This window comes from Maylandia zebra, linkage group LG7 (genome assembly GCF_041146795.1).
Source record: "Maylandia zebra isolate NMK-2024a linkage group LG7, Mzebra_GT3a, whole genome shotgun sequence".
Taxonomy (NCBI): domain Eukaryota; kingdom Metazoa; phylum Chordata; class Actinopteri; order Cichliformes; family Cichlidae; genus Maylandia; species Maylandia zebra.
Genome location: NC_135173.1, coordinates 61,374,444 through 61,446,532, shown reverse-complemented (window position 1 = coordinate 61,446,532; position 72,089 = coordinate 61,374,444). Strand labels below are relative to the sequence as shown.

The 72,089-nt window shown below is 40.2% G+C and overlaps 3 protein-coding genes across 3 annotated transcripts in view; 2 read left to right on the top strand and 1 right to left on the bottom strand.

The window, feature by feature from the left end:
• mapkap1 (MAPK associated protein 1) overlaps nucleotides 1–2,094 on the bottom strand; it is a 20,024-nt gene extending 17,930 nt beyond the window's left edge. The window contains exons 1-2 of the mRNA XM_004572821.3: nucleotides 1,913–2,094; nucleotides 1–61 (exon numbers count right to left, since the gene is read on the bottom strand). The exon at nucleotides 1–61 is cut by the window's left edge and continues 418 nt beyond it. The gene's annotated coding sequence lies outside the window, so the exon portion shown is untranslated. The remainder of the gene's footprint in view (nucleotides 62–1,912) is intronic.
• A 2,578-nt stretch (nucleotides 2,095–4,672) lies between these two features.
• On the top strand, nucleotides 4,673–33,941 carry mvb12ba (multivesicular body subunit 12Ba). The gene is made up of 10 exons (XM_024800816.2): nucleotides 4,673–4,943; nucleotides 17,657–17,779; nucleotides 23,096–23,203; nucleotides 23,311–23,407; nucleotides 23,566–23,695; nucleotides 24,180–24,320; nucleotides 26,159–26,253; nucleotides 26,615–26,670; nucleotides 30,506–30,565; nucleotides 30,810–33,941. Exons 2-10 carry the CDS (start codon nucleotides 17,669–17,671, stop codon nucleotides 30,894–30,896), a joined length of 885 nt encoding a protein of 294 aa, XP_024656584.1. The 5' UTR covers nucleotides 4,673–4,943; nucleotides 17,657–17,668; the 3' UTR covers nucleotides 30,897–33,941.
• A 10,017-nt stretch (nucleotides 33,942–43,958) lies between these two features.
• On the top strand, nucleotides 43,959–63,573 carry LOC101486000 (LIM/homeobox protein LMX-1.2-like). Its single transcript, XM_004572826.3, has 7 exons — nucleotides 43,959–44,250; nucleotides 45,145–45,331; nucleotides 55,285–55,517; nucleotides 55,694–55,869; nucleotides 56,857–56,934; nucleotides 59,607–59,673; nucleotides 61,122–63,573. The coding sequence occupies exons 1-7, from the start codon at nucleotides 44,133–44,135 to the stop codon at nucleotides 61,343–61,345; spliced, it is 1,083 nt and encodes a 360-aa protein (XP_004572883.2). The 5' UTR covers nucleotides 43,959–44,132; the 3' UTR covers nucleotides 61,346–63,573.
• Nucleotides 63,574–72,089: the final 8,516 nt, after the last annotated feature.

The window sequence follows — 72,089 nt, the reverse complement described above, 5'->3', positions numbered from 1 at the left end:
GTGTCACCTTTTCCATCTTTTGATGACTATTTTTTCAGGTCCAAGGTAGGCAAAGTAGTCCCTAAGGAGAGCAAAGAAATTGTTATTACATGTTGCAGTCTAGAAGTAGGATTTCAGCTCAATCTTTTAAAACTGATATATTTAAAAACTAAGCTCAATTCACACATCCCAAAGCCCACTTTAACTTCCAACTTTCACAGTTTAAATAAATAAATACAATAAACTAAAACAAGAAGCAAACCTCTGCCAAGGCAGCATTTGCTTTTAAGGGACTAATATTGTATTTTATACAATCTTTTGTTTTTGTTCTTTATGCAGTCCAGATCAAAAGTTTAACCACTTGAAAAATGGGCAAAAAAAAGTAGGGGTTTTTTTTTTCATATTTTGCATGGTTGGATCTTAACAAGGTTCCAAGTAGAGCTTCAACATGCAACAAGAAGGGATGGGAGTGAGACAAAACATTTCTTTTGAGCATGCATTTTATTGAAAACAACACTTAAACTGAAACAGGCTGTTTTACACCCGATCAAAGGTTGAGGACACAGCTAGCTGTTTGATGTGGGACAGTAAACTTTAATGTTTAAATGGATCTATTTTAAAGATGTAGAGCTCTAATGTGCAGCTGCTGCCTTAAAAATCATCAATGGCAGCAAAATCCCACTCAGTGATAAAACTGTTAAGTAGAATTAAAATTATTATTGCTTGCGCCAAATCACCAGATTAAGTAAAGAGTTTTCTCGTCATTTTTAAAAACAGTGATGCATTTTACTGGTATATTTTTATGATAAAGATTTTTAATGCAATTTGATAACATATCTAAAGTATAGGTATCACTCAGAGGGATAATCTTCTATGGAAGAAGAGTCACAAGATTCCTGAAACGCCTATTTTGTGATTGGTCAGATGTCTGCCAGTGCCACACATTTCGTGTGAATGCACAGGGGAGACCCTTCGTTAACACAGTGACTTGATAACCAGCTTTGTGTGATCGGTTATCCTGATCATCAATTTTAGGATATGTGAATCCAGACAATGGAGAGATACCCTAAATATACTGAACACACATAGTTTACCCAACTCCTGCTTCACAGTATAGCCCTCAGCTTGGCTGAAGAGGCTTTAAAAGTCTCAACAGTTAAAACAAAGATTGTCATTTTGCCAATAATCTCTTTAAATGGGTTTGAACTTTGATACCAACAAACAAAAACTGAAGTTTGAATGTCCGTGATATTAACACTGAACATAAAGATGTTGATAATTTCAACATGTAAATAAGAGCTGTAAGCCGGGCCAAAACAACCCCACACTCAAACTAGGTTGAATGAGATACCAACGTTAACACGTCCAATAAAGGATCAGGACCAGAGCACCAAGATTTTTTGTAACTTTAGTAAACAAACGTCAAACTATTAATAACATATTGTTAGGTTTTGAATAGTTCAAATTGTATGCGGCGGGCCTAATCTTACATTAGAAGATCCAGTAATTGCAAAGAGCTTCTAGACGACGCTAACTGCAACTAATGAAAAGCTGTAGTGTATTGTCAGGTTTGTCCTTGCTGACAGCTTAAGGGTCTTCTTCTCTAAAGCGAAATGTGTTATGGCGTGTAATGCCAAGTGATACTGTTTGATACCTGCAACAAGCACCTCACGTAATGATTCATCGTAGCTGTTTTTAATGATAGGTGATGTAGCTATTGTCTTTTTTGCTAACCATCGTAGCCGGCTGACTTCAAAGTAATACTTTTTTAAATCGCAGTCCGCCTGCTTAGAGTGGCAAAAAGGTTTATTTTTAGTATCAGGATTGGAAAAATATTTCACCAGAAGCGGTTCAATCTAGTAGCTTGCAAGCTCATTTAAGCTAACGCGACCAGCATTTGGTTGCACCTCCCTTGTTTAAGACGACGTCTTACCTTTAGATGTATCCACCAAGGGAAAGAAACATCCACCATTCTCCATATTATACAAGCATAATCATAATAGAGTCAGAAACTCTGTTCATCACGACTAATGTTCCACATTAAAGTCATAATACAAACCAACTCAACCTGGTATGCTCTGCCTAACAACCAACCCACAACCAACCCGGCTATACTTCCGGTTCCGTTACTTCGTGATAAAAGAAAAAAAAGACTGATTTCGTTTTCACAGAAAGCCTCAGTCATCGACATATTTTGCAACATTTTTATCCTTATTACGCTTTTATTAAAATATAACTGTTTATGAAAATATCATGTGACTTAATTTGATTAAGTCTAACATTATTATTATTATTATTATTATTATTATTATTATTATTATTATTATTATTATTTAGTTATAATTATAATTGTAAAAAATATACCCGACAGTCAGGGAGGGCATTTTATGTGCTTCGACCTAAAATGAGGTCCATATATATTTGGAAACTGTGTTTTTTTTACCTGTTTACTGAAACATATTCCAATTATTGTTATATAATTGACATGGACATAATATGTAGAATCTCACCTTTCGTCTGAGGGTATCCACTTTTAAACTGGAATGAAGAGTTCAGAAGATTCAGGTCCTTAAAATGTGCCACCCTTTTTTTAAAGACACCAAAAGTAATTGGACAATTGGCTCAAAGGCTGGGGGAGCCTATGGTGAAAGAGTTCATTTCGTTTTGTTCTGCACTGAAATCGATTGGACAGTGTTAACTGCACAGTATTGCAGGCAGCATTTAGTGGAGATGGACAAGCCGCAAGGAAATGCTCCAACGAGCCACGATATAAACATGCCATTATTTGCATCTGTCGCTTTTCCATTGTGTTAATCAGACCCTTCCCAGCTACATCAGCTCAGCAGTGTTGTTGCTGGAATAGTTTAATAAGCATTTGGCTGCATCCTCCTTTGTGTAAGGATGATTGAAGGTATGTTTAAATTCTTCCAAAAAGTCATTAAAGAGATGTGAGTACATTTATCGATTTCGTCAAGCCTGCTAAAGAAAATAAAGTGCTTAATTTATTAATACATGCATAATTTTAAGAGAATGCCGTATAAGCTGTATAATATGTGTATTTGTCACGTTACATGAGAGTGTCTGTTGGTGTGCTCCCAGGGTCCGCCCTCTGGGGCGGAGGTTTTGGTGTTGCATCAGATAGCATCACCTCAAGGGTTGTCAGGTCCTGCGCAGATCAACTGTGTGGGGTGATGGAGCACATCTTCGAACTGAGCCTGAGGCTGGGGAGAGTTCAACAGCTCTGGAAAAACCTCTTGTGTTGTACCAGTGCTAAAGACTCCACGTCCCAAGAACTTCAAAGGCTACAGGCCAGTAGCTCTGACATCCTACCTGATGAAGACCCTGGATCAGTTGGTCCTGGCTCAGCTTCAGCCCCTGGTGAGCTCATCACTGAACCAACTTCAGTTTGCCTGCCAACTTGGCATTGGAGTGGATGATGCTGTCACTCTCCTCCTACATCGTTCCCTCTCTCACCTGGAGACTGCTGGGAGCACTGTGAGAATCATGTTCTTTTATTTCTCCAGTGCCTTTAACACTATTATTCCCACAGTCCTTAAGGACAAACTGGAGAATTCAGAAGTGGACCATCATCTCACAACATGGATACTGGACTACCTCAAGAAAGGACAGAGCAGGCTGTACCTGCTGCAGGGGCTCAGGTCTTTTGGATTGATGGGCCCACTCCTGAAGACCTTCTATGGCTCTATGCTCCGGACAACATCCTGGGTTCCTTGGGACACAAAAACCTGTTCTAAACTGCAGCAATTACCCCACTTTGTTTTCCATAACTGGGTGTACTAATTGAAGCTTCTCCTGTGTCTAAAAAATAATAATAGTTATCTGAATACCTAAACAGTTATCAAAATACAATAGCTATAATAACATGCTCAATCATCCAGGTAAGTAAGTTGGACTACAGACGAAAGTTTGAGCCTGTTTCAGCAATGCTAAGCCCCCAGCATCCAACATCAACATGGAGGGGAGGAAGGCACTCACATCACTTATAATGACAATAACATTATCTGGCAGACAAGGGTAGGTGCACGGTTGTGCACCAGAAAGATTATCATGAGAAAATGTTGTCACTGCTCAGTGACAAAAATACTTATGAGCCCCTGAAACGAGACCCAGGAAGTGGTTACAGGAAGAAGGTGATAGATTGTCTCAAGCAGTTAGAACAAGAAACTGCTATTGACTGGATCTCATACCACATCTCATACCAGGGGAATCTACACTAAGTCTGTATATGGTTTACTGGGTGTAGGGTGTACCAATTGTCTGTATGATCAACTCGGTCACCTATAACATTCCAAGGTTTCTGATTTGAAAACACTATGCCCAGATGAAAAGAATCAACCTTTTGGGATTTGTTGCATGGTGGACACAAAAATGTACATTAGCAGTTAAACAACAGAATAAGGCTTTCAAAAGATTTTAAAAAATGTTCCCAAAATCTAATAAACTACAAAAAGAAACAAAGAGACTTTCAAAGAGACTCAGGGCATATAGTTTTTGCTGATATTTTTACATTTTTGAAGGAGACGGGAATTTTAAAAAGAAATGTATTTGGCGGTACTATAGATTCTGTGCTATACTCCAATCTAAAAGGTGGCGGTATTGCACCTAGAAGTTATTTGCCAACCGCCAAAAAAACAGGGGAGGAAGAAGAAGAATTTCGCTACTTGCCAACCAATAAATATTAAGAAGAAGAAGAAGACCGCGACGACTCCTCCGAATCCGAACGAGTTCTTTCCGCTTTTCGAACAATGATATCTTCCTGAAACCGCTAGCTGGAAAACTGTTGTGCAGATATGCACAGAATAGGTTGTGTTTAGCACTGGTTTGATGAATAAGGCAATTTTCTAACAATGCGAGCTTTTCCAAAGCTGTGAAACGACCTAACCAAACAGAACACTGAGGAAAATTTTCGGGAACCTCTCACATCCAACTGTTAGCCTGTTTCGGTAAGTGGTTAACCCAGTTAGATTGCTAACATTATCATTTATTGCAAATCCTGTGTCTTCTCAAGAATGTGATACGTGAAGCTGCCTTTGGTGGTGTAATTGACTGAGGTATGTGATATAAGCGCTTAAACGATCCAAGGGATAACAGACCGTTGGCTGGCCAGTAAAACCATAGCTGACGTCTGTGGTCGGTTGCAGCTGGCGTGTGGAAGATGCACTATGTTACCCGACTAGCTTGTTAGCTTGATCGCTTATTTATTATTTCACAGTTAGAGTTGACAAACGAAGTCGAGTTATTGTCGCACAATAAATAATTTAGTTATGGCTGTTGTTAGTAATTTGTGTTAAACCTACGAATCAATGCGTAACTTGTCCTGTATGAGGAGAACTTTTGAGTGACATCTTTTTATCTCATTGCACCACTGGAATTTTGAGTGTTAGGACGTAGAAGAGAAATCCAGTCCTTTGCAGAGGAGCTCACTGGAGACCAAAAAAAGCAAATTTATGTCCTTATTACGTAAGCCGTTTGTTTATACCCCAGATTATTTTGTGACTTATGTAAAATAAGTTGCATCAAGATTTAAAAAATATGGCAATAGAAGTTTTTTCTCACAAGCCAATAAAAATGTACATGGGCCATTAAAACTCTGAGCCATTGTCCTGAGGGTTGTTTGGTTGGACACAGTTCAGTTCAGTTCAGTTCAATTCAATTTTATTTATATAGCGCCAAATCACAACAAAAGTCGCCTCAAGGCGCTTCATAGATGCAGAGAAAAACCCAACAATCATATGACCCCCTATGAGCAAGCACTTTGGCGACAGTGGGAAGGAAAAACTCCCTTTTAACAGGAAGAAACCTCTGGCAGAACCAGGCTCAGGGAGGGGCGGCCATCTGCTGCAACCGGTTGGGGTGAGAGAAGGAAGACAGGATAAAAGACATGCTGTGGAATAGAGCAGGGCGATATGGCCAAAAATATTTATCACGATATATATTTGAAAATTTGCGATAACGATATAACTGACGATATAATTGATGCGAGACAAAATACAACTCCACAACATTACTAGCACAAAAAGACAACCTTCCATTTATTTTCACTTAAACAAGAAGCTGGTTTTTATGTACATTAAAGCTTTATAAAAATGTAACAGTGCAAATGCAAATTCCTTGCTGAAAGTTTAACCAAAAGGCATTTCCAGTAGAAATGGGCTGACATATCCTGAGCATAACCATGTATAATATCCACTGAAGTTAAAAAGAGGTGATTTGCAACATTAAACTGCAGTGTGCAGTACGTATTTTTCGGACCATAAGGTGCACGGGATTATAAGGCACATTAAGCGAAACAAAGCAGTCAGATAAATCAAACTTTATTAAACTCATTCTTCTTGCTTCCTCCACTTCTGTACCATTGATTCATTAATGTTGAATTCTCTGGCAGCTGCTCTATTCCCATGTTGTTGCAGTATATTAATGACTAACCTCGTATTGTGGATGGATTATCTCAGTTGTTCTCCTGACTGAAGTTTGGTCCGTTTACAGCATCCTGCCATGCGATTGCATTTGTCTCTAACCATGAGGAACCTTTACGTTAACTTTTATAAGTGGAAAAGTGTTAGTGTTCGTCCTCCAGCTTCACTGTTTATGTTATGCTAACATAGCTGTGTCGCTAGCGATCACGTAGCACATCATTATATACCAACTAGCCCAACTTCAGTAACCCTACAAACGTCACTGCTGTTTAGTTTCCTGTCTTCATTTATGTTGGAAGTGATAGCAGAGCTGTACGTTTGATTTTTTTTCAGAAATCTCTCAGTCAGAACATGCTATATCATGCTTAGGTAACTAGCGAAACTAGCGAGCTAACTTCCGCTAGCTTCCTGCTAACTTCTAACTCCGTTAAATGTAATAAATTTTGTTTTCATAGATGCCTGGAAGTTAAACTTCATAGTTACACCTGGTAAAGCAGCAATGCTGATTGTTTTTATTAAAGATGAAAGAATTTAGACAGTTTTTAACTCGCAGTGATGCTGCAGTGTTGTTTGACATGAAAAAGACGGAGTTTAGGACCCAGATTACTCCCAGCTTTAAGAGCATCTTAGTCCGACAAATACGACAATAACGACGGCCGCTTGCACGTTCTGCAAAAAAATGTGCTTTGTCGTGTATCTGACGGACAAACACCAAACCAGTTCCACATCACTGAAGTTGCACCATTTTTACAAACCAATTCTGGTTCATCTGTTTCACTCAACAATCGGCCATGTGCGTATGAAAACAAAGGCACTGCGCATGCGCGTTTTACTCATATTCTATCGCGATATTTCATTTTCCTATCGTTGCCTAACATTATACCGGTATTACCGTGAATGGTATAATATGGCCCAGCCCTACTGTGGAAGAGAGACAGAGGTTAATAACAGATATGATTCAATGCAGAGAGGTCTATCAACACATAGTGCGTGATAAAGGTGACAAGAAAGGAAAAACTCCAATGCATCATGGGAATCCCCGGCAGCCTACGTCTATTGCAGCATAACTAAGAGAGGATTCAGGGTCACCTGGTCCAGCCCTAACTATATGCTTTAGCAAAAAGGAAAGTTTTAAGCCTAATCTTAAAAGTTGAGATAGTGTCTGTCTCCCGAATCCAAACTGGAAGCTGGTTCCACAGAAGAGGGGCCTGAAAACTGAAGGCTCTCCCTCCCATTCTACTTTTAAATACTCTAGGAACAACAAGTAGGCCTGCAGTGCGAGAGCGAAGTGCTCTAATAGGGTGATATGGTACTACAAGGTCATTAAGATAAGATGGGGCCTGATTATTTAAGACCTTGTATGTGAGGAGCAGGATTTTGAATTCAATTCTGGATTTAACAGGAAGCCAATGAAGGGAAGCCAAAACAAGAGAAATATGCTCTCTCTTTCTAGTCCCTGTCAGGACTCTTGCTGCAGCATTTTGGATTAGCTGAAGGCTTTCCAGCAAGTTTTTTGGACGTCCTGATAATAATGAATTGCAGTAGTCCAGCCTGGAAGTAATAAATGCATGAACTAGTTTTTCAGCGTCACTCTGAGACAGGATATTTCTAACTTTAGAGACACTGAATTACTATTTATAATTATTATTATTGACATCTACTGGGGATGGATCAGTTTACAAAATCTGTGGTTCTGTTCATAGCACAGTTTTGGGGTCACAGTTTTTGATTCAATTTGGTATATCTTGGCTCTTGTAAGTTAGTGCTCTAATACAGTGATACCATACTTTAAGATCATTAAGATACGCATCTGGTTATATACAATATTTTGGAGATATTTAAGGTCTTATGAGGAGGTGAACTATTTAAACATTTTAAAAGACCTGTTTTTTGTCTTTTGAATATTTATTACTGCTCATTAATAAGACAAAAGTATTTCTTATTCGATTTTTGATGCAATAATAGATACTCAATTACTAAAATGATCTAAGCCCCAGTACAGTCTCTACTTATCTGAAAAAAAGAAATGCTCTTATATAACTATCATTAGCTTACAGCTTTAAGTGTTTAAGGTATGTGCTAACTAAAAATAAAGACAAGATGATAGTTTATTAAATTTTAATGAAATTTGCAGATTGTTTCGGTGGAGTTTAATAAACTCCTTGCTATCTAAAATATAACAGGACACCGGAGTATATTCTTGAGCATCTCACACTTCTGATAATCAGTTGTCTGTTTGACGTTTACTCAGCTGTGTAAAAACTTTAACCTCAGCCAAACTGATTTACTCAGGAACAAATGAAATACTGAAAAAAGCCAAACAATAACATTTTTAAGTTATCTAAGTGACTTATATATCATGTTTAACCTGAGTAGCGAAAGACGGCGGTGGGTTTGAAAACGATTTGCCGTGAGTCCAGTGTTCTCACGGGCTCTAGTGAGCTATCGAGCTAGTGGGTAACAGACGTCTCCGAAAACGTCGGAGCGCTTTTGAAAATATGTGGTGTCTTGACAAACTGAGCAGATATTTGAGGTTTACACAGCTACATTCTTGCCTGAAAATATGTTAAACGTTTATTTTGTGACCCAGAAAGAATAATAAGAGTAATATTAAAACTAATTAGCTGCCGCCATTGTTGACAACTGAGCAGGGCTGCGCTATGAATTGTGGGACACAGCTTCTTCTTCTTCGGGGTTTAACGGCAGCTGGCATCCTTGTACATGCAGTGCTGCCATCTTCTGTTTCAGTCCGTTATTACACTCTTAAATCCTACTACTTATTCCTGCATCTTTCAGGATCTTACAAAGCTTCAAACGACGCGTCAACTATTAAATTAGTCGTCGATGATTTTGATAGTCGACGTAATCGTGACTAGTCGACTAATCGTGGCAGCCCTAATTAGGATGGATAAGAACAACTACATAGATGGACTTAGAAGCTGACACTGAACAGACAGCATACAATGATAACATGAAGCAGCTCTACGACACAAGCAAGAAATTGTGTGGGAAGCACAGCAAGCCAGAACAAGGACAAGGAGGGAAAGGCCATCACAGGACTAGTGCAGCAGATGAAAAGATGGTCTGAACACTTTGAGGATCTCCTGAAGAGACCTGCACCACCAAATCCACCAGACATCAATCCAGCCAACGAATATCTCCCCATTAACTGCAGCAGACCAACCAGAGAAGAGATCAGGAAGTCCATCACCCTAATGAAGAACAGGAAGGCTGCTGAACCTGGCGATATACCAAAGCAGATTTGGAAGCACCAGTGGAGTTGCTATATACACTCGTCTAGAAGCTCTGGGGGAAAAAGAGGAGTAACCACCCCAAGAAGGGTGACCTCATCGCACTCCTGTCAGTAACAGACAAGGTCTTCTTTTTTTTTCTTTCTTTTTTTTTTGCCTGTCCCGTTTGGCTCTTTTGCCATCAGAATTGTTGTCTAAAGGCAAAGAAAGATGCCCAACGGGTTTACTTTACCAAATTGACCATCCCAGCCTTGCCGTAATGGTCCATTTGATTCACCTTTTATTGTTTATTTTATTTTCACTTCAACGTGGGGACAGACACCCCCCTGGTGACATACCCCTACTCCAAGGTCCTGCATGTGTGGGTGGTTGTGGTGGAGCGGGAAGAGGGAGGCAGCTGGAGATGGGGAGGGAAGGAAGGGGGGGGCAAGTGACCCCTCCCTGGGGCCAGCTCCCCCGCTGACCCCAGTAGGCACCCCCATACTCCGCGACCCGCCAGGGAAAGGGGGCCCAGGCCCATCCAGACCGGGGCTCAGCGCAGCAGCGCCTCCCGGCCCCACAGAGCCCGGGACAGTCCACCCAACCCCACCGCAGAGAAAACCGCACCCACCCCACCATCCACTCATCTTCCAGACTACATAAGACAATAAACACCCAGGCTGAGATCTTCCTCCACCTCTCCTGTATCTCCCCCTCCTGCAGAGAGAGCCCCTGAGGAGAGGAAAGCTCCTGCAAGATGTGACGATCTTCCCCACCAGTTGAAGAGCCCCCCAGGTGGCTCGATGCACCGGCGGCACCCTGCTCCAGGGCTGGGCCCCCATGCACCCACCCACCCACAACCCCGGCAACACACCAACCAGGACCCAAGCCCCCGAGGCCTGGCCCGGGCCCCAGCCCAGAGACGGAGCGCCCCCAGAACCTCACGCCCATCCCGGACCCACCCAGGGGCAGCCAGGCTACCAGGTCAGTAACCCACGTCCGTCAGCACAGACCCTCCCCTAGCCCCGCTGCACGCAGCCGCGAGGAAACAGTCACCTGAGAGCCAACAGAGCCCCTAACCGGACATGACCGCTACCCCGGGTTGAGCCGCCCAAGGAAGATGCCTCCAGGGAACCCCCCGACGCCCTAAGCCTGTCCCTACCCCCACACCAATCACAACAGTGAAGGCGGGACCAAACTATGACCCCCCACCCCCACTAGGTGATGGAGCTGATCAAAGGAGCCCAGAGCAATTGATCTGATGTGGTGGCAGAGGCTGTATCAAGACTAATGTAATCTAATAGATAATTTCTATATTGGTTAGAATTAAGATTATTTTTATTTTTCCAGTTCATGAGGACTGTTTTCTTGGCTATGCATAGGGCAGTGAAAACCATATGGGCGATATTATTTTCTGAAGTGACATTATCTAAGCTGCCCAACAAACACACTAAGGGGGAAGTTGGAATGTTACATTTCAGACACTTCGATAAGTCTTCACATATCTCGCGCCAAAACTTCTGAACTGGTGGACAGAACCAAAGAGCGTGGATATAATTGTCTGGTGAATTGGTTTGGCAGTGTGAGCAGTTGTTGGTAGACGTAAAGCCCATCTTGAACATCCGATGACCTGTATAGTGCACTCTATGTAATATTTTGTATTGAATTAATTGAAGACTGGGATTTCTAATTAGATGAAAGGTTTTTAAGCAAATCTGAGACCAGAAGTTTAGGTCTAAGTTAACTGATAAATCCGCTTCCCATTTTGCAATAGGAAGTGATATTGATTCATCTGTTTTAGAAAGCATTCTGTATATTTTGGATAGTAATTTGGGGGTTTTAAGAGTAAGAAATTGAACCACACTTGGTGGTGTTTGTAGTTCAACTTGACCCGGTTTAAATTTCTTTTTTACTATGGATTTAATTTGTTGATATTCTAAAAATCTTTTCTTGTTGATCCCATATTGTGTAACTAGTCCGTCAAATGAAATAAATTCTGTTCCTTCTAGTATATGTTCTAAATATTTGATTCCTTTACCACTCCAATCTGAAAAGTTTATCATATTATTGTTTTGTAATATGTCAGGGTTGTTCCAGATAGGTGTACGTTTGCATGGGATTAATGAAGACGCCGTCAATTTTAGAAACTCCCACCATGCTGTCAGAGAAGAGCTGATGTTGATGCTTTTAAAGCATTCATGTCGTTGGATGTTTGAGCTGATAAATGGTAGGTCTGAGATCTCTAGATTATTGCAAAGTGCTTGTTCTACATCTAGCCAAGGTTCATCTAAGAGGGTATGTTTTAGCCATCCTGAGATAAACTGAAGCCTGTTGGCTAAGAAGTAGTACTGAAAGTTAGGCAGTTCTAGTTCTCCTTTATCCTTGGTCTTTTGTAGTGTTTTTAAGCTTATACGTGGGGGTTTATTTTTCCAAAGGAATTTGGACATACATGAATCTAGAGATCTGAACCAATCTTGTGGCGGTTTAGTTGGGATCATTGAGAATAAATAATTTATTTTTGGTAAGACCATCATTTTTATAGCGGCAACCCTTCCCATGAGTGATATGGGTAGACATTTCCATCTAGCCAGATCATCTTCTACCTTCTTTAAAACTGGGATATGGTTTAATTTAGTTAGATCTGCAAGCTTGGGAGAAACATTAATACCTAAATATTTTATATTTCCCGATTGCAGTGGTGTAGAAGAGGAATTATGGAGGGAGCAATTAATCGGTAGAACTGTAGATTTTGACCAGTTAATTGAGTAATCTGATATTCTTGCAAAAGAGTTTATCAATTCAGTCACCCCAGAGACATTGGTTTGTGAATTTTGGAGAAAGAGTAACACATCATCCGCATAAAGGCTGATTTTATGTTCCACGTTCTTGCATTTTATGCCCTTAATTACTGAATTCTGTCTAATTGCTGCTGCTAGGGGTTCAATAAAAATTGCAAACAGTGAAGGGGAGAGTGGGCATCCCTGCCTGGTGCCCCTCAAGAGACAGAAGCTGGAGGATGTCTGGTCATTTGTTCTAACACAAGCTGTTGGGGAATTATATAATATTTTTAACCAGTTTATGAAAGAGGATCCAAAACCAAATTTGTGTAAAGTTGCAAATAGAAATTTCCAGTTAACTCTGTCAAATGCTTTTTCTGCGTCTAAAGAGAATATTGTAGTTTCTAGGTTTTTACTGTATGAGTAGTCTATCAAATTAAGTAATCTACGTGTATTTGTTGATGAGTGCCTACCTTTTATGAAACCAGTTTGGTCAGGATGAATTAAGAGGGGGGTTATTTTCTCCAGTCTCTTTGAGAGAGCTTTGCAGATTATTTTAAGGTCTACATTTATAAGGGATATTGGACGATAGCTTGAGGGATATACAGGGTCTTTGCCTGGTTTAAGCAGGAGATTAATGTTTGCAGAATTCATATTTGATGGAAGTCTGCCCTTTTCTTTAATTTCCAACAACGTTCTGTAGAAAACTGGTGCTAGAATCGACCAGAATTCTTTGTAGAATTCTGCAGGAAAGCCATCTGGACCTGGAGCCTTATTATTGGGCATACTTATCAGGGCTTCCTGGAGTTCACCTGGTGTCAGTGGTGAATCCAGTGCCATTGCTTGAGTGTCCAATAATTTTGGAAGAGTTATGTTGTCCAAAAACTGATCAATTTCTTTTTTAGATGGTTTATTTGTGGTGAATACAACGTTTTATAGAAATCCCTGAAAATGTTGTTTATTTGTATCGGATCATATATTGTGTTCCCAGATGAATCTTGAACAGCACATATAGTTGTTTTTTCTTTATTTATTTTTAGCTGGTTTGCTAGAAATTGACCGGATTTATTACCATGTTCATAATTTTGTAGGCGTAGTCTTTGTACTAAGAATTTTGGGTTTTTTTTATCAATTATCTCATTTAATTCTAGTTTTGTTTTGCGTATTTTGTTCAATGTTTCCTGATCTTGGTGGGACGCGTAGGCTTCTTCTAGTGATTTGATGTTTTTTTCTAATTCCTGAATATTTTTGTTTTCTTTTTTCTTTTTATGTGATGAGAAAGAAATTATTTTACCTCTCATCACAGCTTTCCCTGCTTCCCATAGAACAGAAGCTGATGTTTCGGGAGTGTCATTATAGTCCAAATATGAAGTCCACTCTTTTTTAAAATATTTAATAAAGTGTTCATCTTTAAGTAGTGATATATTAAATCTCCAGTTTTTTCTTGGCGTAGTATTATTCTTGTGCATTAGTGTTAAAGATACAGGACCATGATCGCTGACAGCTATAGGGTGAATCTCAGTGTCTGAAATGTCGTTCAGCATTGAGCTGCTGAACCTTGAACGACAAGGTCTTCTATCGGGTCGCTACTGTGGGATGAGCAAGCAGGCTTCCGACAGAATTGATCAAGCACAGATTAGACCGCAGTGCTACGCGTCATAGTTGTGTTTGACAGTGTGGACCGAGAAACTCCTCTGATACTATAGCATCCCAGCCAACATGGTCAACAGTCTGTCAGTCTGCCCCAAGGCAGCTGTGGCTACAACTATAGCTTGCCTCCACCAGTGTGTGAATGTGAGAGTGAATGAATAGTGGAATTGTAATGCGCTTTTAGGGTCTCGAAAAGCCCTATATAAATTCAATCCATTATTATTATTATTATTATTCATTATTATTATTATTATTATTATTATTATTATTATTATTATTATTATTATGATCAAGGGTTCATATGAGGGCATGACCTGCAGAGTGATCCATAGAGGGCAGCTCGTCAACAGCTTCCAAGACCAGAATCCAACAGAAGGTCAAAAGCTAGCAAATGTGTCCTCCTGATTGAATTGAATTTTTTAATTACTGACTCTGTCTCTTTTCCTTCAACAGAGCTTGAACTACTTCATTTAAATAGTCTTTAAGTACATGTGTATTAGAAAGAGGTTTTTTATTTTTTTCCTAGCATGCAGAACCATTCCTGTAATCACCATTAAAACCTTTACTGGGAAAAAGTGGGAGTGAGATGTGTCTATTACACATTTCTCTGTGATACTGGGTTGAGGCGGAGATTGGTCTGCTGCAGTTAATGGGGAGATATTTGTTGGCTGGATTCATCAAACCACCTAATCAACAAACTCCAACATCAAGAAAAGTGAACTTTGTAGTTGCTCCATCCACAATTGTTTGTTTTATACAGGAAACCTCCTTGGTAAAGCTGCAGAAGTTGCATTAAAAAATGCAGCTGAACTGTTAACTTGATATTCTATTCTATTCAATTCAATTCAATTTTATTTATATAGCGCCAAATCACAACATAAGTCGCCTCAAGGCGCTTCATAGATACAGAGAAAAACCCAACAATCATATGACCCCCTATGAGCAAGCACTTTGGCAACAGTGGGAAGGAAAAACTCCCTTGATACCATGTTTAAAATGCGCAGCTTGTTGACGGCTGACATTCCACTTTCTGTCGCCGTGATACCTGCAGCAAGCAGAGGGGACTTTAAAGAGGGGCAGGGGGTGTGCTAGACCAGTCTTTTAATAATTATTTTTCAAAATTAAAGTGAAGTGAAATAAAATGTTAATATTTAAAAATATAAAGGATTTGTTTGTTTTGTTTTTGTTTTTTGCAGGCCAATAAAAATGTACAGGGGATAGTAAAACTCAGTCACTGACCTGGGGCTGTTATATTAGACACTGTGAATTATTAGCATTCATTATTAAAATCTACGCCATTGTAATATCCTGTTTTCAGCCCACCAAATTTTGCATCAAAGCTCAGGGTAAATGTCCAAATGCTCACTATTCTTCATTGGAGCCCCCACATACTCTTAAAGCCTTATTCATTCACTAACACACACAGATGCAGAAAAATGTACACATGAACACACATCTACCTCATCCAGAAGATACAATACTACAGTAATACGAGGGTTTATATGGGCTCAAAATGTGGTCATAAATATTTTGTACTTGTAAAAAAGATTTGTGTGTGCGTAAAAAAGATTTGTATGTGTAAAAAGAATTTGTGTGTGGACTTAGAAAAAAAACCCCTGCAAGTTACAAGTACAGATTTTTGACCCTATTTTTCTTCCCTTCATCTGATTGGTCAATGTCATGTCAATCAGAAATGTAACAATCCAATCAGAGAACAGATGGGTTTGGCTGTCGAGGGGCGCTTTTTTTGAACTGCAGGTCTTTGAAGGGAATAAATGCCCTTTTACATGCCAACCCAGCGTTTTCCTTCATCACCACGAAGGAAAACAGTCTGTGGTCGTCCAAGTTTGGTGATTTTTATGTCACAGGTCTACGTGTTTAATACAGGGACTTCCACAGCCTTTTCAACAGCGCTGCGGACCGCGGGGTGGGGGCGGGCAGTGTTTTGGAAATGACAGTCTTCATTACAAAGCTTTCTTCGTTATGAATTAGCATACATGTTTTTATTGAACATTTGAAGAACCAGCAAAAAAAACAAACTCTTGTAGAGGACATAAAGTCAGAGATAGAAAAGACAAGGAGCAGGTGCATCTAGTACAGGTAGAGCTGCTGCAAAAACCCACAGAGCCCAGCAGCCAGCATAACAAATTCTGGATCCTTTGCTTTTAGTTAGCAGTTGGCATTAGCAGCGTATCCTGCATCCGATGTGAAAGGACTTTTATGCTGCGCACTGTGACTCACAGCAATGGTCCTGGGTCAGCCCTGACTTTGTGTTAAACTAATCCTAAAGTAATAATGTTATTTCTAACCACTGATATACCACAACTTTTTCCTTTCAACAGCTACTGAAAGTTAGGGGACCTAGCTGCTATCGGATATTTATATAGCGATCCTCCAGCTTCAAACGGTATCACCCTTCAAGGACCTGCAGTTCAAAAAAGCGCCCCTCCGACAGCCAAACCCATCTGTTCTCTGATTGGATTGTTACATTTGTGATTGACATGACATTGACCAATCAGATGAAGGGAAGAAAAATAGGGTCAAAAATCCGTACTTGTAACTTGCAGGGTTTTTTTTTCTAAGTCCACACACAAATCTTTTTTACACATACAAATCTTTTTTACGCACACACAAATCTTTTTTACGCACACACAAATCTTTTTTACGCACACACAAATCTTTTTTTACGCACACACAAATCTTTTTTTACGCACACACAAATCTTTTTTTACGCACACACAAATCTTTTTTTACGCACACACAAATCTTTTTTTACGCACACACAAATTCTTTTTACACATACAAATCTTTTTTATGCACACACAAATCTTTTTTACACATACAAATCTTTTTTACAAGTACAAAATATTTATGACCACATTTTGAGCCCATAGGTTTAGATTTTTGTGAAAGTGCAGTGTTCAGTTAAACTGCACCATCACAAAAACTTCTGTGAATATATTCTATTAGCCTCATCTTATTGTATATATGTGTGTTTTTATCTCTCACTGAAATTGACTTTTGTTATCGCTTGATGTTATCATTTTCCGTATAATTTTTTGGCACTATCCTATGGATACTTAAGAATCTGGATTTTTTTTTTTCCTTTTTTTTTCTTTATTGGAAAACTTTATTTTCCAAGCAAATATGATTTAAAACAGTGGGGTTTTTTGGGGGACGGATGCTGCAACAATGTAACTCCACTTAATGCAGTAACCTGAGCTGTCCATGAAAGTGACCAGTCACATTAGGACACTTTCTTTGCTTTCTTTGGGCTTCCCCTCCAAACAGTCACAAATCTAATGATTTAAGCAAGCAGGATTGTGCCCAAGAAATTAAATTATTTGCTCGGATTATATTTTTTCCCTTTGTGACTTTTATGGTACAAAAAATTATTCCATACTATAAGTTCAAAACTGTTAGATCGGAGCTCAGTAAGTAGAGTAAAAAAATTTCCCCTGTATGAACAGCAGAGAAAAGTACATGTCTTATCTTACCAATCAATCCTGATGTTTATTCCCGTTCTCCCATTGTCCTACTTTCTGTTTTCCAATAATGTCATCTGTGGGGATTTTTATTGCAGATCTCTATAAAGATGCCTGAGGTTCGGGACCTTTCTGAAGCTTTGCCAGAGATGCCAATGGACCCAATCACTGGAGTCGGAGTAGTAGCCTCTAGAAATAGAGCACCCACTGGATATGATGTGGTAAGCAACATAACATAACTCAAGAATGATTGGTCAGAATTGCCAAATACCAGAATTTTTCCCACACTATTAGATTTTATTTTTTGCAGTAACAGAAATATCTAATTTGCACATTTATGTACTTGTGTGTGCGCATGAAAGGAGGCACTTACATGCTTTCTTAAATTAATTAAATTTCTTAAATATTCTATTGTGACAAAAATAATTGAGCAACAATCGCATGTGTTCCCAGTGAGGGCTTCTCTCGTGGATAAACTCCAACATCTGACATACAAACCTGTTTTTGATTTGGTGCACATTCTGGTTAGCAAAATGGTTAGCTGGTTGTTAGGAAAATATAAGCAGTGACTGAACTTCAGTGATGCACAAATTCCTTTTTTTTTTTTTTTTTTTTTTTTTTTGTAAACTTGCCAATAGTGATTCTGGGTTGTTTTTTATTTTTATTTTTATTTTTTCTGTTCACCCAATTCCAAATGTCTATGGAAAAACACATGTATTATTCTCTGTGTATATGATGATAGCCCAGACTTAAGAGTGTTTTGCTGTGAATTAGTCTTCATGTATTAGGTGGATGACAGTGTGTGTTTGCCAACAGTAGCAGCTGCTTTAGCATTTGTAGCAACTTTTTACCTGGTAGTTTACAGTTAAAGAGGAGCAGAATCACTATCCTTCTTTCCTGTGAAATAAGGGATGTGCATGACTTGTTAACCAAGCAACTAATCGTTGCTATTGTCACTAGTCAGTACAAGACGTAGTAATCATTTAACCTAATTGCTATCATTTTAATTGATGCGAAGTGATGGTAAATTGTTGTGCCTAAATGTTATACAGCCATGTGCTGCCATTTGTGGCATCATTGTTGAGAAACTCCATTAATCTGTTAATTTTGGGCTAATGTATTGTTTTTAGTTCTTTCATAAGCGAAAGGAAAAGATTGAGGATACGAGTAACGAAAATGGGCTTTCCGTTAGAATAAGATTAATAGTTCAATTATTTGTGTGGGGTTCAGAGTAGGGCTGCCACGATTAGTCGACTAGTCACGATTACGTCGACTATCAAAATCATCGACGACTAATTTAATAGTCGAGAATTCATAGCGCGGCCTTGCTCAGTTTCCAACAATGGCAGTAGCTAGTTAGTTTTAACATTACTCTTATTATTCTATGTGGGCCACAAAATAAACGTTTAAAGTATTTTCAGGCGAGAATGTAACTGTGTAAACCTCAAATATCTGCTCGGTTTATCAAGACACCACATATTTTCAAAAGCGCTCCAACGTTTTCGGAGACGTCTGTTACCCACTAGCTCGATAGCTAGCCGGGGGCAAGGCTCACTAGAGCCCGTGAGAACACCAGACTCACGGCAAATCGTTTTCAAACCCACTGCCGTCTTTCGCTACTCATGTTAAACATATATAAGTCACTTAGATAACTTAAAAGTGTTATTGTTTGGCTTTTTTTCAGTATTTTATTTGTTCCTGAGTAAATCTGTTTGGCTGAGATTAAAGTTTTTACACAGCTGAGTAAACGTCAAACAGACAACTGATTATCAGAAGTGTGAGATGCTCGAGAATTTACTCCGGTGTCCTGTTATATTTTAGATAGCAAGGAGTTTATTAAACTTCACCGAAACAATCTGCAAATTTCATTAAAATTTAATAAACTATCATCTTGTCTTTATTTTTAGTTAGCACATACCTTAAACACTTAAAGCTGTAAGCTAATGATAGTTATATAAGAGCAGATGCTGCTGGTGCAATAAGCTGTACGTTTTACGTCCAATGGATGATGATCTGATTAGTGGACTAATCGCAAAAATAATCGGTGACTAGTCGACTATCAAAATAATCGTTTGTGGCAGCCCTAGTTCAGAGTAGAGCTGCTGCTCCTTGATGAAAGGAGCCAGTGTAGGTGTAAGATAAAGGTGTTTCCTCTCTTACCGGGAGATGGTCCAGGGTAAAGATAAGATAAGATAACCTTTATTAGTCCCACACGTGGGAAATTTGTTTTGTCACAGCAGGAAGTGGACAGTGCAAAAGTTATGAGGCAAAAATTAGAATACAATAAGAATAAATACAGTACACAACTGTACAGAATAGAATAAAATAAAATACTATATACAGTAGAATAAAATAAAAATAAATATACAATAAGATAAAAATAGAATACAAATACTATATACAACTGAGTAAAAATACAACGATGACAGAAAGGATTATTGCACTTAGTATTATTGCATATGTATGGATGTGTGTGCTTGATCAGTTAAAGTCTTTATTATGGAGTCTGACAGCAGTGGGGAGGAAAGACCTGCGAAATCTCTCCGTCCCACACCGTGGGTGCCGCAGTCTCCCACTGAAGGAGCTGCTCAGTGCTGTCACAGTCTGCTGCATGGGGTGGGAGATGTTGTCCATCAGGGATGACAGCTTAGCCGCCGTTCTCCTGTCACTCACCACCTCCACTGGGTCCAGAGGGCATCCTAGAACAGAGCTGGCCCTTCGGATCACCCTGTTCAGTCTCTTCCTGTCCCCAGCAGAGATGCTGCCGCCCCAGCAGACCACGCCATAAAAGATAGCAGAAGCCACAACAGAGTCATAGAATTTCTTCAGGAGGGGGCCCTCCACTCCAAACGACCTGAGTCTCCGCAGCAGGTACAGCCTGCTCTGCCCTTTCCTGTAGAGGGCGTCTGAGTTATGAGTCCAGTCCAGTCTATTGTTCAGATGAACACCAAGGTACCTGTAGCTGTCCACAGCCTCAATGTCCATACCTTGGATGTTCAGTGGTTGCAGTGGAGAATGCTTGTGCCTGCGGAAGTCTACCACCAGTTCCTTGGTTTTACTGGCGTTGATCTGGAGGTAGTTCAGCTGGCACCAGTCCACAAAGTCTTGGGTCAGACCTCTGTACTCCTTGTCGTCCCCATCAGTGATGAGGCCGACTATTGCAGAGTCATCAGAGAACTTCTGCAGGAAGCACTGGGTGGAATTGTGGGAGAAGTCTGCAGTGTAGATGGTGAAGAGGAACGGAGCCAGAACCGTTCCCTGTGGGGCCCCCGTACTGCAGACGACCCTGTCCGACACACAGCCCTGAGTCCTCACATACTGTGGTCGGTCGGTGAGGTAGTCCAGGATCCAGGTAGTGAGGTGATGGTCCACTCCAGAGTTCACCAGCTTGTCCTTTAGAACCGAGGGAAGAATGGTGTTGAAGGCACTGGAGAAATCAAAGAACATGATTCTCACAGTGCTTCCAGCGGTCTTCAGGTGAGCGAGGGAACGATGTAGGAGGTGAATGACGGCATCATCCGCTCCAATGCCAGGCTGGTAGGCAAACTGAAGTGGGTCCAGTGATGAGCTTATTAGGCGCCGAAGCTGAGCCAGGACCAACCGCTCCAGGGTCTTCATCAGGTGGGATGTCAGAGCCACCGGCCTGTAGCTGTTGAGGTCCTTGGGGCGTGAAGTCTTTGGCACTGGTACAACACAGGAGGTTTTCCAGAGCTGTGGGACTCTTCCCAACCTCAGGCTCAGGTTGAAGAGGTGCTCCATCACCCCACACAGTTGGTCCGCGCAGGACCTGACGACCCTCGAACTGATGCCATCTGGACCCGCTGCCTTCTTGCCATTAATCCTCCTCAGTTCCCTCCTAACCCAGAACACTCTCAAGAGATTACATCTATTGGCTGACCTGGGAACGACTCGATATTTCTCAGTATAGGCTGGAGGAGGTGGCTGCAGAGAGGGATGTCTGGGCTTCCCTGCTTAGACTCCTGCCCCTGCAACTTCAGATAGGCGGAATAAAATTGCTGGATGATTTATTGATTTACTATTTTAGATATTCATTTTTTTTCTTAATATCTTGTCCTGTCTTATTCCTGTGTTATTTCACATATTACGTTATATATGGTATAGCATGACGATGTCTAAGGCAAGACTGGCAAGAGAGGAAAAAAGAGGAGAAAGTGGTGTGGGGCAAGAAGAGACAAAAAACTCAAAAACAAAGTGGGTGAGTGAGTGGGTGTGGGGATGCCTGCGTCTTTGTAACAAATGCTGCACCAAACAAGCAGAACGGAGTCAAAATGCACTACAAGCCGCCTCTTGACTCCCGTTTTTCTTGTTTCTTGTTTTGTTATTTAAGGGATACAGGAAGATGTCCCTCCTCCTCACTTAGTGTTAAGGTGCTATGTTGTTAGATTTTAACTTTTATTGAAGTAGTTGTTATGCATTTATGAACAGCGCGCATCGTCCAGAATAGACGGGAACACTGTGCCACAGTTTTCAGTTGCAATTCATTAGATTCTCAAATGTTAATTTGTCATATTTTAATAATACGTGAACATCTTTTATAGCAAGTTTATATTATAACATTTAATATTTATTTATTTAACATCGGTTTATTTTCGTCTTCGTTTTCTGTTTGGAGTGTAATGTGGTCAGTATGCACAATGTGAGGTCCTGCACGGTTAAGCAGCATGATTCATAATTGAAGAATGTGATTAATGTTTTCAAATGCCTTTGTTTGCAGAGTTTTTGTCATTGGCCGTTAAACGGTTCTCAAATTTAACTTGATATTTGAGTGTCTTAAATTTACAGTTTTGTTTTTTTGTTTTTTTGTTTCTCAAGTGATTTAGTGATTTTTTTTTTTTTTTTTCTCCCTCGTTTAGCTGACTAAAAAATTGGCCATGAGGAAAATCTTTTCAACTATTACCTTCACAACTGCAATCAACCAAATTTGAATTTCTGTTACCTACCAGGAATTTAGCTTGTTAATACAATACAGTTTTATTTATATAACACATTTAAAAACCCAAAGGCACACCAAAGTGCTTCCTGATTATACAGAGAATCAACGTAAATCAATTAACAAAGTACAGATTGGGCACTAGCACAGATAGAAGGCATGCACTAATAGACCAGAAGAGTTAAGTAAAATAGGTATCGAACCTCAAATCGGGAGGAAGGTTAGTTCATGAATACAAAATATCAACTAAGAAGTTAAAAACCAGCAATAAAATTATTTATAAGTTTAATAAGGGTATTAAATGGTCGGGAAAGCCAGGTTAAATAAGTAAGCTTTCAATCTTGATTTGAAGGATTGAATAGAGTCTGTGGCACGAATAGAAGCAGGGAGGCTATTCCAAAGTTTAGGTACAACTGAAGCAAAGGCACGATCACCTCTGGTCTTCAGCCTAAACTTAGGTTGGTCCACGAGTAATTGACCTGATGGTCTTAAAGCTCAGCAAGGAGTGTACAGATTGAGGAGATCATCCACGGATATTGTTATTCTTGTCTCAGAATAATGAAAATCTATCCCCCTCTGCTTATAGATCTCAACAACAACAGATGGCCTGGATGCTGACCTGTGGAAAGACGGACTTTTCAAATCCAAGGTGACCCGATACCTTTGCTTCACCAGAGTTTTCTCTAAAGAAAATGTAAGTTTACTTACCTCCTCAACAGTTAAATAAGTGTCCCACCCCCTCTCCAATAAACATCTCCTTTCTCAATACCATATTCTTGTACTCTATTCTTTCCTCTGCAGAGCCATTTAGGTAATGTTCTTGTGGACATGAAGCTGATTGATATAAAGGACACTTTGCCTGTGGGTTTCATCCCAATCCAGGAAACTGTTGATACTCGTAAGTTATTATCTCAAGTGGAAAGACACTTAGAGCCTCAATGTGTGGTAAGAATATGTGAAAATAATTAATCTTTTTAACCTCTGAAATAAGAATTGTTTGTTATTCATGAACCACCTTGTTGTGGAATGACCGTCAGTTTGTCTTTTCTGCAACAGAGGAGCAGGCCTTCAGGAAGAGGCGACTCTGCATCAAATTTATTCCACGGGACTCCACAGAGGCAGCCATCTGTGATATCCGCATCCTGGGACGCTCCAAGCAGGCACCTCCTCAGTATACCTTTATAGGGTGAGCATTGCAACTTCCAGTCAAATTTAACTTTTTGTTTTCTTTTTTTTTCTTTTTTTAAACAGAAGAAAATAGTTTATAAATAAAAAAGTTGTTTGTACTGTAATGGAATCACTCCATTTGGCATAACAGTTTCCACTTACTCCAGAAATCAAGTCACATTAATCTTTTTTACATTTTTAATGTATGATGGAATGTTCAGGGCATTTCTATCAGAAAGTTTTCTACATGAAAAGACACTTCCAGTATGTCAGATGTGTTCCACATGAGAGCTAAAGAATCCAAATCATTTCTGGCAAAGTGATTATTAAAAAAAAAAACCTTTGTCCCCAAAACATTTCTAGGATAATTGCTTAGAGAATGTATGAAGGGGAAAGGAGGGCATGGATTTAATACACACACGTTTTGACTAGCAGGTTTACATTAACCTTGGAACTAGTGTCAGCGCTTTCTGCTTAATAATGCTTCTAACATTGTTTGACAGAGAGCTCAACAACATGGGAATCTGGTATCGCATGGGAAATGTGCCTCGGGCCCAGGACTCCACACACACACAAACCATCAACAACACCCAGAATGTGAATTCCTCCAGCTCAGGATCAGCCCCACCAGCTCCCATGCTTAAGTAAATTCACTCTAATGATGTGCTAGTACTTGTATGTAATTGTCTTCACATGTATCTCTTATTAGTTCTTGTAACCTTAAAAGAGAAATACAACACAAAACAAAGCAAGTGCACTGTAACAATACAGGTTGCACAGATTAGCACTTTATCTTGGTATTGCCTAGAGGTTATGGATTGTACATGCAAGTAGTGATTCATTCGCTTGTGAGTGCCCCAACACAGAGAAGATGTATCTTCAGATGTCACAAAAATTGTTATGATGATATGTTTAAATTGACAATGGATATTTATTTTTACACCTTTGAATGAATCAGTGGGGGAACTTCCTTAACTTTCTTGTCATCTTCCTATTTCAATTGTTCCAGATCGTATGCCTCCATGTCCATATTACCAAATCCAGTAAACATCTGTGGTCTTTCTCTTTTTCTCCTCCCTGGCAGCTCCATACTCAGCATCCTTTTTACCACTATACTCATCTGCACATCTCCAAACCAACTTAGCCTTGCCTCTTTTATTTTGTCTCAAACTCCTTCAACCCAAGTTGTCCATTTGGAGCGATTTAATTAAACTTTTATAGAAAATGTGCTTAAGAGTTCAAATAATAAAATAATGAGTAACATAATTTCTTTTAATATTAATGGAACAATTGAGAATTGAGCAGAGCACGTTACAGATTTAAAAAGGATTTTTTTTTTTTTTAAGTTTTCTCTCTCAGATCTTGCACAACATTATATATTAAAAAAATCCCCTCTCGCCCCTGCGGGCGGTCTGTCCTTTAAGCTCAGGTCCTCTACCAGAGGCTTGAGGGTCCTGCGCAATATCTTTGCTGTTCGTAGGACTGCGCTCTTCTGGACAGAGATCTTGTTCCTAGGATCTACTGGAGCCACTCGGCTAGGCTTTGGGTCACTGCACAGAGTGCTTCGATTACCACTGGGACCACTGTTACCTTTGCCCCCCCCAAATCTTTTCAAGCGCTTCTCTGAGTCCTTGGTGCTTCTCGTGTTCCTTCTTCCTGATGTAGCTGTCATTCGGTATCGCTGCATCTATCACTACGGCTGTTTTCCTCTGCTGGTCCAACACTACTATGTCTGATTGGTTACCCACCACTATTTTGTTCGCCTGTATCTGGAATTCCAGGATCTTGGCTCTGTCATTCCTGACCATCCTAGGGGGCGTCTCCCATTTATACCTCGAGACTTCCAGGTACTCTGCTCAGATCTTTCTGTATACTAATGCCGGCCACTTGGTTATGGCGTTCCATTAATGCCCTGCCTGCCAGCATCTTGCACCCTGCTGTTATATGCTGGATTTCTCCGAGGCATCTTTACACAGCCTGCTCCTGGGATCTTGCCTGATGTGATAGACCGCAGCCTCCATGGATCTTGTCCTCAGAGCTTGTTCCTGTGTTTCCATGATTACTGCCTCTGTGGCGTGTTTTTGTCCAGCCACTAGTAGGATTTGTGGACATCAACCACTTCATCTATCGATTGATCACAGCAGAAACCCGTGAAAGAGGAGGAGCCACCATCAAAAATATATATATTTCAGCTACTGTAGCAAAGATAATTTTCAAATTAAGTACATTATAACAATGTATGAATAAGTACTCTAGGATGAAGAGAAATTACCCAACAAGCCATAGTCAAAAATTTGGATACAGCTCTAATGTACAACCCAACTTCCTTTGCTTAGCTGTGCAATTTGACAGTCCAGGATTAGTTCTAGCTGACACAGCAGGAGTGGATAGTGATAGTTTCTTTAAACTCTTAGCTATTTGGCTCACTTTCACATATATATTGAACTACTGAGGTGCTTAATGTTTTTCTTTTTGTTTCAAGGCATATTTCCATGACCCTCCCTGCCAGCTTCAGAGGAAAAAATACTACCAGACCAGACTATGAGCACCAGAACTCCAACCTGTATGCTATTACAGGTCAGGTCTTTACAGTTTCAGTCGCCCTTGTTGATTTAAAGATGAATACACACACATATACACACAACCCCGTTCAACTATCTTAGTGAGGACCTTCATTGACATAATGGTTTCCCTAGCCCTTTACCCTAACCCTAATGACACATCAACAGCTTCACTTTTGTGTGCTTTCAAGCTCTCTCTTCATAATAGACTGCATGTTGAAGGTGACAGTGTCCACATCTCTGTATATGTGGACACTGTCATTTGTTTAACAGTCTCAAGTCGTTGCTGTTATTCAGTTTATGGTTTGTATGGGTTACTACTTGATCTCTTTTACGAGATGAAATTATGTAACGTTTTTTTGACCTTTCTCTTTCAGCAATGGACGGGGTGCCTTTTATGATCTCTGAGAAGTTTGCCTGTGCCTCATCTGATGTAAGTTTTAAGTTTTAATCCTAGTGACTTTGCCAACATGTCCCCCTGTATCAATTTCCAGTGTTTTGCTTTAACATCTCTGCTCAAAAAGAGTACAACAACCACAGTATTTGCCCAAAAGCTGTAAGTAGCCTTACATTCATACACTAAGCTTCATTACATTGTCTGATGTGTATTTGGTACGTGAATATCAGATTACATATATTTCTTAGTTGAGATTGCTGTACCCTGCAAGAAAGGGATACAGTGCTTAACAAATTTATTACACCCACATGTCATAAAAGCAAGAAAATACCCACAATTTAGAAATCTGTGAAAAGCTTGTTTAAAACTAAAAAGTACAGAATTAACTTAAATGAATTCATATTTTTATTCCCCAAACTTAAGCCAGGACACTGAGAAGTCAGAAATTAATCAAGCATAACAACAAACCAAAAAAACAATTTTTTTTCTGTTCAGGAATGTAACTGAGTAACAGTAAAAATAGGCATAAACTTTATTTAATCCCAAACTCTTGGGAAATAACTTGTTACAGCAGCACAAGTAATAAAAAGAAAATTAGAGATGAAAAAGTAAGAGTAGTGTACAAAAAAGCAAAAATACTATACTATTTATAGATGGTTACTGTATACAGTAAAATACATCAAGATTTTCATATGTACTTAAAGTGCAGTGAGAGTGGTAATAATACACATTTGTTTTTAAACAGTATTTATCCTGTGTTGTTAGGATGAAAGACCTACAATAGAGCTCCGCCCTACATTGTGGCTGAAACGGTCTACTGCTGAAAGAGCTGCTCAGGACCTCTATAATCTTATTTAGGGGGTCAGAGATGTTGTTCATAATGCCCATTAGATCCTTTTCTCACCCACCTCTTCTATGCGGTCAAGGGGACTGGCCAGGCAAGAGCTGGCCCACGTTTTCAGACTGTTAACCTGTTTCCCGTCCCACTCCGTGCTGCCACCTCCCCATCAGACAACCGCTTTTAAAAAAAATTGCCCGATAGCCATAAAGTAAGGTTATGGTCGACTCCTGCTCCTTTTCAGCTTTTCAATCTTAGCAGTGCCTGTTGAATTGTATTGAAAGTGGTAGAGAAGTCAAAAAACATGACCCTCACAGTGCTTCCAGTATTGTTAGGCATGACAGTAATCTATGGAAGTAGATGCTTGCATCATCCACCTCAATTCCAGGACGTAGAGCTGGGCGATATAAGATTTTTGCATATCACGATATGTTGTTTTTTTTTTTTCATTTCAGGCGATAACGATATCTATCACGATATAAGCCAAATAACTATATTTGTAAGATTTAAATGTGCCGTTGCTCACAAGTAAAATGTGAAATAATCAGCAGCTTGTTTTTATTTAAATATTTATTTCCCATAATAAGTTCAACAGGGTAGATGTACTTAAGGAACATGAGACTTTTTCAGATAAATAAAGGCAAATATTGCAAACTACACAAAAGGCAGCCGCTAAAGCGTTTAAGTTTCAAAATAGAACAAACGAAACAGACTACTAAATTGTCAATTCCACTTAAAAACAAAATATTAATTCTAAAAATAAATCTTAGTTTGTTTTACAGAAGAACAGACAAAACTGACTAACTTTTGTCAATATCAAATAAACTGAGAACTAAAAGGAAATTCTCAATCTCTCCTTGTTGTATAGCTTAGCTTTTCAAACAGTTTTAACAGTTACTTTAGTCTGACAAAAGCCGAATGATGAATTAGCGCTTCCAGTCAGAGACTGAGGCTACGTCCACACGTACACGGGTATTTTTGAAAACGGAGATTTTCCGTTTTCGTTTTAAAAAAATAATCCCGTCCACACATAAGGGCAGAAATGAAGGAAAACGCTGCTATGAACATGCCAAAGCAGCAGGTGGCGCTAGATTCCTAACCGTGCAGAAATGTTGGCCAATCAGAAGTCTAGAAGCCTCGGTGGGAAAAAGTAAACAAAGCTGGGGCATAGAAGCAGAACCGAGTCGTATGTGTGGAGGGACAGTAACTGTGTGTATATGTAAGCATTTAAACATTGCAGAGAGTACAATTAACAGTAACAGTATTGTAGAAATTCATTTCACCGAAACAATAACGTGGCGCACAGTGTGACGTCAAAAAATGCGCACACCTTTGACGCTGCGTTTTCTACGTTTTTCTAATCCACACGTAAATGCAAAAACTGAGTTCTTAAAAATCTTCGTTTTCAGTGACCAAAAACGCTGTTTACGTGTGGACGAAAGGTGCAAACGCATAGAAAAATCTGCGTTTTCAAAAATACCCGGGTACGTGTGGACGTAGCGCATGCACCAGTTTATTGTATTTCCAGACTTGCTTTCGGCACAATTTACAGTGCACACTACTCTGTTTTTTGTCAGACTTGAAATAGCCGAAATACCTTCACACTACGGAACTTCTATGGCTCTTCCATTCGACAATCTCTCCGGCATTGGAACCATCATCTGTTTTCCCTTCGGTCACGCTCGGTTGATTTTTCTAGTCGGCACACTCATTTCCTACATTACCCGGGCGGTACGGTGGCTGGCTGCTTCCCAAACAAATACACATGTGCGGCTTGGCACTTGTGCTGTACGTAACAAGTCACGTGACGTGACGCTGCGGCTGTGATTGGTTCGGCTCTGCGCTACTTAATTTGGATTGGCTGTTCTTTTTTTTCTTTTTTCTTTTTTTTTAAGAGGACAAGAGTGGCGAGGTCTATCGCGATAGTTTAATTTTTCTATCGAGAAAAAGTTATATCGCGATACATATCGTTATCGTTCTATCGCCCAGCTCTACCAAAAGTAGAGTAAAGTGAACTACAGGGGTCTGGCAGCAGCATGCTTACTAGAGTTTCGAGGTGGTTGAGGACAATCCTCCCTAATTGTCTTCATCAGGTGGGAAGTTAAGATTACAAGTGTGAAATGGTTAGTACTGGAACAACACAGGATGTCTCCCACGGATAAACATGCGCATGATCACAGAGCTGGTCTGCACAGTCCCTGAGCAGTGGGGAGCTTTTCTGGTCTTGAGCTTTTTTTTTTTTTTTTTTTTTTTTTGTAGTTTCTTCCTCATTCAATCAGCACTCAGGAAGTGTTGTCCAGTGTTATTTCACTTCTCATTCACAAACATCGCTATTCCTCCTCCCTTTCTCATTCATCACTCTCTGGTGATATCCTGTGGCCGTTGCAAGCCATCCAGAGTGATGAGTGAGCCTCTTCAAAGTTCACTCAGCCAAATCTCAGTGAAGCACTAAAGGGTACACTGTCAATACCACTATTGCTTAGCTAGCACAAATTAACTCTTGCATCTTGTTGGGAAGAGATTAGTATTAAGTAACATTTTCCATAATGACAGATGGTATTCAAATTAAAAGTAATTAAATTTTTCTTAGTATGTAACATGCTTTAATATATTTAATGCTTATTTATGAAATGGTAAATTTGAAAATGACTGGATAGTAGCAATAAATATATATTTTAGCATTCAAAATATTTTAAAGGCCTTCGGCATACTGGTAGATCAATTATTACAGAAACATAAAAACGGATTTTGCTAATAGCAGTGTTACCAGTATTGCTCTAAATTACCAATTCTGTTCATTGAAGGCGGCTGTGGCATAAACCTTTTATTGGGTGATGAGCTGATAAATTTGTTGAGCCTCTATCACAATGTTCAGACTGCACCTAGAAAAATGGCAAACTTTTATTCAACTTAACCCTTCAAATAAGTCACGTTGTAGTAATACAAGTCTCCCAACACTACTCTCACACAATTGCAACATGCTTGAAGTTGAGCTTGTTCACACATCTCAGCATTCCTGTTCTCCATGTACAGCTGCAGCAGGTGGATCTGATGGGTATTACAATTAAATCACTGGCTGAGATTGAAAAGGAGGTGAGTAGACATAAGACTTTGTTACATTTCTCATAGTATAATTTATGGTCTCCAGAGATGAATAATGAAGTAGTATTTGCTTAAGTACAGATTGTCCACTAGAGGATTAATAAATTACTGTATATGATTGTTAATCAACACTGTATTTTGCAGATAGGTAAATGAAATTATGATTTTAGTGAACAATAAGAAAATTTGTTAGACCATACTAATTAATAATAATATGCAACTCTCCCTATGTAAGTATGATTACAGTTTCCGCACAGAGCATAGTGCAGCGGCTCGCCTCCCTCCAAGTCCAACACGGACCTCTCTGAGTTCTGAGGCCTAAGCATCTCTTATATGAACAACAGTCATCGCCACACTATAGACAGCAGCCGGAGAGAAGTGCACACAACTACTGAGAACATACCTACAACGGGGATATTCAATCTGTAAATGAAAAGAAAGATTCCCAACGAAAATTGTGGATTTTCTAACTTCTGGGACATGTTGTAGGCCCTCTGTGTGCTGTTGAAATGGAAAACAATGGAATTCAGTCAGACTCGAACTACTACACTGCAGAGCTGGGACAAGAAAACACGTTTTATGCTCATCGAGATACTTCAGTATCTCACTCGAATGACTTCAAAAATACATTTTTGTTAAGTGAAAAATGGTCAAGTGTCGTATTGTGGTGGAAAAAAAAAAACCTTGTCCCATCAAAAGATCTTGTTAGAAATAAGATAAAAGGATCACACGGTACTTTTTTCATGGAGGACTTCTGTTGGATCTCACACCAGTCATGTTGCCTTTTTCGTTTATGACATGGACTGTTCTGAATCAAAGCGCACCATAAAGGCACCTTAGGGTGTCAGAAATTTAAAAGAAAACTGTGACTTTAAGTTTTGTTGTTGAGCTTGTCTTCTTGATGGGGAAATGCTTTTCATTGTTTTCTAGATGTATTGCCATTTACTGGTGTGACTGTGAGTGCACTTTTGTGTTTTGAGGTTGTTATTGTGCTTCCTAATTGCTGTAGATATTCTGTAAACCACTTCTTCTCTTTCTGTGAGGTAGCAGCTTGCCCGACAGAACCATGACTACAGCTAATATTCACTGTGTGGAGTATTCACATCAAGATTTTCTATTTATACCATACTCTAATACCTTACTTTGCATGCATATAGATGTTTTATTGATACATCTTTTCACTGAATGAGTAACATTGAGCAAACCTCACACATTTTAGCTAAAAAGCACTGATAGTTAGTCCTTATATCTCAACAATATCATAGCTATATTCATCGTTTCCTTCATCTTCATTGGTGTTATATCAGAAATGGATGCTCCAGTAAAAGTATAATATTGCAAAGAGTTTTATTTTAGTACATTGGTTATGGAACGTGTGTACAGAATTTTACTCTCCTGGTCAAAAGTTTTAGAATACCCCAATTTTTCCAGTTTTTGTTGAAAATGATTCAGTTTAATGTCTCATTGCACTCTGAAATGAAAGCCTTGTACAAATAAGGACTTATTCTAAATTTTTCACTCATCAAAGTAGAAGCCTTTGGCAGATATAACAGCTGAACATACCCATGGCTTTCTTTCTACATTAGAAATCAAATATTCTTCATAAAGTTCTTCCCATATGTGTTAAATAAGTTCCCATAAATGTGTGGTACCCAAACCAGCTCGATGGGGTTTAAGTCTGGAGATTGTGCTAACCCCTGACCAACTAGGCACATACCAGAGGCTATTGCATGGCGCTACAGAATGTTGTGGTAGCCGCGGCCCAGGCAAGCCTCTTATTCTGACGTCTTAGCAGTGTCTTTCTTGCTGCAACTCGTCCTGTCAAACCTGCAGCCTGAAGTCTTCAGTTGAAACTGAGACTTGCCTGCTACGATCACTATTAAGCTGTGCTCGAAAGGGTTGGGTTGTCCTGTGAGCCGTCTATCATGCAAGCTTGTTAACTCTCAGAAACTTGTCCTCTGATTCATTTGTGGCTTTGGGTCTGCCAGACCTCTTCATGTCAGAGTTTACCCCAGTTTCTGAGTGACTTTTGATGGTGGAGAAAACTGTACTCATTGACGCCTTTCTTTGCAGTTTCTCTGTAGGAAGACATACATTTTGATGGTCCGTCTCTCTTCCATTGCGATGCCTTTTTCAACTGATGCTCATGAGAATATGGTAACACAATGTGTTCCAACACTGCTTTTATGCAGACAGAGGGGTTGGAAGTAATCCAGAAAAGTTGGAACACCTGTAGGAATTAGTAGCACCAGCTTTCAAGGCTCCATAAACCACCATTGCTGTAGAACAGCTTTAAATTGTTAACACATTTTTGTTTTCCTGAAAAAAGGCCTCTTGTATAACTCTGAAATGTACCTTATTTTTCAGTTTGGAGTAGGGGTGGTGTTGGTGTTGTTTTTGTAAACCTCTGGCGGTTCACCATTTACCTTTGTTCCATTTCAAGTTATTCATTGGACTTAAGCAACTTGAATTCCAATAAATAACTGAAATAATTGGGGTGTTCCAAAACTTTTGACCATTAATATTAAAATCACCTATTTCACATGTGATGACAATAAAGACCAACTCAGAACCATGTGACTTTATGGAATTTTGACCCTGATTAGAGTCACCACTGGTTATATGCAAATAACTATTTTTATTTTTTAATTGTCTATAGCACTAACCACTATTATTAAAACCACCAGATAAAATAAGTATCAGTTAGTTACTTTGTTTGTTTTTCTTTACTACCTACATTATACATTGAGCCTTTGAGATGTTTAGAGAAAAGCAGGAGAATAAGTAGGATATGTGTCATGTAGATGAGGAGGTATTCTCTGGCGTATTGTATTCTTATGAACTGCTACAAAAAGGTCATATTGGAAACTTTTATTTGTAGACTATTGCTGTTTGATACTTTGAATCTGTAATACACTAAAAAGGCCTATTATAATTTTTTTTTTTTTTTTTAAAGGGAAAATAAGTGGTTCACTTAATTCTCAACTTTGATGTGAACAAAATGGATTTGAAACTAATTGTGTGATAATTTATCTCATGTTAATTAAGCTTAATTATCTCCATGTCTGTCCTGTAATAGGAAAAAGTTTCATGTTTCCTCATATCGAACAAAATGTACACTAATAGAAACATGTGATAGGCCAGTATAAGTTGGGCTCTTATTATTGACCTTATGTTCAGCCTGAACAGGTGTCTGTGAAGGTCAGTCTGTCCACCATCTTCTTAAAACACATGATGTAGCATCACCGATTATGTAAAGAAAATTAAATCAGTTTTAATTTTGCTGATTTTTATTTTTTTCCACAGGTCATATGTGACAAGAAAAAAATGTTTGCAATATATCAAGTCATTAAATAGAGTAACTCCTTTTGCTGTTTGTTTACTTTGTCAGTATTTCAGTATAGCACCTACTTGGTCTTAAATAGATTCTTTTTTCCAGTGTGTCCTATGAAACTTAATTATACTGCTGAAATTAATAGGGTTAGACAAATGGCTATGTGAAGCTCTGTGTATTTCAGCTGTGCGTAACTGCCTGCTGTGTGATAAGCTACACGTGTATATTTCTCAACTTTGTTTACTTCCAGCCTGGTGGGCTGCAGTATTCATTTGCTAAGTAATGTAACTATTAACTACAAATAATCTCTTTAATGTATTAATAGTATGCATGGTGACATGTTGGGTTCAGTGGTTTCAGTATTGCAGTTAATGTTAATATTTTTAGTGATCAATTTGTCTCAAAATCGTTTCATTTAGTAAGCTTTGAACAAAACATTAGATTAATTTGTGTTTGATTAACTTTTAATAAAGTGTGATGAACTGAAGTCCTTATAAAAATTCCCCTCACCCCTCAGAGTGATCGGTCCTTCAAGGTCAGGTCCTCTACCAGTATCCTCTACAGCAGCGGTCCCCAACCCCCGGGTTTGGTTCCGGGCCGCAAGACTTGAGGCTCGGGTGTGATATTTATGGTTTTCAGGGTGCTTGCTTTTTATCGTTTTTTTTGGGTTTTTTTTAAATCGTTAACTCGTTTTCCCTGGGTTTTATTCCCGTGTGTTGTGAATAAATTTTGGGTTTTCTGGTACTGGTTTTATTTTGTTGTATTTATCCACGACACCTTAAAGGTCAGTCCGTGAAAATATTGTCAGACATAAACCGGTCCGTGGTGCAAAAAAGGGACCACTGCTCTACATCTTTGCTGTTCCTAGGACTGCGCTCTTCTGGATAGAAATCTTGGATGTTGTTTCTGCAATCTACTGGAGCCACTCGCCTAGCTTGGGGGTCACTACAAAGAGTTCTGTGATTACCACTGACACCACTGTTAACTTCACCCTCCACATCTTCTCAAGTTCTGCTCTCAGGCCTTGGTACTTCATCAGCTTCTTGTGTTCCTTATTCCTGATTATCATCGTCATTCGGTATAGCTACATCTTTCACTGTGGCCGTCTTCCTCTACCTGTCTGCCATTACTATGTCCGGTTGATTAGCCGTCACCAGTTTGTATGTCTGTATCTGGAAGTCCCACAGAATCCTAGCTGTCATTCTCGACCACCCATGTTGAAGTTTTGATTTCCAGGCACAGATGGTTCTGTATACTACGTCAGTCACTTGGATATGGCGTGCCATGTATGCCCTTCCTGCTACCATCTTTCACCCTGCTGCTAGAGCAGCCTGCACCTGGGGTCTTAACTGCTGTGGTACACCCCTACCTCTAAACATAAAAGCTTCTTCCTATGCTGCCATGATTAGTGAATGTGAGCCACTTCCTCTGTCTGCTGGTGTTACACACTGTGCAGGGGGCCTGTCCTTCCATAAGAACGTGGTAAGTTGTGTCCATCTTCCTGATGTATTTGTGGATGTTCGTTGCCTCATCCTGGACAGTGATTCTGACGTGTGTGTGTGTGTGTGTGTGTGTGTGTGTGTGTGTGTACACACACACACACACACACACACACACACACACACACACACACACACACACACACACACACACACACACACACACACACACACATACATTCATGCATATGTAAGTATAATTCTAAAGGTGCTATTGACATAAAATTCTCTCGTCCTACCTGACTGGATTCACACATCTTGACTGTCCTACGAGATCAAATGAAGCCCTTGATCTTCATCTTCATTGTCAAAGAAGCTTATAGAGCTACTGCCTCACTAACACATGGTAGATTGGACCACATCTTGGTTTTTGCAGACTTGTTACAAATCCTGTGTGCAGCCTCCAACTAATCTCAGTCAGGAAATGGACACCTTATACTAACAGTCCAAATGGCCCAGAGGAGGAAGCCGGTTGTAAGTCTGGAGGTATGGGACGTGATTGACCTGAGGTGCTGACCGGAGGGCAGCAGGTCAAATAGGTGGTAAGCAGGATGCAAAGACGTCTTGATTCATGCTCGACTGTACTTCCTCAGGAGGCTGAGGTCTTTTAACATCTGCAGGAAGCTCCTGAGGATGTTTTACCAGTCGGTGGTTGCTGGAGTACTTTTCTATGCTGTGGTGTGCTGGGGGAGCAGCACAGCAAAGAGGGACTCATCCAGGCTGGAGAAACTGATCAGGAAGGCTAGCTCTGTGGTCAAGTCAAGTCAAGTCAAGTTTATTTATAGAGCACATTTAAAAACAACCAAGGCTGACCAAAGTGCTGTACAGTAAATACAGATAAAAATACAATAGAACGCAATTTCGTAAAACACCTCGCTGATCAAATAAAAAATAAATAAACAAATAAATTAAACCTTTCTAAAAGCCAATGAAAAGAGGTGAGTTTTAAGAGCAGTTTTAAAAGTTTCTAGGCTTTTGGAGAATCTGACGTGAGGAGGTAAACTGTTCCACAGTCTGGGTGCAGCCACAGCATGGTCGGCATGAAGCTGGACACTCTGGTGACAGTGGCAGAGAAAAGGACATTAAAGAAACTGCTGGACATTATGAACAATGCTGGGCATCCTCTGCACACGGCCATAAACAATCAGAAGAGTCTGTTCAGTGACAGGTTGCTTCTCCCCAAGACAAGAACTAACAGACTTAAAAACTCCTTTGTCCCACACGCCATCAAACTGTTTAACTCCTCCCTGGAGGGGAGAGGGAGGGGAAACAGGAGGACAAAGGAGGGGGGAACAACTAAGCTGTAGTGCCTCTTCACCTCACTGTACAATACCTTGTGCAATACTTTTTGTAAATAGTCAACAGTGCAATAGACTCAATACTTGAAATGTGCAATTCACTTGTATTTTTATTTTTTATTCCTATTTATTCTATTTATCCCCTTTGTATATTTTATTTATATTTGTCTCTGTATTTATATATGTGTGTGTGTGTGTATATATATATATATATAACAATTCTGTAACTGTAACTTCGGTCGTTGCTGTGCTTTTTGGAAGTCGAATTTCCCAGAGGAACCCACCCGAGGGATTAATAAAGTTCTATCTTATCTTATCTTATCTTATCATCGCCTGGTTTGAGCAGGGAGTCAAGGAGGCCATTTACGTGAAAAAGGAAAGACCATCTCTGAATCGTGGAGGGGGCCTAAGGGTACATCTTTCGCCATCTTACAATGCTGTGATTGCAGCCATTCCCCAACTCTCTGTGAAATGCCATTGATTAGTGGTCTTTGATCAATGAGCTTTGATCTGTCATTGTTGATCAATGGTCATGACAATTTGCATATTAATGATCAAGGAACTGACCTCCCAGCCCATTGTTCCTTCAGTAGTGCTAGTTTCAGTCATTGTGCAAATTTACTGTTTCTAATACTGGGGAAACCTGCAGTCAGCTGAGAATGAAAAAGTGGTTTAGATGAGTGATGAAACATTTCTCCCACTGAAAACGCTACGTCCAGATGAACAGAATCAACTTTTGGGGGCAGGAGTTGCTTGGTCCTGGTTACACTGAGAGTGCAGGATCAGAAAAATGGTGATGTGCGTTGATAAATGAGAATAAACAAGCTGTTCTCCACTCACCCCTCCAAGATGTACTCTTAGTAGTACGAGAAAAATACAAGAACAGTCTGACTACATTGTGCCAAGTGTAAAGTTGGGTGGTGGTCAGGGGTTATGGTGTGGAGGTTTTTTTGTTGCTTTTTTCAGGAGTTTGGCATAGTCCTTTAGTTACAGTGAAAGGAACTGTTAGAACTCATAGAAGACATTTTGCACAATTTCATGCTAATTTTAGGAAAACCTCTGCACACCTGAATCAAACGACAAGTGCTTAGAGAAAGAAAATGTAGAAAAACATAATATAATAACATAACTGCTGCTTACCACTGTTTTTATTCAGTTACAACATTTCTGTCTGTGCAACCTTCATCGTTTACAGAGAAAAGCACAATTTCATGCTACTAAATTTGTAGGACGGGTTTGGTGATGGCCCCTTCTTGCTCCAACATGACTGCACACCAGTGCACAAATGAATCAAGGTCCATAAAGACATGGATGAGTGAGTCTGGTGTGGAAGAACTTGACTGGCCTGCACAGAGTCTTCACCTCAACCCAACAGAACACTTTTGAGTTGAATTAGAGCAGAGACTGTGAGCCGGGACCTTTCATCTAACACCAGTGGGTGACCTCAGCAATGCGGTTCTGGAAAAATGGTCAAAAATTCCCATAAATTCCTAAACCTTGTGGAAAGTTTTCACAGAAGAGTTGGGGCTATTATACATGTAGAGAGTGGATAGAATGGTAAATGGCCTGCATTTGTATAGCGCTTTTCTAGTCCCTAAGGACCCCAAAGCGCTTCACACTACATTCAGTCATTCATCCATTCACACACACATTCACACACTGGCGATGGCAAGCTACATTGTAGCCACAGCTGCCCTGGGGCGCACTGACAGAGGCGAGGCTGCCGAACACTGGCGCCACCGGGCCCTCTGACCACCACCAGTAGGCAAACACGGGGTTAGTATCTTGCCCAAGGATATTTGGCATGCAGCCAGGAGGCAGCCTGGGATCGAACCACCGACCTTCTGATTAGTGGCTGACCTGCTCTGCCACCTAAGCTACAGCCACCCCATGTTAGAAGTCATGTTAATCTCTGCAGATTAAGAATGGGATATCACTAAAAGTGAATATTTTTAGCAATATTGTGTATATGTTTAAGATGTATAAAATTTTTCTCAGTCAGTCACAAACTCCATTGTATATGTTTTTGTAAAACTAATTTCAAGACTTTTCAAATGTATCTGAGTTTTCTGAAACTGAAACTATGGAAATTTTCATTTTCAACTTGTTTTTCTTTTCATCTTTTTTTCTCAATTTTTGGGGAATTCTTGTCTGGAATTTTTGTCATTATGCTGAAGCTTCTCATCTGAAAAAGAATAACACATCCATGTTTTCTGAAAGCACAGAAGACAAGTGTTTGAGGGGCAACAGATAAGTCCTGAAGGCTTAATTAAAGATTACCTCATACTTCATAGGTAATTAGCAGCACAGGGAAGAAGAGAGTTGACAGGATCTACCAACCCCCACCTTTTTCCTGCCGTACAACCCCCAATCTCTTGCACCTCATCTATCCCTTTAAAGTATGAGGAAATCACCTGTGAAATGCACTTTAGCCCCCATGCAGCCATCCAGCACAAGCCATCCCCCATGGATCCACCAGGAGAGGCCAGTCCCCTCCCCCAAGAATCACAGAGGACCAGGCCCCAAGTGAACTGAAGAGAGAGAGAGAAGAGCAGAACAGTGTGAGATATAAGGACACCCCCCCCCCCTCCCCCTTCACCATGACACCTCCAAGCTGGTGAAAAGAAGGATTAGTGATTTGCATTAAAAAGGACAGCAGGTGGAGTAGGGGATAGCAAGTTTGGGGGACCAGTGACATTATTGCCAGGAGATCACCTGGTAGTGGAGATTTACCAGCTTGGAAGCAGTTATGACGTTTAATTGTAACGGTAATAAAGGGGAGGTCTGAAAGTTTAATGTTATTATAATCTATCTAATTCTATCCAAGCGAATTATCTTATAATATATTTTACTGTATTGTACATTTGTTTTTATGAAGAGTGAAAAGACTGATTTGGGCTCTTTTGTTTTTCCAGTAAAACTTAATAATGTTGGAGTCTAAAACCATATGGATGTGGTTTGAATGGGATAATTGAGAAAAATAATAACTTGGGGTAAGGCTTTAATTTTAATGGTAGCTATTCACCCTAATAATGTGATGGGAAGATTTTTCCAGCATTTCAGATTGTTATTAATCTTAAATTGCCATATGCGGTAATATACCGTGCTGTAAATCGGGCTGATGTACATCGAACGACCAGCTGGTGTCAGATGTTGTGGGACCTGCCTTTTGGCAAAGCAGTTGGCCGGAAATATTCGAGATGGGGCTTCATCACACCATCGCTACTTACCAGGTTAGCAATTAAATGAAAAATCAATGGAAAGGCACTATCAATTTTGATGCTAAACATTTTTCTTTATATGTCAGGTTATTTATTTAGTATGTGATGTGTGTTTGTTGATGGAGAGGGTGTGGGAATGTTAATTTGGTAGAGATCACCACCTCTGGTCCTTGGATTCCATTGTCCAACAGATATTAGATTTTTCCCTTCTGTAACACACCTGAATAAAACTAGGTGGTTCTTTAACATCTTGTCATGTTCTGTGCATCCCTGTTAACTACCCATAAATTTACCTCAAAAATTGCAATGCATTTTTTCAATAGAATAATTAAAACTTAGTGGCAAGACTTTGCATATATTTTAAAAAGCTTTTGTTTTGATGGTGATTACTAATACTAAGTGAAAAACTGAGTTGTGCTAAAGTGTAGGGGGGGGGGGCTTTAAGGTCTTTTTTATTTGCTTCAATGTACATTTGTGAAATAGTTTTGGCTTATTTTAAGTGCATATTTAACCCTTTAAAGCTGGTTGGAGCGGGCACGCTCTGTTTTGCGTAACTATTTTTAAACCCCGGTAGCACTGCAACCACGTAAGCTAGCGCAATAATTTTTTTGCATATGAAACCGGAGGAGTTGTACTTACATCTTATGCCATCAGCTTGTCCTAGGTCACAGTTTCCTTCCAAATATAGCTTTGCAAAAACTGCATAAAAAGCGCTTGCAGCAACAAAAACATAATATTCCAGAAACACGCTTTGCCGATCCGATCAGCTGTTCGTAATACTTCCTACGTTGGAATAGACGTCAGCGCGAACTTTCGCACGTCCGCCATTACTTGCCCAAATCCGGAAGTGACGTCATTTTCGCGGAAATGTCGTTTTTTACCATCAGGGCCTCATGAGCCTAGACTGGTGTTTTTAAAAGTTATCTTTGACTTTATGACTTTCTGTGTCGTTTCTGGGATGCTTAGGACAAATTGCACTGCTGGAAATAGTTTATTTTGATGCATATGCTGCTTTTTTGCAAATTTGCACTATAATATTTATTTTCATTTTTCCTGCAGTATATAAAAATTGGTGTATTTCAAAATTAAAACTATGAAGACACTCAAAATAAATTTCCTGTGGTGGGAAACTATTTTGTGCAACTTTTTTGTATTTACAGTTTTGAGGTATAAGCCTCTTAAATTTCTCTAACTAGAAATATATGTTAAAAAAAACAAAAATGATTTTTAATTTTTTTGTAGTTTATTGCACTTTTTTGCAATTTATGTAATTACTATGGACTTAATGCATACATATTATTAGAATTTGGGCTATAATGGTTGTATTGATGTATAGCAACTTGAAATGCTCCCAAAAAATGGCACCACACCATGTAAAAATATAATATAAGCTCTGAGGGACTTGGTTCTATGGTAGGTCTTAAAGGGTTAAGTTTCAATCAAATCAGAATTGTTGTCTGAGTAAAACTAATTTAGCTGTAACAAATTAGAGTAATTTGTAAAACTTGTAAAACTTGTTACTCTGTCTGCCCGTGTGTTCCCTCCCTGACAATTTGGCTCAAAGTTCAAAAAATGTAGTGTACAATAAAAACATTTGAAATATATTTTTTAAACTTTACTTCACATAACTTGTCACTCTTTGTCACACTTTTTTTCCACATGCAATTTTTAACCACATGGTGTCAGGATTGATCACTCAATGGTGGGGGGCTATATATTCTGCCTTTCAGGAGACCTTAAAATTCCGTTTGAACAATAATGTGAGATTAAAACCTATTTGAGTTCCACTAGGTCTCAGGACAGAGTTGTCTATACTTTGAAAAGTGCTATCCTGAGGAATGGTAAATGGACTGCTTCTTATTTATCACTTTTCTACTCTGAGCACTCAAAGCACTTTACATAACTTGCCTCATTCACCCCAGCACTTTTTCCATGCTCTTTCTACCTAGTAGTGTCTATCAAGCATTCACACACATTCATACTCCGATGGATGCATCAGATAGCATCTCCTATAGTATCATAGTATCTTGCCTAAGGATATTCGGCATGCAAACTGGAGTAGACAGGGATCAAACCACCAGCTTTCCAATTAGTAGGTGACCTGCTCTACTACCTGAGCTACAGCCAGGATCATTTAAGTAATATTTGCCAGTGTGTGAATGTGTGTGTGAATGGGTGGATGACTGGATATGTAAAGCGCTTTGGGGTCCTTAGGGACTAGTAAAGCGCTATACAAATACAGACCATTTACCATTTAAGTCATATTTGCCAATACGCAAATATTATAAACAAAAATGTTTAAGTGGCAAAAATACTTATCTACTTATCTAAACTTTTCTTTAAACCAAAAAAAACCAAAACATATATTTTATTTGCAGGCAGTAGGGTGGCACAGTTAGCCCTGTTGCCTCACAGCAAGAAGATTCTGACTTCACCATCTTCAGCTTCATCCCACAATTAATTAATGGGGTTAGATTATTTGGTTGTTCTAAATTGTCCATAGCTGTCTCTATGTGATAGTCCTGCATCAGACTGGTGACCTGCGTACCCCGCCTCTTGCCCTTCGGTAGCCAGGATAAGCTCCAGTGAGCCTGTGGATGAGATGTGTGTGTGTGTGTGTGTGTGTGTGTGTGTGTGTGTGTGTATATATATAAAATGTAAGAAATTAGTTGCACATATCTCATGAACCTTGCATGAATTTAAAAAAATCTATTAATCTGTACAGAATGTTGATCTATGTCTGCACAGCTGAACAACAACATTTTTAAGATGGCATGGTTTACAATATTAAGTGGTGGAGCCCAATGTTGTATTTTTTTTCACGGGGTCCCAAATTCCTGGCGGCACCTCTGCCTCGGAAAGTTTTATTTGGTCGGTGCTTGTTTATTTCAGTAATATTTTACTAAAATTGTCTTATTTTAATTAATCCTCCGCCGTGCTGAGGCTCAGTATCAAGCCTGACCTGCTCACATCCTTCATTTGTCAAAATGATTTTTCCCCGATAGTGAAAGCTTCCTCCTGCTCTTCAAATATCCTGACGCTTTCCACATGTGACAGTGAGGGCTGTGCGAACAAAATCGCACACAGCTGACACAAATCGTTCTTTACTGCGCCTCACATAGTTTGTATGTATGACAATATGCGACGTTATATGACTATTGGTGAGATGTATTTCATATGCCAAACAAAAGTGAACGTGTGCGTGTTTTTGAGAGCAGGCTGTGGATTTATGGGGCATCAGGCTACACAGATTTAAGGAGAATTCATCCTGACAATCTGCTCCAAACCTGTCTTTCACGTGAATAGATTACCATTAGGCATGGAGACGTTTAGAGCTGTCACGTGACAGGGCACTAAACGCCAATTTTGCATATTTAATAATATGGATAAGAAATAGTTTCAGATAAAAATTGTAGTCGTTATGTTACTCGGGTTGTAGACTCAGTTTTGTCAAGTTAGCATTTTCATTCAATTTTAGTATTGCAAAAATATTTTTGATATTGTCTCTGTTTTTATATTGCAAGTTGATAACACCAGCTAGGAGTATTTTTATTTATATTATTTTTATATTATATTTATAATATAAATATATTATTATATTTATTGTTGCATGTATGTAGTTACTCGTATTTACTTTGAAAGCTTGATTGTAAGCAAGAGCGAGAGAAAGAGAGATATATGGTTGTGTTAAACTGCACATATTATAAATGAGTGTCACGATGCCCCGTCTATTATTTGTATTTTGAGTTTAATTCGTTTGTAAACAATTAACGCAAACTAATTCATTTTTTGTGGCCACCACCATATGTGGGGTGTCTGCCGACTGATACAGTTGTCGCATATAAACAACACAGTTTGGAAAGGATTGTTCTTTCCTTCCATTGTGTGCAGGCGGATCTATCCACAGCAGTGCCAAGAAAATGCTGTGCCGGAGAGCATGGGTAGGCTTCATATCTCTGCCGTTGCCCAGCTGTATAGAGAGATCACGGCTGAGATATCAAGTTCAGGGGTGCTTGAGAGTTTCAGTGCAGACCTCTTGACTTACAAGAGGGGGAAACTTGTTGAAGGTTTCATCTTTGCGACCATTTATGTGCTCTTGATTTTGCCCATATTTTACTCTCAGGCAGCAGAGACTGTAGATGGGAAAAACGAGCCACAGGCCTGGATCTCACGGCTTATGGGAATTGCAACAAGTGTAGCTATTATATGGAGAAGCGCGAGTCGAACAGCAAGGCTAACTCCACTACCTATTTAAAGATGTTGAATGACTTTAAAATGAAGGATCAACTGCGGAGCGATACCAGTTCTTTGGATGGTAAGATCGGTGAGTTTCTTTTTTGCCTGCACAACGGGATGGTCGGCTTTCCCATCTCCTGACAGGTTTGGAAGAGTGTAAGCTAATTTTGCAACGCCTTTGTTTCTGTGTCTGTCCAGGTTCGAGACTGTGTTTTCAGTTTGATATTTTTATGATATTATTATGGCTACATGTTCCCCACTTGATTTTATGAAACATGTTTGCTGCTACGACGCATAATTTCTAACATAAAAAGTCTTTCAAATTACGTTGTTATATTTCATGCTTCTGGGGCAGTTTTGTGTAGTCTTGTTGTTTATTTTATTTAGTTATGTTTTATGTTGTTGTTTTCAAAATTATGTTTCGGTTTAAAGAGATATGAATAATCCCTGTGTTCATTTATGGCGTACAACACTGAAACTCTCCCACTAGTTTTCTCAATAAACCTCTAAGAGAATTCTTTAGTCGTTATAAAAATATAAGTAGTGTTTAATACGAATATATAACCCCAGCAGGTTCTGTCCTCTTTATTCACTCAGGCGATTCTCTTGATTTACTGAAACGAACCATTCTAGGGAAAACGTATAAATAAACAAGAGAAGAAATTCATTTTTTATGTATTCGCAAAAAAAAAGTGAATTTATTTTTTTGTTACCAGGTTTGCAGATTTTTTCCAGTAAAATGGACATATATTTTTTGTGTGCGTACATGATGACCTCTATATTCCAGCAAGAGCTTTGTGACATGCAGGTTCGTCTGGGTAGCGCTTTATTTGGATGACTTGGACAGTTAACAAATAATTCATATTCCCGAGTTACAGGGCTATGTGCAAATCACAGTCGCAGTTTTGGGAGCATTCTCCCCTTTTACATCAGCTGTAGCCTTCTCGTTCACGCCGCTCATGTCTGTTCTGTTGTCAATCAGGCGCTGACTTTCGACAGCAGGCCGTGTGTGAGGGCTGCGCGCAGATCATTTCAGACCGTTTCCTGATGAGGGTCAATGGCGCGTCCTGGCACCAGAAGTGCCTTCAGTGCGCTGCGTGCCAGCAACCGCTCACCGACACCTGCTACTTCAGAGACACAAAGCCGTACTGCAAGAGCGACTACCAACAGTAAGAACGCTTCTCTGTATCCATGGACTTGGCCTCTGTGGGCCCAGTCAGCCAGTGGCTCAAAGTAAAAGAAAAGAGTATAAATTGGGTTGTTTTTGTTTATTTGAAGGCGCTTTTTATGCAAATTTAACCTTGAGCACGTTTTATAATCTGGCTTTTTTGTTGTTGTTTAGTCCTAGCACATTGGTTAGTGCGTGAAAAGAAGGAAGTGCTTTTCTGTTTATTTTTTACGGGTTACATTTTTCCATATGCACCTTGACTCCTAAAAGATGTCTTATTTATTTGTTTTTGAAAGGCGTTTATTCTTGATTCATAAAATAATAAATATTAAAATTTAACAATTCCATAATTAATTGTAATGCTTCCAGTAATTTTATTTTAAATGGAGCTACTGGCATCCCAGAAATCTCTTTAATACAGTTCTAAGTATCCACTGTGGTGCATTGATGTAAACGTTCTTTTAAGGAGTTAGAAATTAAAGTTTAGTTATTACCTTATTTGGAAGATAGAAAATAAAAGAAGAAATTGATGCGTGTTATCATAGGGGTCTGTAATCTTTGTTATCAAAAGATTCATTATTTAGAAACTTTCATCATAAAACGTCTGTATGGAGCTGCCTTAAAGGAAGATAACACAGTTTAATCAGGTGCCTCTACTCTTGTCTAGAAATGCCACTTACCCTGCCCACAAAGGGATTTGTGTCTCTTACAGGGATCAAACTGGGGATCTTCTGATTGTGAGGTAAATCTGTAAACCTGAGGTATTAGTAAACCTATGGAGCCACTACTCTGTCATCTGTGTAAATTAATCATATTGAAAGTAGCTTATTGGGACAATTTGCTGCAGATGTCATAGCCCATCTTTGATGGTATCTATGAAGTAAGGATTCATGGATTCAGAGTAAAGAGCTCAACTTCACTGGCAATAACTGAAGCAACTGAAGCAATAACAAATGCACTAGACATACACACATATATATATATAGGAGATTTCTTAGCATTGATACTTGACAATAAAATCAGTTGGAAACCTCATATCAGACATGCTCGAAATAAATGATCAATCAATCAATCAATCAATCAATCAATCAATCAATCAATCAATCAATCAATCAATCAATTACTTGAACACCTTACTGTGAATGTCTTCGTGCACCACCCGTCTAAAGCAAATGGCAGTCTAAGTGTCTTTTCTAAGATGACATAAAGATCGAACTGCTCACCAGTTGTGAATTTGCTCTGTTTCTTTTATCTGCACATGGACGGTTCTCACCAAATGAAGCGTGGTTTCTCTGAAATGTCTTTCCACAATTTTCTTTTTTCAATTAATGAATTAATGTATTTGTTGTTGTTTGCAACTTCTCACAACAGGTTAAGCATACCAAACAAAGACAATTTTAAATAAACTGTATTATTTTCCTCTGTTACTTTTTCTTTTGGAATCCAGACCTGGGGCCACTCAAAACTAGCCTTTGATGCATTTCTACTAACATTGCTATTAAGGTTCAACAAAATTAAGAGGATAAGGCATCAGGTGACAGATGTAGGCTATGAAACACATTTTAATTGATACCATTTTTTCCTTTGTTTTATTTTTTAATACTTTAAAGACAGCATATAGGCTACACATTTGATAAATAATTAATAATTAGTTGCACAACCATTGTTCATTTTCATAGTGAAAATAATGTATTTTTGTTGAAGCCACTCAAAATGGGTAAAAGAGCTGAATGTTGTTGGAAACCTGCTGGTGGCATGTATCACAAAACTATTTTCAGGATTTTTTACTGAACATACAAGAGTCAGTAATCGCACTGACTGTAAGAGTTTCAATAGAGCATTATAATAAACCCAAGTGGGGACTGTCCCTTGAGAGCATTGTTGACCCACTATTGATCATGTGCCTCATCACATGCAAATAGGTGTGAAAAGGGGTGTGGGTCATTATCAGCAGAGGTTTCAGGTGAAACCACTGCCTTGCCTCACCCTATCATATGCCCTTGAGATCACCTAACGCAAGATGTGAGTGGACATTAGGGTGGCTGGGAAAAGATCTCAAAATCGCATTGTAGTGACAGACAGTTGTTGTCGTAAGCCCTCTGTTCAAAAATGGGAATTCACACTGGACATAAATGGCTTACTTTACTCCTCTTTCAAACCATTTGTCTTTTCTGTCCAAAATTTGAACATCGGTATCCTTGAAAAATTAAATTTTATTGTTTAAATGCAGATGGACAGTTGAGTCATGTCCTGTCGAGGTGGCTCTTTTATGCTGTGCCATGTATTTATAGTGTGGCTCATTGCAATATAGAGGTCTGAGCACTACTTGCTGCACTTCAACGCAGACACTATGTTGTTTAGCTTGTCTTTGGGAGTTTTGTCCTTGGGATGAACCAATTTTTGTCTGAGGCTGTCACTGGGTGAGAAGTGCACAGGGATGTCATGCTTTAAGAAAATTCTCCTGAGTTTATCTGCTAAGCAAAACATGGCAATGTTGTTCTGTTTGGCTTTCTGTTTCTCGCTAGTTGGTGTCTGACCTTCTTTTTTATTCATCTTTGTTGATTTGATGAAAGCCCAATTGGGATAACCACATGTTTTAAGAGCTTTCATTAAATGTGTGTGTTACTCCCACTATTTGTTGTGTTGCTGGAGGGGGAATCCTGCAGCTTGGTGGTCTTGCCTGTTGTATTGAGGCGTCTTCCAGACAGGAACAGCACACTGATAGCGGGCTGACTTACTGTCACATTATCTCTATATGGGATTTTCTTTGGGCCTGTCTGCTCCTCTTAAAGCACCATTGTCCACTCTGAAGGTCACCATATCATCTGAAGGTCTTCTACAAGATGTGACTACAGCACTATAAACAATCTCTACTGCGATCATCACCGAAACCAAGCAGGTGATCTGCAAATCGGCATCAGTGATGACTGAGATGCTTGACTATAAGACAAACGAACACAAGGTAAATGGACTGATAGCGCTTTTCTTCTCTCCTGGAGTACTCCAAGCACTGTATACAACATGCCTCATTCACCCAAGCACTTTCTTCTATACACAAGTGCAATCTAAGCAACATTCACACACATTCATTCATGCTCCGATGGAGCTAACTTGGGGTTACTATCTTTCCCAAGGATATTTGGCATACAGACTGGGGGAAGCCAAGGATCAAACCACCAACCTTCCAGTCAGTAGCTGATCTTCTCTACCACCTGAGCCACAGCCACAATGTCATGTAAGGAATTGTGTGATGTAATTCAAGTAGGCAAAAACAAGGTGATTGATGATATCCCGAATGGCGTCATTGACAAGTGCCTGGAAGACAGAAAGAATGTTAGTCAGTGAGTTTGTCATGTATTTCTCCATGTCTTCTTTTTCCAGTTTGGATAAACTATATAAACTGCTGGTGGGCAAAGGTCCACTAGGATAAAGGTTGATAGCAAATTGATAGTTGATAGTAAATTCTGTGAGGAGGAAGAGAAAGAGAGACAGGGCTTTTTTAAAAATACTTCATCTAAACAAGATACACGGGGTACTGAAGCTAGATCGGGCAAGACACTTCACCCGTTGCCTACTGGTGGTGGTCAGAGGGACCGGTGGCGCCAGTGTCCGGCAGCCTCGCCTCTGTCAGTGCGCCCCAGGGTGGCTGTGGCTACAATGTAGCTTGCCATCACCAGTGTGTGAATGGGTGAATGCCTGGATGTGTAAAGCGCTTTGGGGTCCTTCGGGACTAGTAAAGCGCTATATAAATGCAGGCCATTTACCATTTACCATTTAGATCAGGTGGAGATGGGGGAGGCTAAGAGGAGAATGATGGATAGTATTTTTCAAACAGAATTGATGACAGTGAGTGCTCCAACCAGAAATAAATGGTTTTTTTTCTCTATTTAGTGTTGAGATTATTCTCTCTTAGCCATGAATGACCGAGGACGAGAGGAGCGAGTGGTGCAACAAATAGATAGAAGCATATTTGTTCTGTGTGGTTGCCTTACACAGTGGGAGTTGCCAGCTGGGTTTTGTGAGTTATGTTGAGTAGTCTTTTTCCATTGAGAGCAGTGACTTGGAAACACTTATAGGGCGGGGATTCAAGCGAGGATATGATTTTAGTTCATCATTTAAAGTGCATAGGAAAGCTCCATGAGGGGCCTTTTACTCCAATCCCATGTCTTCTGCCAGAATCCAAAGACCAATAGACAAATGGCCTCAGGGAAAAAAGCAGAGGCATTGAGGTTTGAACCCTTGTCAAAAACACTGCAGAACTTAGCAAGAAACTCCTCACAAGAGAGATGGGTTAGTTTTTAATACAGCTTGCGCCCATTTAACAGCCCAGTCAGCGCTGTCACATTAGAAAGAGACAAAAGACAGACAGACAACACAAAAAGCAGTGTTTCAGGTAAAGTGTGTTTTAAATATGTACTGATTTGTGTCATGAAATTACCTCTTTGTCTTCTTACTGCTACAGCTGTTTTATTAATGACAAGCCGCGCTGTTAAAGCAGAAAAATCTTTGTGTGACAGTGTAACATCAAGATGACCGGACATTTAGATGGGCTTGTTGGAACTTGTTGAGCCAGACTGGGGACGGCGGTTGCTGCTGGTGTTGGTTCCGGATTTGCTTTTCCTTACCTTGCAGTGGGGTGTAAGAAATCTCTCCTTCCACGTACAGTTGTCTACCTCCCCCCCACATCCCTCTGACAACTGTTACAGCAATGGTGCTGTATGTGTGTGGTTTTCTCTCGCTCCCCTTTCTCTGTTGGATTTGTCCTCCCTCTGACAGCAGGTGTTTCTCCTCATAGTTGTGGGCACAGCGTATAAAGGGGAAAAAGAGGAGAGCAAACAAAGCTGTTGGGCCTTTCAAAGCAGTGTGCACACCGTGTGTGGATTTGAGAGGACGATATCGTGTTACTTCCGTTGGAGATGGTGTCTAAATAGTGTGTTATATCACGGAGTCGGTTGTAGACGTTACAGTTTCCTTTCAGATTTTACTTCCCTTTTTCCTCTTCCTTTAGTTTTCCTGGGAAGGGATGTGACTTCAGGTTGGAGATTGTTTTAAGTTCTAGTTACTTTTATATTAATGAAACAAATAATAAATAATAAAGTAATGAGAGCACATGACACATGAGCTATAATGACTTTATTTTTTAGTGTCACGGTTCTGGGTCCGTTGGACCCAGTATTTTGAGTTCATTATGTTTTGGTACTTTTGCATCATGGATTTTCCTTTATGTTTCTCTGGTACTTGGTGTTTCAGTTATCTTGGTGTTTTTCTATATTATGATTTATGATCTGATACTGTTGTGATTATGATTATCATTTAGTAGCCTTTGGTCAGTGTCAAGTCTGTCTCTGTCTAGTCTGTGTCTTAGTAAAGTGTGTTTTGTTTCCTGTTTTACTTTGAAGGTTCTTGTTCTTGTCTGATGTTAGTATGTGCAGCTTTGTTCCCCCTGTCTCGTTAGCCCTGATCTCTCCCAGCTGTGTCTCCCTCCTGTTGCCGATTTCCCCGTTACTACCCTGCGTATATAAGCCCTGTGTTTTCCCATGCTCAGTGTCGCGTCGTACCATCAGTTTATGCCTGTGTGTTCTTGGTCTCAGTGTTCTGTCCTCACTTTATGTTTGTTTTCCTGCCAGCAATAAAGCTGAGGTTTTTTGAGTTACATTCCATTTTCCGAGTCCTGCATTTGGATCCTCATCTCTGCCTGGCCGCACACAGAGCCTTGACATTTAGGGCTTGGGGGCAGTTGTGTTATCCAGAGGTTGGTGGATGAGGTTGATGAGATAGTTCCAGTCGCCTCTTCGTTGCTATTTTACCTGCACCTTAGACATTGAGGGTTTTCAGGGAGAGGCCAGCAATCGTATTCTCATGTTGCATCTGTCCCCTCAATTTTATTACCACTCTAGTTTTCACACAGTCATACTCATTTACACCTCATACACTCACATACAACACATGCACAAAACAGTCGACCTTGAACACTGTCAAGTACGGAAGGGATGAGGCGGGTCTTCCTACACCACTGCTTTTTACACCCTGTCTGGGGTGGGGACATCTACCAGAGTCAGTTTAGGGTTCTGTTCAATTTCGTTTTCTATTCTTCTTCCTTCCATCTTTCACCAACCTGGCTCTAACCCACTGTCAGCTCTGGCATAATACTGAATCAGATAATAATGTGAATAATAAAATGAAATAAAAATAGATAGATAGATAGATAGATAGATAGATAGATAGAGGGAATTATAAACATAGAAAACTACCATTAGTGCAATCACGCAAAGTCCTCTTCAGTTCTTTGTGGCCTTTCAGTGCTAGAGTCAACTCTTTGGTGGAGCTTTAACCCATTGGACCTGTGCCCTATGCTTCCAGCAGCTTAATAAGCATAAAGAGGTACAGGATTAAAGAGGATAAGAGGAGAGGAAAAAGAATGAAGCAGTAAAAACAGACTGTGTGTGTTCCTTCACTATTGTCTTGTTTGTTCTCCCTCTTCATGGAGCTGGGTGACCTAAAAGAGGAGGTTGGGTGGATGAGTGGGTGGTGGCTTTGGGTGGCAGCTTGATGGACTTTTAATTAGCCAGAGTAATCAAAAGATGTCTATGAAGGAGGCAGGGAAAATAAAATCAGTATTCAGAGAATGGATTTGCTGTTTGTTCAGCGAAAGCTCAAAAATTCATAGTAAAGCCTAGAGATTCTCTAGAAACTCACTTCAACATGTTTTTAGCATGGTAATGATCTCAGCTATCAGTAGAGCTATCGGTGAAAAAAGGGAGTAGGAGTAGTGGAAAAACCCTTTTGTCATTTCTGTATAATATTAAACAAAAGTAAATGTGTGATTCTCACAATATGGATCTTAAAAATAATTTTTATATTCCATATATGACACAGACTCAAAGTGTTTTGGTATAAAAAAAAATGAACCCTTTGCTTTTGCCTGCCTCTAAATCTAACTAAAAGCTTGCAAAGAGAAAGACGTTTTCACTCTGCCTTTCAAAGATGACACATTGCACTGTATAATACACCATGGGACTTATTTTTCGAGTGCCTAAACATACTTACTGATTCCTGATGATACTTGGCAAGGCGAAACAGTATATAATGTTTTTAAAGTTGTTTATTTATTTTTTTTTAATGCAATGAGTATCTTTGGGGTATTTCAGAGGAAAGAATAAATAATATTTCCCCATCATTCACAATTATTAGGGATGTAGACTAGTCTAACCAACCCTTCTTACACTGTATTTTCCACACATTTCTTTCCAGGCTTTTATTTTACTTTAGTACACTTTGTTTACAGCATATATGAAAGCCCACAACAACTGAAAAACAAAAGGTTGTGAAAATTACACGTTTAGGTATAAACAAGGATTTAAACTGTTGCAGTCTATGCAAGCTTGAAAAGTTTTGTTTTTTTAAAGTTGCAGAGAAGCTGTGGTCTCTCACCCCAACCAGTTGCAGCAGATGGCCGCCCCTAACTGAGCCTGGTTCTGCCAGAAGTTTCTTCCTGTTGAAGGGGATTTTTTATTTCCCCACTGTCACAAAGTGCTTGCTCATAGGGGGTCATATGATTGTTGGGGTTTTTTCTCTGTATGTATTATTGTAGGGTCTACCTTATAATATAAAGCACCTTGAGGCGACTGTTGTTGTGATTTGGCGCTATATAAATAAAATTGAACTCAATTGAATTTTAATTTCCTTTACTTATGCAAATTTATCTGTTAACAGCATTGCAAACATTCTTGGTGAGTTGTGTAACTGCTCACACTATTGATAACTCAGTGAATCAAGGTGTTGTGTTCGTTTTTTTGCTGAGAGTAGTTCAGGAGACAATCTAGCAATTATCAGGCAGTTAAAGATTTGGCTTGCACAGCTGTGGACTTCTCAATGTCAGGCAGTCTGCACGTGGAGAAGTGAAGCACAGTTCATAATTCAAAGCATATATTAGACCAGGGGTGGGCAATCTCAGTCCAAGAGGGGCGGTGTCACCGCAAGGACTGTATTAGACACATGACAACCGGAAATAATTTTGATTGGCTATTGATGGGGAGGTGCCATGGTTTAGACTTGATTTGTTCTCCTTGGGGTCCTTCCACATGACAGCAGTCATTAACCTCCAGTCAGGGATCTTGTCCTGTATGAAAAAAAAACCCTCCCTACCTTACAGTTGTTACCAGGGATGTTTTATTTTCATGCATGAAAATGAGCACCCTGTTATCATACACCCAAGGGCAAGCAGCCCTTCCTGTCTGATAGTGTGTTCTGTAAGCATGTAGCAATTTACCTTCACTCAACTCTTTCTATCCCTCTTAGTTATCCCTTCACACCATGGGGTTAGTGCTTATATCCATTTAATGAGGAGTGTATCAACTTCAGCAGTGCGTGGTCTGAGGTGTTGTTGCAGGGGAGATGGATGCAATTGCATGGCATCTGCAATCACGCCTCTGCCGGCATAAAAAGCTGTGCTGTCTGTTATGTTGTTGTTGTTGATATGTGTCGGGCTGTGAGCGGCGGAGCTGCAGCCGACTGTTGTTGTACAGCGACCAGGAGAATAAAAGTGTTAAATAAAGAAATGCTGAAAACCATGAACTCGTCATCGGGCCTGTCGTGGTTCTGTTACACAACTCTATTATGAGCATACATTGCAATTACAGTGATTTGAACCAGATTGTGGTGTATTTTTATTTGTTAATTTTACTAGGCAATGTCTTATACTTTATATACTCTGTCCATCTTTTTTTTTTTTAAAGAGCCTTGATGGCAAATGTTCTTCTCACTTTCTGAATTGACAGATGGTAAGACAAAGGTTGAAAGAGAAGATCAATGAGATATGGGGAATGGGAGAAAAAACTATTGAACAGAGAAGGATAGTGTCATTAGAAAGGAACAGTGCAGCTGTCCAAACTCTTGTGTACCTGCCTAATGCTACCTCTTTCCTCCTCTCCCACTCTTTAACTCTTTTCCAAGATTCAGTTCTTGCATGCCCCCCCCCTCCCACACACACACACACACAGACACGGGTGAATGAGGCAAGTTGTATAAGAACCAGTCCAGAAGCTCATGTGCTGTTACCACAAAGATACCAATGGTAACTAGAACAGACTAGCCCTTTATTGTCATTGTACAAAAACCGTCTCTCAGAGCAGTGATACCAGATCCTACAGCAACTTGTATAGCACACTAGTCTCCTCTGGTCTAATCAGTTTTCCATTAGACCAGAGGCTCATAGAGAAACAACCAAAAGAAAAACAAAACTACTGGCCTCTAAGATTGGCAAGCTCCAGTTATTGTTAGCAGGACATGAACACACCCATGAAATTTAGACTTGGTTGTGATTCAGTGGAATCAAAGGTAACCGACGCTTCCTGTGACAAAAGTTAGCTGTGGCTAAAAGTAACAGAAAAGTAACACCAAAACTAGATTCAGTTTTTTTAAATCTAGGTGTTACTTTGGTACCTTAATTAAAGTAACAATTTCTGGAAAATTATCCACCAAACTTAGTGTTTTGTGATTTAAAAGCCACAGAGATCCTGTAAATTGATAAATAACTTTACACTTCAGTGGTAATGGGATGGTGAGAAAACTGTAGAAAGAAGACATTTTAAAGAGAAGCCTCTTGTGTTTAAATACTGTTGAAAACTGTTGTTTGAGTACGCCAGTTTGTAAACCCATTCAAATGAAAATAATCGGTGAAACTATCAGGTTTTTCAGTGTGACAAATAATTTTTCACCCGAATTTCAATTTGAGCAGCAAAATGTGTTGAATTATGGTCAGAAGGCAAAACAACTTTTATTAGATTTAGCTTGGTAGCTTTTGTGTTTGTGTTATCTCATTGCTCCTCCTCCGCACTCTGTTGGAGGAGAAACATAACTGCTAGAATGATTCAATTGCAAGGAAAATATGTCAAACACAATTTTCCCTAAAAATGCTGCATCAATAACACTGTTCTTCCTTCCCCTTGTGCTCAGGTTGTTTGCTGTGGAGTGCAGCAACTGTCTTGGAAAGATAGCGCCCACAGAGTTTGTTATGCGAGCTCTGGACAGTGTTTACCATCTCAGCTGCTTCTGCTGCTGTGTCTGCCAGCGCCAGCTGTGTAAAGGAGATGAGTTTGTACTGAAAAAAGGTCAGCTGCTGTGCAAGACTGACTATGAGAGAGAGAGGGCCCTGCTCAGTACACTCAGTACAGACATCACAGACTCAGGTAATATTTTATAACAGATTATTAAAGAAAAGAACTGAATCAAAAGGAACGTACCTAATTGATGACTTTATCTAGAAATGGAAAATTCCCATGCAATGCAAAAAACTGAACTCAGGTCAAATCTGCAGCAACAATTAAACAAAGGGATTAATGGAATTATTTGTGTCTGGTGACAGATAAGAATGAGGATGAGGACGAGGATGTGAAATCAGAAAAAACCCTATCAGTCAGGAAATGCAGCAGTGACAGCAAAGAACCCCTAAGGCCCAAACGCCCACGCACCATCCTGACCACCCCGCAGCAGAGAGCCTTTAAGGCCTCTTTTGAGGTTTCTTCCAAACCCTGCAGAAAGGTGAGTAGAGGTATAGAGTATATTATAATTGTATACTGGTATATTTGAGTCAAAAACCACATATCAAGTACTACAATTACATTGCATTTCATTTCTTACATTACATTTGAATTCAGTATCATTTCGTTTATATAGCATCAATGCTTAAGAGCAGTCACCTCAAGTCTATTTTTCTACTATGACTAAGAAGTCATAGTAGAAAAACAGTATTATGTTCTTAATAAAAGTAGCAGTTTAAATATGAAGGAAAAGGCCCCAAGACAACCAGCCAAGCAAATATTTAAAATTATTTTAACACTGAAACTTAAAAATTAGTTCCTCTAGCTTTAACAACCCAAATTTAAAATGAGGAGTTGAATGAATTAACAGTTGAGACTTCATTAAACTTATTAACACATATATGCAAAGAAAATTAATATGTTTAAGCACAAAACCTTACTTATGTTGTCATGAAAATTATCTTATTTCCAAGCAACATTTTGTCATTTTCTTTTCTTTTCTTTTAAAATAGGGTTTTGTCAGTCCTGCATCGACGCTTGAGGGTTGAAACCCTGTAGAGCCTACATTGTAATAGATTATGTTGTTGTATATATGTGTGTGTTTTTATTTATACTTCTGAGCTGGTGTGTCTACATTTGTCCTCTATCAAGGGTGACACTGAGGGTAGTAGAATTTAAAGCTAATAAAAACTAGCAAATGCCTGCACTGCCAGAAAACTGGTTAATGCATTACACAGTTACAGCCCAGAAGAGTTTGTTTAATGGAAGCATGTTGGTTTTTTTTAATGTATTTGTTATAATAAAAAAGTAAGAATACTAATAGTATTAATTGTTTTATTAATATTATTTTTATTAATAATAATAATAAAATAATAACAACGACAACAACAACAACAACAACAACAACAACAACAATAATAATAATAATAATAATAATAATAATAATAATAATAATAATAATAAAATTTAGTTGTGCTGTGATTTACAGGTAAGAGAGACCCTGGCTGCAGAGACTGGACTTAGTGTTCGTGTGGTCCAAGTCTGGTTCCAGAACCAGAGAGCAAAGGTAAGGAGCACATCCCCAAAGCTATAAGCATTTATACATTTATAACCTAGTTTCATAATTTTGTGGTTGTAACTTCTAAGCATTCACATTGTTGAACTACAGTTACAATTTTTAAATTGCTTCTTCTAAGCAAAGATAGTTAAAATGAGCCTTTAGGTGTTTCACAGAAGTCTTAGTCGCTGATGGCCCCCCACATTGCATCCTCTGACAATGGGCCCTTACTGTTTATTCCCAAAAGTCCTTAGTTATGTAATCAGTTTTTCATCAGTCAAGCTTCAGTGTACTGAGAGTTTCTAATCTAATTTGTCTGGCTTGGTGGCATTTGAGAGAATAAACTCATCATAGTCTCACTAGCTACAGGGATTTTACTATTGTCCATCATCGGTCTGATGCAATACTTGCTCAAGTCTAAAATATATCATAATCATGCCGTTTAATTTAACAGCCATTCATTGCTCTTGCATGTCTACTAATTTCTTCTTTGTAAATTAAAAAAACAACATAGTGTTTTAAAAATTCTAGCATGATGAATAGTCTGTCATCTGGTTCCCAATAACCTAGAAGCTTTTAAAATTTTCAAAGCTTTCTTCTGTAGCATATGAATTAGTGTGCATCTTCTCCTTGTGCCCTTGTGGGTTCTCTCGAGGTACTCCGGGTTTCCACAGACATGCATGTTAGGTTCCCTCCTTCCACAAGACATCGACACACACATAGACACAGTGGCTTACTGCTCTCCACATTCGGTGCTTGCTTTTCTAGATTTTTTACATGTATATGTGTGGATGTATGTGTTTTTTACTACTGTATGGCGAGTAGTATCTACTCAGGACCTTCTGAGTTTGGGATTACACTGTGCAAGGAACACTATGTCAGACTATCACCACTTCCACAGGATTCCGGAGAACATAATAAGAACTCCAGGCCTGCAGCAAGCCCAAAAGGAAGTGTAAACAAAGGAGGCAAAAGCGAGGCTGCAGGGTGGGCCCAGTAGCATGGTTAAAGAAAAAAACATTTAAGCCACCGCTCCCGAGTATTTGCTTCACCAACATTGGGGGTTTATGCATCTAGATCAATGACAGCTGGTCTAAAGAGACAAAAGACTGTAGACAGCCAGTGTTCTGATTTGGAATATTTGACTGTTAAATGCAGACCTATCTACATACCTTATGAGTTTACTGTCATCATGGTAACGGCCGTGTATGTACCACCCGATGCTAATGCTAACTCAACCATGGATGAGCTGTAAGCAGTCAACAGAAATCCTGGCCAGATTTCCCCAGGTTTGAACAGTATTTGATTGTGCAACAAGGTGGAAAAATACACTGGATAAAGCCTACAGCAACAAAGGCTCATACATCACGGTACTTTTTGTTGATTACAGCTCCGCCTTCAATACTGTCACTGTCACTCACTTTGTGTGTGGAAGTGGAGAGGGTGAGCAGCTTTAGATACCTGGGCGTCTACATCACAGAGGACCTCACCTGGACACTGAACACCACAAAGCTGGTCAAGAAGGCTCAGCAGTGGCTGTATTTCCTGAGGAGGCTGAGGAAATTTGGTATGTTGGCCAAGATCCTTGGCAGGTTCTACAGCTGCATTGTGGAGAGCACCCTGACCAGCTGCATCACTGCATGGTACGGCAGCACTACTGCTATGGACCTGCAGAGAGTGATAGCAGCTGCAGAGAAGATCACCAGGACTCCGCTGCCCTCTCTGCAGAGCATCTACCATCGCAGAGTCCAGAAGAGAGCTGCCTCCATCCTCAAAGACCCCACACACCCCCAACACGGACTGTTCACACTTCTGCCCTCGGGACAAAGGTTTAGAAGTGTGAACTCTAGAAGATCCCAACTCAACAACTCCTTCTTCCCCACTGCTATCAGACTCTTGAACAGCTGACCTATTTTAACTAGTAATAATAATTTTTGCACATCAGGTCATCTCATGAGCTCATAGCTCTTTTGCACATAAATCTATTTAACACTTCAATTTTTTGCCGTCTCCACTTATTTATTCCTATTTGTATTTAATCTATTTGTACATATTAACCGATACATTGGTACAATATTGTGTAAAAGTCTTAAACTACCTCTGATTTCTTTACATTTTGCTACAAAATGATAAATAGGAGCCGTGATTTATTGAAACATGTGCATACATGAAAATAAAGCTTCAAAACAGAAATTAGCTCACATGAGGACCGCCCAGGAAAGGAAGTCCAAGAGTCACCTCTGTGTTTTGTCTCTATGGCTGTCTGCTTTAGTGGTCTTATCAAGCTCCTATGTGGCCCTGCTTCACATGACACAGTCCTCTTTACTGTATGCTGTAATGCTGCCCCACACTCATACCCGGGCAACTGCTCAATCCATTTGGCAATACAATACAATACAAACCTTTTCCTGAAAACACTTGTGATAAGTGGGAGCTAATTATTTGTTGCAGTTATGAGCTGCAAGTAACAAAGTACCTAAAGTGCTAACTATGTCCAAAAAATATCTTTGAAAGACCTTAAGAACATTGCTTAGAAAAATTACTGGTCCTTAGAACCACAATATAAAGAAACAGCACAAGACTTTGCACAGTATTGCATGTGTGTTTTTGGTTGTGTGTGTGTGTCTGCTTGTTTGCCTGTCAGTCATGTATCAAACTGTTTGCTATTTATTTATTTGCAGATGAAGAAGTTAGCCCGCAGACAACAGCAACAGCAGGAGCAACACAACAGCCAAAGGCTAGGCCAAGGTAAGGATTTATCTTTGTTTGCATTTCCAGTTCCTTTTTTTTGCTACTTTTCTCTAATGTAGCAAAATGAAACGCGCCACCACTGACGTCCTTCTGCGTCAGTGGGGCAGAAGAACATTAGAAATGTAACTGTCATTACAATCTGTCCTTTAGAATTCTAATAACAGCGATTCCAGAAAGCTAGGTGATTTATCAATAATTTGGAGAGACAGCTTGAAATATTAAATTTTTTATTGGAACAATAAAAAGAGTAAAGTCACTCAGCAAACACTCCCAGTTTTGTAGTTTTTAGCACGCCCCATATTGTGAAACCAGAATTTCATCTCTGCTGGTAAATATGGGTTTTTCAACAGCAGAGCTATAAAGCGGGAGCTGAGATTCTCTCTGCAATATAGTTCCACATGGCTAGTGGGCTTATTGCCACTGTGGTCTCACAGTGGATATGAACAGACAGTTTAGATAAGTGTCTCACTGGTTTGGCAAGCACTGCTTCTGTCTGTTCAGGGACTTCCAGCATGTCAATATTGGCATGGCAACAGGGTTTATTAGAGTCGAAGCCGCTGCTGTTAACCAAACGAACTAAGCAACCCAGCAGCAAGCAGCCGGTTGTTTGAAGGTGAGATTAGCAAATGAAATGTTAGGTGAGACATCTTTAAGATCAAACAGCCAATGATAATGATGATTTATTTGTTTCTATGTAAGACACGTTGTTGTACAAGAACATTTTAACATTGGTGTGCTGCTTAAGTCCTGCAGGAGAATAGATCAATAAAATAGAAAAGGAAAATGAAAGAAACAGCTACTTCAAACAAACAGACAATACTGTCATTGTGTTGTATAATATAGGATAAAATGTCAGATCTAAACTGACAATTTTATTTGTGTATTAACCTCTATACGATATACAATATTTACATGTCTTTTCAATATGTCTGGCACTTCTATATTCAGCATCTTTTGCGCAATATATCCACTATCCTTTTCACAAACCCAAACCATCTCAGCTGTGCCTCTTTCTCTCCAGACTGCTCAACCTGAGCTGACACAGTGATATACTAATTTCTGAAGATAAATACAAGTCTAAACAAGTAGTCAAAGAACAGCAAAAAACTTTTGGTGTTAACTGAGGTAGTAGTAGTAACTAAGGAGGTAGAAAGTGAATATAACCAACTGGTAACTTAAAGAAATAAAATGGACATTTACAAGATAAAGGTTTGAGAAGATGTTCAGTTAATCTCTTACTTCTGGTTTCTTTTGTTTGTCTTTCTAAATAAGTTGAACAATTCCCTGCACTTTTTCCAACCTATATTTTAAATAGAACATTGATAATAACAGAACTTTGTTAGCAGCGGCTCAGGTTATGTATAATTTGTAATAAAAGATTATTAAACTCTCTCTACATGGTCCTTTTTTTTACTTCTTTATATCTTCTTCTCTAATTTTGACAGGTATTGACTTCATCCATGACATTGACAGTGAGACCTCTCTGACAAGTCTAAATGATTGCTTCATGGCCACTCCAGATGAAGCCTCTTTACATGAAAGGGTGGGGAACACCATTGACTGTCTTCACTCCATGCAAAGCTCATACTTCTTAAGACACATCATCAGTTTCAGTTCTTCTCAGCCCACCATACCTCCTACCAGGCTGTGGACGGTGAGCCCACAATAGTGCAGACAAAAGGCACAGAGTCTACTTGGCCATAAGACACAAAACAGCAAGCAACTAAATATGACCAAGGCCGACCAAATACACCAGACTAACCTCTATCCAAGGAAAGGCGCACCTAAAGCAGATACTGGACTCCTTTGTTTCTCAAAAGTTGTTTTGTTGCAGTGGGATTGCCTTTTAAGCTATTTTCTTTTTGGTGGACAGGCGGTTAATTAAGATAATAACTAGTTGAGTCCTGTTTCATAGCAAAATGTAATAGTATTGAAAGTGTTAGTTCATAGCCGTGTATGTGTAATTTTACTAGCTGGCTGAAATGAGATGACTGGCTAAGAATGACTGGTTTACTGGTGGGTCAGTGATGGTCCAGGAAGGCATATTCATGTTATCACACCTCTATTGGCTAAGCAATGCCACTATTAGGTATCAGGATGAAATCCTTAGACCCACTGTCAGCCCTTACGTTAGTACAATGGGTCCTGGGTTCCTCCTGGTGTGTGACAATGCTCGGCCTCATGTGGTAAGAGTATGCAGGCAGTTCCTGGAGGATGAAGGAATTGATATGGTGGTCCCAACACTCACCTTTTTAAATCCATCCTCTTGGACATTATGTTTCTATCCATCTAACACTGACAGGTTGCACCTCAGACTGTCCATGAACTCAGTGATGTGCTGTTTCAGAGCTGGGAGGAGATCCCACTGGACATGATTTATCATCTCATTACTTACTGTAAAAGCATGCCCTGATTTTGTCATGGCATACAAACTAATGAGTATCATTCTGAGTTATCGCAATGGAATTTCAACAAAATGGACTAGCCTGCCATCATTTGTTAACTTCAATTTTCACAGTGATTTTGACTTCAGCCCTCTGTAGCTTGATAGTCCATATTACTATGGATACCCAACATGATTTTTTTCCCCATTGAGGTAAAATGTATTTTCAACACGTTCCTTTATTATTTTTTTTAAGCAGTGTATATTTATTGGACAAGAATAATAATGCTCTGTACTGTCTGTGAAGGTTCTCAGTCATCCAGGTCATCGTAGTCAAAGGAGCTTGCAAAGAAAAGCGTCTGGACTTCTTTGTCAAAACGCCAAAACACAAACTTAACAATGTGGTGTATGCTGTACAGTGCAGCGAGGAATGCTCAGACCTCTACATTGGAGAGACCAAACAGCCACTTCACAAGCGCATGGCACAACACAGAAGAGCCACCTCCACAGGACAAGACTCAGCAGTCCATCTGCATCATAAGGATAAAGGACACTCTTTCAAGGATGCCAATGTTCACATTTTGGACAGAGAGGACAGATGGTTTGAAAGAGGAGTGAAAGAAGCCATCTATGTCCACTGTGAGCGATCATCTTTGAACAGAGGCGGGGGTTTACGACACCAACTGTCTGCCATCTATAATCCAGTTTTGAGATCCCTTCCCAGACGCCTTAACGCCCACTCACATCCTGGGCCATCTGACCTCAGGAATTCGCATGATAAGGTGGGGCCAGGTTTCACAATGAACACACCCGAAACTCTGGCTGATTGGGACCCACACCCAGTTTCACACCTTGGCTCAGGCGATTAGAGGATCATCAGGGGGTCCTTTTTTCCCTCTGTGGGGGGTTACTCCCACTAGGTTATATCTGGGACTCTCCACCATTTGACCTTAGAACTGAAGAAGCTTCTCGGATGAGAGGTGAAACGTCTTCAAGCAACTTAAAGAAGTCCAGACGCTTTTCTTTGCAAGATCCTTTGAATGCTCTGTACTAATATTGTAAACATTTTGCAGTTTGTCTGTTCTGAACTAGTTCAACTTAAAGATTTATTGAAGTACTTCAAACAGTGTCTCAGAAGCACAGAGCTTTGTGTTTCTCTATGTGCCGCTCAGTAAAGATACCCGAATAATACTGTAAGTTGTTCTAAAGGAGAAGTTGAGCAAATATTATATTTTTGTTATGTGAAGTATTATGTGAGCCAGCTGATTGATACCCATTGTTGAAGGTATATAGTATTCCATCTACATATACTATTCTTGAAGAACATGCATTTTTGCATGTTAGAATGGACTAAGTTATTTATTTCTCACCAGTATGCACATACAATAAATAAAGAAGGTTCTATTTAAAAAATACAATATCATCCTGTTTTAATCTATTTATCATACTATATACATTGTTCATATTCTGTGTTTAGTGTGACTTTGCTATTTATTTTTTTCCAATGGGGTCAGCTAGAAATGATCAGGGATGCATTTTAAATTTGCTGCTTTACTAAGTGTTGGTACTTAAAATAAACAATTAATTGCCTTGAATTCTTATCTACTTATTTTTTTTATTCCTTGAGAAACAACTAATGCTCTTTTTATTTAAACACATTTTAAGCTATATTGTCAAAGTCATAAAAGTAGTGTAAAAGCACTCTGAGTGCTCAGCAAGGCTAGAGGTGCAGAAAAATAGTCAAATATGCTTGGGGAAGGTTGCTAACTGAGATAAGTGACTTGGAATTATCTGCATGGTAGCCATAATGACAGCTGGTTAAGTTCTTTTAATAATATATTAATAATATATATTTTTTTAAAAATCCTTAAGTACTTTGTTTGTAACCTCCTTTAGTATAGGATACACTGATCCATTTGCTTCCACTTGTCCTTTTCAGGGGCGCAGGGGGCGCTGGAGCCTATCCCAGCTGTCATAGGGCGAGAGGCGGGGTATACCCTGGACAGGTCGCCAGTCTGTCGCAGGGCTAACACACAGAGACGGACCAGCATTCACACTCACTCCAGAATTCCCACCTATGGGCAATTTAGATTGATCAATTAACCTATCCCCACCAACTGCATGTCTTTGGACTGTGGGAGGAAGCCGGAGTACCCAGGGAGAACTGACGCAAACACAGGGAGAACATGCAAACTACACACAGAGGAACCCTGGTCTGATGGTCAAATTAAACTCAGGACCTCCTTGCTGTGAGGCAACAGTGCTAACCACCGTGCTGCCCTCCAGAGGTTCAGACAATTAGGGAGGTGATGCTAAATGGATAGAACATTGAGTTCAGCCTCTGACATTGAAAGGTCGAAGGCAGGAGAATAAACCAGCTGTTCTCCACAGAACCAGCCAAGGTGTACTCTCAGTGGCAGGGGAACAATATGAGAACAGCACCACCAAACCTGGAGACGGAGCAATACTGGAAGAGCATATGGGAGAAGGATGCAACCCATAACGGCAATGCTCAGCGGCTAATGGATCTGAGGGCAGACCACAGCAACCTCCCCGAACAGGGTCCAGTAACCATCACAGTGGCAGACATCCAAGAAAGAGTCTCCAGTATGAAGAGTTGGACAGCACCAAGCCCAGACATGGTTCACGCCTACTGGCTGAAGAAGCTGACTGCACTCCACGAGCACCTGGCAGCACAAATGAACCAGCTGCTAGTTGACGAGAGACACCCAGAATGGCTAACCGAACGCTGCACAGTCCTGATCCTCAAGGACCCCCAGAAGGGAAGGGAAATGTAGTCGGATGATAACAAAGAGAAGGAACGTATTCAGAACTGAAGGGATCGAACTACCAGAAGGCAACATTGTAGACATAGAGGACAGCTACAATAATAATAATAATGGATTGGATTTATATAGCGCTTTTCAAGGCACCCAAGCGCTTTACAATGCCACTATTCATTCACTCTCACATTCACACACTGGTGGAGGCAAGCTACGGTTGTAGCCACAGCTGCCCTGGGGTAGACTGACAGAAGCGAGGCTGCCATATCGCGCCATCGGCCCCTCTGGCCAACACCAGTAGGCGATAGGGTAAAGTGTCTTGCCCAAGGACACAATGACCAGGACAGAGAGCCCGGGGATCGAACCGGCGACCTTCCGATTACAGATGCGCTTCCCAACCCCCTGAGCCATGGTACCTGGGGAACCCACAGGTAAATGGGAACCATGAAGAGGCTGCTAGAAAAGCTGCAACCACCAAGTACCTCCAGAGGGTCAGGCAAGTACTGAGAAGTCAGCTGAACGGTAAGAACAAGATCCGGGCTATCAACACCTACGCCCTGCCCATGATCAGGTACCCTGCTGGGAAGTTGGCCAAAGGAGGAGACAGAAGCCACTGACATCAAGACAAAGAAGCTCCTGACCATGCATGGAGGGTTTCACCCCAAGTCCAGCACCCTGAGGCTGTACTCTAAGCGGAAGGAAGGAGGCCGGGGACTGGAGTGTCAGCACCACAGTCCAGGATGAGACAACGAACATCCAAGAATACATTGGGAAGATGGCCCCAACTGACCGAGTGCCCAGTGAATACCTCAGGCAGCAGAAACCCAAGAATGAGGAGGAAGAGGAGGAACCATCATGGAAGGACAGGCCCCTGCACGGTATGTACCACCGGCAGATAGAGGAGGTGGCTGATATCCAGAAATCCTACCAGTGGCTGGACAAAGCCGGACTGAAAGACAGCACAGAGGCACTAATCATGGCAGCACAGGAACAAGCTCTGAGCACAAGATCCATAGAGGCTGGGGTTTATCACATCAGACAAGACCCCAGGTAGCCAGTAGTATACAGGAACATCTGTGCCAAATACGGCCTGGAAGTGCCGAGGTCAAAATGGAAGACGCCCCCTAGGGTGGTGGAGAATGACCGAGCTAAGATACTGTGGGACTTCCAGATACAGACAGACAAAATTGTGGTGGCTAACCAACCAGACATAGTGGTGGTAGACAACCAGAAGAAGACGGCCGCAGTGATAGACGTAGCGGTTCCCAATGACAGCAACATCAGAAAGAAGGAACACGAGAAGCTCGAGAAATACCAAGGGCTCAGAGAAGAGCTCGAGAAAATGTGGAAGGTGAAGGTAACAGTGGTCCCAGTGATAATCGGAGCACTAGGTGCGGTGACTCCCAAACTAGGCAGGTGGCTCAAGCAGATCCCAGGAACAACATCTGAGATCTCTGTCCAGAAGAGCGCAGTCCTAGGAACAGCTAAGGACCCTCAAGCTCCCAGGCCTCTGGTAGAGGACCCGAGCTTGAAGGACTGACCGCCCGCAGGGGCGAGCGGGGAATTATATATTCTTTACAGATGAAAGCAGGTTCACACATAGAATGTATATATATGTATTATATATATATATCTTCTCTTCATTGGCTAATGTGTGTATGAATGAGTATGAATGTGTGTGAATGTTAGCTATGAAGCACTTAGAAAGATGTGCTTGTGCGAATGGGTGTGAATGGGTGAATGCACAAGTTGTGTAAAGCGCTTTGAGTGCTCAGATGAGTAGAAAAGTGCTATATAAGAACCAGTCCATTTACCACTCTCGTATTACAGGCATACTTGTTCTTCCTAGAGTATTTAAAAGTAGAATGGAAGGGAAAGCCTTCGGTTTTCAGGCCCCTCTTCTATGGAACCAGCTTCCAGTTTAGATGTGGGAGACAGGCACTCTCTCTACTTTTAAAATTAGGCTTAAAACTTTTTGCTAAAGCATATAGCCAGGGCTGGATCAGGTGACCAGGTGATCCTCCTTTAGTTATGCTGCAATAGATGTAGGCTGCTGGGGGATTCCCGTGATGCACTGAGTATTTCTTTTTCAGTCACCTTTCTCACTCACTATGGGTTAATAGACCTCTCTGCATTGAGTCATACTTGTTATTAAGCAACTGGTTCTTTTGTGCTGACTTCACGCTAATGGAGTGCAGTGAGCTTCTTTAGCCAATAGGCATGAATCATGTCAGGGCCTGGTGCTGTCCAGCTCATCATGCGAAAGTCTCTTTCTTAGATGCCTGCCACTGTGACGGTCACTGGGACCTGTTTGGGAAAGTTGCAATTAGATCTACTTGCCACTGAGCATTGTTGTTATGGGTTGTGTCCTTCTCCCATATGCTCTTTCAGTATTGTTCCAGCTCCACTCTTGTTCCCTTGCCACTGAGTAGAGCTGATTTATTCCCCTGAATTCTATCTCTCTGGTATATCCCTTCAAGCAGCTGACCAATGCTGTGAGTCGTTGCTTGGCAGTTTCCAAGGCTTCAGGTATAGACAGATTGCTGTACTTGTTAGGCATCCCTTTCTTCATCACACCTTTCTTCAGCTTTCATACAGTAGTTGGCTAACTTTTCTCTGCATTGCCTTGATCATGGCCTCTAGTCTCCATCCCTTCTCCATGAAGGGTACTGCTCTGTTCACCTTCTACCCATGCACCTCACAAGTATCACTTGTGCCATGGTGTACATCAACTGGTTGGTTTCAGTGAACGTCGCAGTAGGGATTGTCGGTAATGCTGCATTCACATCTTCTAGTAGACCTGCAGAGGATACTTCACATAGACTTGGTAATCAGCCACAGAGGATCCAGGTTTCCAGCTTAGCCATGATCCTATCCCTCAGGTCAGCTGTTCTAAGACTTTAGAACAAATCACACCTTCAGTCATACTTGGGACTTCCTACCCAATCATGGGTGAAGGTGATGCTATCGCCCCCCTTGCCATTTTTGTTTTGTACCTCATTGATCTTCAACTGTGGTAGCAGTTTCTTCTTCCGAATATTGGAACACTGAGTACTAGTTGTTTACTAGTTGTTTCGCCATCAGTCTGGATGTTGAGTATCAAAGATTCCATAGGTCCCACATTCTCTTCATGTAATGCTTTCCACTGGGGTTACTTGCATAGTAGAATTCTAACAGCGCCCTGTACTCATCCCTTCCCCATGTATGCCTTCTTGTTCCAGTAGTATCATCAGTGTATCCTGATTCCTAGACACCTGACATGGACCTTGTTAATCCAGAATCGAATGCCTGACTCCAAAGACGAGTAGTGTTACCATTACACTATCCAGTTGGTAAATATAAATATATATTGATTCTTTATATATGTTCTAATAGACACATATATGTTTTGGGGTTTGGTGGTGGTGGCGGCGGGGGGGTTATATGATGATGATGGTGATGATATGGACCTATGATGGCCTATGATGATAGGCCACTGTGACAGAGATCGGACCCACACAGTGCACTTGATGTGTTTTTGTTTGCTTTTATTCTTTTTGCTTAGGGGTTCGCTCAGTGTATGGCAAATTTGAGCCAGGAGTCAGCTCATTTCGCAGCTCCTCCACTGCACACACACTCCCTGTCAGTCTCCACCGTCACTATATACAGGGAGAAAGTCATTAGTCACAGCCAGAGATGGGCAGTAACGCGTTACTGTAATCCGTTTACTTTTTTCAAGTAACGAGTAAAGTAAGGGATTACTATTGCAAAAACGGTAATTAGATTACCGTTACTTTCCCGTAGGAACGCTGCGTTACTGCGTTACTAAAACCGTGATTTTTTTGCGAGAATGTCTCACGACAGTGACGTAAGCGAGTGCGACGTTCTTGACAACAGCTGTCTGCAGATCAACAGTGGATAATATATTGAGTGCGGGAGAGAGTATGAGCGTGCAGCGTTTAAAGCGTGGAAGTACTGACCTTACTTTGAGTTTGATTCTGTAAAAAGTGACAAAAACATTAGCGTCCGTTGTGCGTGGGAAGAAAACTTCTTTTTACAGCGAAAAAAACCCCCTAAACTTCCAAGCAAGCTCCGAGTGCGCTATGACGTAATGGGAAACTCAAAGAGAAAATCGCGGATTCTTCCACTGACCGCCGCGGCACACCTGCACCAGGGTAAACCTCCGCCTACCCCACTCCTGCTTTACAGGTGAAAATAGAGCAAAAGGACCGCTGAGTCTTTGATTTTATTTATTTTCTGCTGTGTTTTATTTGCATCTATTTGAAAGACTGCGTGTAAACACAAAAAAAATTATTTTATGTGCTGGAATGTGCAGAAAATAGGTTTAAATATTAAACAAATTTCTTCCAGTCAGAGAATGTTGCATATAATTCAATTTTTGCTTGATGCATAAAGTTAAAAGATTAAAACTAATAAAACAAGTTTTAAAAAGGGACCTTTCCATTTGATTACATTCTGTATGATGGATTATGTAGACCGTCTCACCTCCTTATTGGTCTTAGGGCACGGCCAGGATGCGTTCGCTGCTGTCTCCTCCACTGTGGGCGCACCTGCCTCCTCACCAAACGGTACACCAAAAACTGCGCTTCCCTCCGTGCACTGAAAGGTGGCAGAGGCTCCAAACAAGCCAAATGGAAGTGTGACAAATTGGTATAAACCGTACGGAGTGGAGAAAGCTGTTTTTTCCTTGGACTCTGTAGATAAGGGAATCTGCCAGTAGCCCATGGTTAAATCCGGTGTCGTGAAAAATTGGGTTGTACCTAACCTGTCCAGGAGCTTGTCGGGGTAGACATTGAACCATGACACTTCGTTCACCTTGCAATAGTCAACAAACTGCGTTTCAAAATGGTGCTCAATGAGAGTCGTACGGCTGGGCAGGGGAGAGAACACATATGCAAAATGCTGTTGCAATGCGACAACTCTCTGAGCCTGTGTGAGATGGTTATCAATTGGAGGGAGACGGGAATGGTGGAAGTTGGCACCTTCGGCCCAAACTCATCTCTTTCCTTCACCAGGCTCACCAGAGAAGTGGTCTCAGTGAATATCACTATACACACACTTCACCTCCACCCACCCTGTTTCCAGCACCGCCCACACCTCCAGCACTCCTGCCCCGGCGTCTGTGCCATTCTCCTATGCTCAGAAGCAGTGCTGGTCACTTGCGTGTGGTCAAAAAATATGGATAAAACATTTATAAAGCATTTTAACCACAACACCACCAGCAGCTTGAGACAACTGTATATTCACTATTAAGTGAGAGAGTTCATTGCTGATAGAGAAAATGAGAGCAGGTGGTACAGTTTAGAAGCATTTGTTTGACTTCCTGTTTTTGTGTAAAATTGGTATCAGTGTTAATGTATCCACATCTTAGTCTTTCTGTCACTTGAATGAGGTCAAGAAAGCAGAACTGGATTAGATTTTTATCCAGAAAAGCTCCAGAAAAGTGTTCATTCTCTTTGAGGGCTTTGAATGTGTTCATCCAAAAACTGTTTTCCTGGTATTCCCCACCAGGATTTAATGCACTGCCCATACTGCATCCACAAATAAAACTCCTATTTCTGGCAAAAAGTGTCCTTGTGGTTTCTCCCAAGAAACATTCGCCTGCTGGAGACTTGTCTGTATTCTGTGCCATTATCGGCACAAATCCTCTCTGGACAACCACCCAACCACGTAAATCTTTGATTATAATAGTTAGCATGACCTCTGAGTCATTATTTCTCGTGGATGCCTCCATCCAAACAATAAAACAACTGAAACAATTAATGCATCCATTAATTCCTATACCAAAGGGCACTGATTTATCATAAGAGTTCATGTGCCAAATAGCATTTGGCCCTTTAGTGCAGTACTGCTGATGCCTAAGATGCTGTGCTCTGGGCAACTTTGGGCTGACTCAGCATGTAACAGAGGCCACACATAATAGAGGACACACTCTTGACCTACTGATCTCCAAAGGCCTGAGCATTTCAAAGGTTACTGTGTCCGATGTGGGCCTGTCTGATCATTACTGTGTTTTCTTTGAAAGTAAAATCTCAGCCCACACAAATATATCAACAACAGTGATCACAAAACGGTGTATAACTGAACACAGTAGTGCAATTTTTAACCAGGTCTTCCCATTAACACCTGACCTGCCCAGAGGGTCAGTCAATGAGCTCGTCAATAGCTTCAATGCTAACATGTTAAATGTAATGGACACTATTGCTCCCATTAAGGTGAAGGTTATCTCTGGAAGGAAAAAGTCTCCATGGAGAAACTCCACACTGGTGAAAAATGAAAAAAGAGAGTGTAGGAAAGCTGAGCGCAGATGGAGAAAAACAAACCTCCAGGTTCATTATGACATTTATAAAGAGAAACTTCACAATTATAATTTACAACTGAGGAATGCAAGGAGGTCTTACTTCTCTGACATCATCACTAAAAACAGCCATAATGCTCGGGTCTTATTTTCTACAGTTGACAGGCTAACAATCCCTCCTGTGTCAGTGGCAGCTGAACTTCATTCGACCATGGCCTGCAATGACTTTGCCAAATTCTTCACTGAAAAAATCCAAAAAATTAGACAAGCAATTGGTACATCAACAGCAGATCCAGGATATGTACTGTGTCCACCAAAAAACTGTTTAAACACCATGAAACAGTTTCACCCGATTAACAGCAAAGACCTGGAGGACATCTTATGTTATGATATTTTGATACCACGGTAAGCATTTACAGGATATTGTTTTATACAGGAAAACTGTTACTCAATAAGGCCGATCTACTAGTTGTTTTTCTCTTTCTCTGTGACCCAAGAATTAATGTGTAGGACTCACAAGCTGGTACCTGAAGGTCAAAAACACCACAGAGATGAGACCACTTCCTTACTCCCATCCTCCCTTTTTCTTTATCTCCTGGAAAAGGCTCGTTAAAGGCTAGGTGGTTTGTTTCAGAATTCACTGATGAAAGAACTCTGTATTCTATGTCTAGGAGTGTATTTTGCTGGGATGATCATAAATTATAGCTGAACTGATAAACTACACACAGGATACTTCTTGGCTCACAAGGCAGGAAGACGTTTCCTTATTTGGTCTGTACCGGTTTGAACTGGGAAAGCTGACACACGAACCTTTTTTCATCTATATAAACTGCTGTGTATCAAATAAACCTTTGAGTCGATTTGGGAAGACAACCTGAAGCAGTCTGTGTTTCCTTGTTCTCCCAAGCTGCTCCCGACGTCGTAACTAACCCAGCTGAATGGCATACCT

What these genes read in the sequence shown, in the direction of transcription:
- mvb12ba (XM_024800816.2), top strand. Translation starts at nt 17,669, where the DNA reads ATGCCTGAGGTTCGGGACCTTTCTGAAGCTTTGCCAGAGATGCCAATG. An exon ending in GAGTTTTCTCTAAAGAAAAT is followed by an intron (nt 23,204 to 23,310) that starts GTAAGTTTACTT and finishes TTTCCTCTGCAG; the next exon opens with AGCCATTTAGGTAATGTTCT. An exon ending in TGGCTGAGATTGAAAAGGAG is followed by an intron (nt 30,566 to 30,809) that starts GTGAGTAGACAT and finishes TCCCTATGTAAG; the next exon opens with TATGATTACAGTTTCCGCAC.
- LOC101486000 (XM_004572826.3), top strand. Translation starts at nt 44,133, where the DNA reads ATGGAGAAGCGCGAGTCGAACAGCAAGGCTAACTCCACTACCTATTTA. An exon ending in TACAGACATCACAGACTCAG is followed by an intron (nt 55,518 to 55,693) that starts GTAATATTTTAT and finishes GTCTGGTGACAG; the next exon opens with ATAAGAATGAGGATGAGGAC. An exon ending in CAGCCAAAGGCTAGGCCAAG is followed by an intron (nt 59,674 to 61,121) that starts GTAAGGATTTAT and finishes TAATTTTGACAG; the next exon opens with GTATTGACTTCATCCATGAC.